The 60,948-nt window shown below is 42.3% G+C and overlaps 5 protein-coding genes and 1 pseudogene across 7 annotated transcripts in view; all 6 read right to left on the minus strand.

Annotated features, from left to right (window-relative positions):
* LOC122864547 overlaps positions 1–4,032 on the minus strand; it is a 4,617-nt gene extending 585 nt beyond the window's left edge. The window contains exons 1-4 of the mRNA XM_044172099.1: positions 3,950–4,032; positions 3,781–3,830; positions 3,028–3,098; positions 1–2,610 (exon numbers count right to left, since the gene is read on the minus strand). The exon at positions 1–2,610 is cut by the window's left edge and continues 585 nt beyond it. Of these exons, the coding sequence (XP_044028034.1) occupies positions 604–2,439 (1,836 nt within the window). The 5' untranslated portion in view covers positions 2,440–2,610; positions 3,028–3,098; positions 3,781–3,830; positions 3,950–4,032 and the 3' untranslated portion in view covers positions 1–603. The remainder of the gene's footprint in view (positions 2,611–3,027; positions 3,099–3,780; positions 3,831–3,949) is intronic.
* On the minus strand, positions 3,459–7,607 carry LOC122864564. Its single transcript, XM_044172126.1, has 2 exons — positions 4,400–7,607; positions 3,459–4,065 (listed from the first exon to the last, which is right to left on the minus strand). Exons 1-2 carry the CDS (start codon positions 5,211–5,213, stop codon positions 3,728–3,730), a joined length of 1,152 nt encoding a protein of 383 aa, XP_044028061.1. The 5' UTR covers positions 5,214–7,607; the 3' UTR covers positions 3,459–3,727.
* Positions 7,608–12,306: 4,699 nt separating this feature from the next.
* Positions 12,307–20,676, minus strand: LOC122864576 (saxitoxin and tetrodotoxin-binding protein 1-like). Its single transcript, XM_044172149.1, has 6 exons — positions 20,470–20,676; positions 19,372–19,517; positions 18,930–19,015; positions 17,691–17,795; positions 17,361–17,480; positions 12,307–12,435 (listed from the first exon to the last, which is right to left on the minus strand). Exons 1-6 carry the CDS (start codon positions 20,599–20,601, stop codon positions 12,386–12,388), a joined length of 639 nt encoding a protein of 212 aa, XP_044028084.1. The 5' UTR covers positions 20,602–20,676; the 3' UTR covers positions 12,307–12,385.
* A 6,925-nt stretch (positions 20,677–27,601) lies between these two features.
* LOC122864575 (saxitoxin and tetrodotoxin-binding protein 1-like) lies at positions 27,602–34,175 on the minus strand. 3 transcript variants are annotated; one of them, XM_044172147.1, is made up of 6 exons: positions 33,981–34,174; positions 32,943–33,088; positions 32,443–32,528; positions 31,195–31,299; positions 30,893–31,012; positions 27,602–27,730 (listed from the first exon to the last, which is right to left on the minus strand). In XM_044172147.1, the coding sequence occupies exons 1-6, from the start codon at positions 34,110–34,112 to the stop codon at positions 27,681–27,683; spliced, it is 639 nt and encodes a 212-aa protein (XP_044028082.1). In that variant the 5' UTR covers positions 34,113–34,174; the 3' UTR covers positions 27,602–27,680. The 3 variants fall into 3 exon arrangements, with proteins under 3 accessions (XP_044028082.1, XP_044028083.1, XP_044028080.1); XM_044172148.1 differs by having other exon boundaries at positions 27,662–27,898; XM_044172145.1 differs by lacking the exon at positions 27,602–27,730 and adding an exon at positions 30,251–30,321 and having other exon boundaries at positions 33,981–34,175.
* A 938-nt stretch (positions 34,176–35,113) lies between these two features.
* On the minus strand, positions 35,114–40,553 carry LOC122864574. The gene is made up of 6 exons (XM_044172144.1): positions 40,255–40,553; positions 37,839–37,984; positions 36,403–36,467; positions 35,521–35,685; positions 35,330–35,434; positions 35,114–35,238 (listed from the first exon to the last, which is right to left on the minus strand). The coding sequence occupies exons 1-6, from the start codon at positions 40,372–40,374 to the stop codon at positions 35,195–35,197; spliced, it is 645 nt and encodes a 214-aa protein (XP_044028079.1). The 5' UTR covers positions 40,375–40,553; the 3' UTR covers positions 35,114–35,194.
* Positions 40,554–40,688: 135 nt separating this feature from the next.
* On the minus strand, positions 40,689–47,637 carry LOC122864568 (annotated as a pseudogene).
* Positions 47,638–60,948: the final 13,311 nt, after the last annotated feature.

A 60,948-nucleotide genomic window follows, 5' to 3' on the forward strand; every position in this document is an offset into this window, starting at 1 on the left:
CCCATAGATGATTTAATTGCTGTAGCAATCATTGATCTGAAGCAGGGAATACACAGCAGGTCAAAAGGAGGAAGAGCACAATAACTAGGAGCACGGGTGCCAACATTTTCACCAACACACTCTTCCATCCTCCCACAGTCAGCCATGACCACATATCCCATCCTCCCACACTCTGGGAGTCTAGGCTTTTCTCCTCATGCAGCGGGTCGTTCAGATGGGAAACAACATGAGTCATATTGTCTATGATGTCTGGAACATAGGTGCAGCAATCAGTCCCAATAATATGACAAACTCCTCCTTGACTAGCCAGCATCAAGTCCAAAGCCATTCTGTTCTGCAGGGCCACGTTTTTGATCCCCTGCATGGTAGGAGTGAGAGTGGAAAACCCTACCTCTACCAGTGCCGTCAAGTTCTCAAGATCTATGGCCAGGTGGTCTATCTTGTGTGCATTATTCACAGTCCACCACCAGGGGAGGATGCCACTGATTCCTTTCTCCCCCGGTGACACTCTCGTAGGGGATCGCCGTGCTCTGTGTGGTAAGTAATAGTGAGCATAGTGGGTGTGAAAATGAGTGATGGTGGGTAGAAGGTTCACAGATGTTATCAGCTTAGCAAGGTAGCAGGTGCCACACCACCCCGGTCTGAGGGATTGATAAACATGTGCTCTCTTAGGGATCCAAATCCATCCTCCGTAGGCATCAGGACGATGGGATTGTCGCTTCCTGGGCGGTGTAAGCTGGTGGTGTCAGTCAGATTCAGCTGAGCGATGTATGGCTGAGGTCCCCTGCATTCGCTTCGGCCTCCCTTGTTCCACCCGGTGCCGCATGTTGTAGTGACAATCTGTTTGCATGCTGAAGTCCCCAGGAAGTGATCTCTAGACGTGTAGCACTGTCTGGTGAATCCAACCGTACCGGCCTGGGAAGTTGGATTGGTAGTCATGATGGGCCGATGAATTCCTTGCTGGGTTATTTGGCTCATGTTCCAAAACCTGGCTGTGGAGCCGTCGTAGTTGGTGATGCTGATGTTACATAGCTTGAGTGCAGCTCCCATGTCTCTCACTGTTCTGTTCTGCAGAGTAACCCCCCGGGTGAATGCCACCATGACTCCTAGGGTCTCAGAGACATTTAATGGTGTGGGTTTCACTGGGATGGAATCCCCCACCCCATGGGGGAGCTGCACACAGGCGTAGCAGCTCTGGTTAGTCACTTTTCTGGTCGTCAGTATAGTTGCATACCATGCGTTGTCTTCCAGCTGAGCTGGGATGTTGGGGAAGATGGATGGCACCTCCCTTTTAACCCCTCCTTCTTCTGGGGTTAGTTGTGATTTGAATGTTTCCATTAGTGAGACTGATGACAGGACAATGATGACAGCGAGCAGCACCCCGTCCCCGTGGCCTCTCAGTCCCACTTTGCAGTGGGTGGCGTGGATCCACGTAGCTCTCTCTGCCACCTTTACAGCTGTTTCAGTGGTGAGCAAGATCTGGTAGGGACCATTCCACCTGCGAGCCCGCCAGTTCTTCCGTCTGAAATCCTTCACCACGATCCAATCACCAGGCTCCAAGTCATGCAGTTTCCTCTCTGCAGCCTTTGGAATGGCTTCCTTCACCAGTTTGTGAATATCAGAAAGCACAGACGACAAGTTTGTGCAATAGCGTAGCATCTCATCCTCACATTGGCTGGTGTCAGGAATTTGTCTTTTCACTGGCCCAATACCAGTGTTCAATGGCCTGCCAAATAGGATTTCAAAAGGGCTGAGACCCCCCCTGCTTCTTATCATGGATCTCATGTACATCAGAACAATGGGCAGTGCTTTTGTCCAGGGCAACCCTGTCTCATCACAACACTTAGCAAGCTTGTTTTTCAGAGAACTGTTCTCCCTCTCCACGGCTCCTGCGCTGGCTGGGTGATAAGCACAATGATGTTTTAAATCAATACCAAGATACTCTCCTACACTCTTCAATGCTGCGCTCATGAAAGGTGTACCGTTATCACTGGAAATCTTATCTGGAATACCCCAGCGTGGGACGATATCTCGTATTAGACTCTTTGCTACTGCTGCTGAATCCTGTTTGGCCGTTGGAATGGCCTCTACCCATTTAGATTGCATGTCAACAATGGACAAACAATATTTCTTTCCCTCACTGGGTGTCAGCTCAATGAAATCCATCTGCAGATGTTCAAAGGGTCTCTCAGGAGGCACATGGGCCGCCTGTGGGATTTGAATACTTCTCCCCACATTATTGGTTGCACAAACAATGCATTTTTGGCAAACTTTTTGAGAGATGTTATTAAACCCCTTTGTGAACCAGTACCTGTTCACCTTCAGCATCATGCTCCCCTTTGACCCATGGTCTCGCCCATGGGTCAACACAGCATAATAATGGAACAGATACTTTGGTAAGCATGGTTTGCCACTTGGTCCATACCACACTTTGTCCATGACAGTGCAGCCTGCCTTTCGCCACACTGCTTTTTCCTCTGCCGTTGCTCTTGTCTGCAGTTCCTGCAGATCAGCTGTAGGTGTCAGAGGTTCATTAGTTACTGCAACACACTGAGTGGTCGGTGTTTGTTTGGCAGCAGCTTTTGCTGCCTTATCCGCTCTGGCATTCCCCTGTGAGATAGGATCAAGGTTGTTAGTGTGTGCTTCACATTTACAAATGGCAATCTGCTTAGGCAACAGCACAGCATCCAAGAGTTCAGCAACCAGTGTGTGATGTGCAATGGGTTTGCCTGTGGATGTAAGGAAGTTTCTGTTTGCCCAGAGTTTTCCAAAGTCATGCGCCCCTCCCCATGCATATCTGCTATCTGTGAAAATGTTCACAGTTTGGTCATTAGCACATTTACATGCTTCCGTTAATGCAACTAACTCTGCTACCTGTGCTGAGTAATTTGATGGTAGTGGTTTAGCCAGAATTGTTTCATATAATGTTGTTACTGCAAACCCTGCAAGATTTTTACCAGTTGCTGGATCTCGTGATGCTGAACCGTCAACAAACAGCTCCAGCTCTGGATTGATCAATGGTGTTACCTGCAGATCTGGTCTGGGGGAGCAAGTCTCTGTTATCACTACCACACAATCGTGAGGTTCACCGTCTGCCGCTGTAGGGAGGAGAGTTGCTGGGTTAAGCACTGTACATCTCTTAACAGTGATATTAGGCATTTCAAGCAATATGGTGTTATATCTTAACCACCTGGCTGTTGATAGATGTGATGTTTTCTGTTCAAGCAATATCATTGAGACAGCATGTGGAACCAACAGTGTCAGATCAGCATAACCCACAATGTCACGTGAGGCTATAACAGCTTTCTCTGCAGCCCCCACAGCCCTCAGACAATTTGGCAGCCCAGCTGCTACAGGGTCAAGCTTGCTGGAAAAATAGCCGACTGGTCTCAGCCTCCCCCCATGTTCTTGTAGTAGTACAGAAGTCATGAACCCACCCCTCTCGTCAACAGTCTGCATGTAAGGTCTGTTACTGTCAGGGAGACCAAGCGTTGGGGGTGTCTGGAGGGCCAGCTTTAAGCCCACAAAAGCCTTCTCCGCTTCTGGTGTCCAGTGGACTTTGTCTTTTGCTGCAAGACCTTTCCCATGTACAATATCTGCAAGGTGATTGAGCAGAGCTAGTGTGTCTTTTACACAAGCTTCTCTTGTTTTTGAGCAGATCATAAGGTCATCTACATATTGTAGCAGCGCACTTCCTTCTGTCAATTTCAACATTTCCAAATTGTTTTTAACGCATCATTAAAGATTCCAGGACAAGTCTGGTGAATGTGAAACTCTTACCTTCAAAAGAGAACGCAAACCAATACTGGCTGTCAGGATCCACTGGGATGCTGAAAAATGCATTAGCCAGGTCAACAACTGAAAACCACTTACTCCCAGGTGGCACCTGTGAGAGTATTGTGTGTGGGTTGGGAACATTGGGTGCTCTTGCATGTACTGCTGCATTTACCGCCTGCAAGTCCTGCACGAATCTCCAATGTTGTGGTTCTCCGGCGTCCCGGAGTTTCCGTACGGGGAAAATAGGTGTCCGGACTGGAGATTTTGCGCATGGAATAATCACTCCTGCTTTTAAAAGAGAATCAAACACCGGTTTAATACCGTCAACAGCTTCCTTCTTCAAAGGATATTGGTTCTGACATGGCCTGTATGAAGATTTTGGTGTGATTACTACAGGCTCAGCATCTTTGATTAATCCTACATCATACTTGTGTTGTGCCCACAAGCAGGATGGTACCTGATTTAACTAAGGAATTTCTGAGACGTCTTTCACGAAAATGTTTTTGTCATGACTTATTTCATCATCTGATGTTACCAAACTGGCCATTAAAAACTCTGAATCTGGAATGAGCGCAATGCTTCTTACCCCTGTTGCTATAGCTGAAAATCTTTTCCGGAATACCTGAAGTTGGTTGTGAAAATCCACCCGAGTCTGATGTCTTTACCCAACCAGCAGCTTCCTCACAACGTCTGGTCCAAGGGCCCAAGCATTCCCATGTATCCTGCTTTGCTTTGACCAGGGGGACATGAGGATATGTGTTAGGGACCTGAAACAAAGCTTTACACAGTGGGTCATTGAAAGCTACTGAGACAGTGCATCTTTTATCATTCCGGTACAACCAGGTCAGCTTTAGTGTGTTTCTCTCTTTGTCTTGCCTGAACCATGTGTCCTCAAAATGTTTATCAACCCCAAGATGTACATGTGATGTGCAGTGTAACTCTTGTGGCGACTTGATATCTATTCGTGTATAGTTGTCTGGAAAGAGAGCTGTGACCTCGGTAATCAGAGTGTTATTTACAGAGCCAGCAGCTGTGTGAGGCACTTTCCATTGATAAGAGTACATCAGCTCCATGCTACTGTGTTTCACATATTGTGATGCAGTGTCAGAAATTCTGGCTACAATGATGCCTTCGGGAGTGGAAATCAGAATAATTCCTAATCTTATCATCATATCTCTTCCAATAATATTGATCGGGCATCGTTTAGATAACAAGAATGAATGTTTAAAGTGTTTCTCAATTTCTTCACTGCATGGCAATGGTGTGGTATACCTTTCCACCAGGGGTGTTCCTGAAACTCCTACTGTCCTCACAAATCTGCCACTCATCTTTGGAAGGACTGCAAATTCTGACTCTCTAATGACAGAATCAGTCGCACCAGAATCCACAAGAAAAACAATATCTTTTCCAGCAACATTGATTGTGTGTTCAGGCATGCATTTGTATGCATCATATTCGGTGTATATCTCTGCTGAGGCTTTGTCATCAGTGGCTTGTGTGTGCTCAAGGTAAGAGATAGCCTCACTTATCAATGTCTGTGTGTGTGTCGGTGTCTCATGCACGCAGTTGTCTGTGTGTTGTGTGTTCACATGCTCTTTTGTGTCAGTGTGGGTGCTCTTACGTAACTGATGTGAAGAATGCTCTGTCGTCTCCAGTTCAGTGTTCAAGCCAGCTCCTTCCCGACCTGGCGTCGACACCCCATCTAGTCAGTCAGCCTGCTCGTGATTCTTGGGGCAATCTTTTGCCCAATGTCCCATTTTGCCACATTTGAAACCTTCCTCGTCGTCTTCCCCTTTCTCCACGTCCTCGTCGGCCTTGGTCCCAGCCTCTGTTCTGATTCTCATACGCCCTCAGCTGCGCCATCTGTAATCTGTCCGTCAGCTGCGTACTTTTCTTCCTTTGCTCATCTTTGAGGAATTTTTCTGCATGGATAGCGTGTCTCTCTATGGTCTCCAAGTTACCATACTCCCAGGTCAGCATATGTCCATGGTATGAAAATCAGTTGTGAGGTACCATCTCCTGCTGCTACCTCCATCATCGGTGCAATCGCTTTTAAGGAGGTGCAGGAGTTTGATCTGGGCCGGAATTCTTTGTTGCTTCGAGTGCGATGAGGGCTGGAAGGGCGATTGAGGGTGTTTGGGTCACCCCAATGTGATTTGTAGGCCTCTTTGGGTGTTGGAGGTGCGGGAATAAATGATCCTGGTCCTCCTGTTGCCTCGTCCGGGTATATTGAGGCCACAGTTGGTGGCTGTGCCTCTGCTGGTGCTGCTGTTGTAGCTGCTGCTGTAGCTGCTGCTGCTCGTTGTTGAGGCTGACTTCCTTTGATGGGGGCCGAGTCCAGGTCCAGATCCAGCTTGGCGCACTGTGGGACATACTGAGACACAGAGGTGTTTGGCTGATCTGTCCCTGCCTTATTTATTTTTTTATCCCTGATATGGGCTTCATGCTGCCAACAAGCATAAGCCTTCCAGTCTGCTTTAAATTGCTTATTTCTTTTCTTTTGAGTGACTTGTTCTTTCTCTTCTAATTTGCCTTTTAATATCTCTGTCTGTCTGAGAGAGAAGCTGGTGATAGCAGTTTTGATCTTTCATGCTCAGAAGTTTTGTTATTGTTAGAACCCATATTTATTCTTTAACCCGGATTCCCCAACTATAATAACTTCATTTGGTGTTTTAAATGGCCTCTTTGTGCTTTTTAATATTTTGGCTGGATTCTTAGGAGCGCTTCTGCCACAGTTAAGAGGAAAGAAAAAAAAGGACCTTGAAGCTGGCTGCTAGGGGAAAGACAGTTAGATAGTTTACAGACTTACTTGAAAACAAACCAAAAAAAAATAAATAAATTAACCCTTCAATGTCTTTAAGAGCGGCCTGTTTTATTGCCTTCCCAGATCATCCGTTTGGCATTCACACCTTTTACTTACTCAGTTTTTTAATTATTTTATTTTATTTTTTGTTTTGTTTGTTTTTTTGTTTTTGTTTTTTATCTATTAATTTTCCTTTCACACATTCACTCCTCCTCTTTTTTAAAGATGAGTTCCAAACTACGAATCTTTAAATAACCCAAGAGGGAACCCAATGAGTGTGTAGAAAAGAATTGCAGAAAAGAACCGGTCTGTAAGAAACACCCTGTCTGACAGTGAAAATTTTGGCCAAATACTGCAATGATTCACACAGCGGTCCCAGACCTGCCCTGCTGACACGTCTGTCACGCACACCCTGCACAGTAGTGAGAATCGGTATACCCCGGGCCCCCTTGAATAAACTCACCAGAAAGAGAGTGCTGCCACAGCCACTAGGTTCACTGGATCACAGCGGTGAGCGAGCCTCGGACACCCAGGGCAGCAGGCCCCCTTGTCTCCACCCTTCCTTGCCGGGGAGGTTGAGGTACAGAGTCCCAGACTCCAGCCGTGCACGGTCTTAACCTGCCGCTCCGAGCGCCCAAGTCCTCTCACACGAGTGAAAATGCTGACAACGCCAAATTGTAGTGGCAATTTCTTCGGAATAAAGAAACACTCAAAGCAATCACTTGTCTTCCTGTAGGTTTACTTCAAGCGTCTGCAGACGGACTCACAGCAGCAAAAACATACATCAGTATAATCTGCTCTGAATGAGTACCGAGGGAAAAGAGCATCAGTTATTTATCCAGTCTTCAGGGTCAGGCTCCTCAACCCGGGGAGAAGAGTGTCCCCGAAGTCTGGAGATAACAGTCGCTAGGATGTTTTGTATTTCTATGTCATCCTTATCAGTGTACTGTTCTCATCTCGCACACCAAACAATCATACACAAATGAAGTATTGACGCCACACAATTATAATAACATCTGTATGTTATTATATCAGAGAGTCCGTTTGTTCTTGCCATTACAGTGCATTAGACTGACATGACACCGTCATGACCATGACATGACACCTGTCATGAACATGAAGGAGTCTTTATGAAGGTTTATGACTGTTGTCATTAAATGTCATTTGGTTGACATTGGCTGTCATGAGACCATTATAATAGGGTCATTAATAATTCCCATGACCTCAAGTAAAGTGGAACCATTTGGGCTTGTCATACAGATGTCATTAAAATGTTATGAATAATTCCCTTGACCTCAAGTAAAGTGGAACCATTTGGACTTGTCATGAATTCAATTAATTTCAATTCAGTTTGATTTATATAGCGCCAATTCATAACAGAAGTTATCTCATTGCACTTTTCCTATAGAGCAGGTCGAGACCGTACTCTTTATAATATTATTTACAGAGACCCAACAATTCCCACCATGAGCAAGCACTTGGCGACAGTGGCAAGGAAAAACTTCCTTTTAAGAGGCAGAAACCTCGAGCAGAACCAGACTCAATGGTGGGCGGCCATCTGCCATTTACTTGTGACACAGTGATATTTCTACTGAAGTAAAAGATCTGAATACTTCTTCCTGTTCAGACCTCACAATATCATCACTGTACTCCAACTAACTATGCAAAGTACCGTTAAAAATTACTAACAGGTTAAAGCACTAAGACTTCATACTGTGAGTTAATACCAGCAAGTAGAACCAAAGAACATTTGAAAAAGAAACACACATCCAGGTTTTAGTATTGGTTTTGCATTAATTTTATTTGTGAATGACATATCTGATATATGCTGACACTTTGATGTTTGTTTGTTCCAACATCTTCAGGAATGTTCAGGCTGCGCTGCTGGAGAAGATTTCAAATGACAAGAACCTGTGAGGAGACAAGATTATTTAATAATAAAATAATTATCAATTGTTTAATTTAATTTAATTATTTGCTATTTCTTATATTTTTTTTTGTTTAGGTGAAACACTAAAACTCCCCTCCACCAACTGTGCACATCAAGTTCAATTTACTGGTCCTGGTTAGTCCTCTTCAGTCTGTGAAAACGAGACTGTCCTCACCAGAAAAACGTCCGGTCGTCTGTACAAGCAGCTTATTCCAACCCATGTTTACATTTATTGTAGTACCTCTAGTGGTTGTGATAATTATGATGGGAGCAAACCAGGAAGCCAGTTGACGTAGTACAAGGAGCGAGAAAGTCCGCATATGGAGGGGGTCAGGTGGATTGATGGCACAAACAAACAAAGGACCCACGAGACCGAGGTTCGTGTCCCGTGTGAAACCAAAAGTCAATGTTGACTTATTTAAAGTTTTAAGTTACATAACGTTACATACGTGAGAAACTTACGTAACTTAACTTACATTAGTTACGTGACTTACTTCACGTGACTTATGTAACGTACTTATTTGAACCCAAACCATGATGTTTTCCTAAACCTAACCAAGTACTTTTGTTGCCTAAACCTAACCAAACTGCGACCATTTCACAACGTTAACCACGTGATTTACGTAACGTAGGCTACTTACACGCCCCTAACCGTCTAATTTAGGAAACGCTCCTGTGGGTCGTATTACAGGGTAGGAACAAACGACCAATGTGGTCGTATGGGTTGGAGGACTTGTTGGTGAAAACAGATGTATGATGTCGTCTGTTGCCTGATGATGTTATAGTGATGTCATCAGACTACAAATGTCTAACGTACAGTCTGTGGCTGTATTTGGAACCGCGTACTAAATACTGCAGACGAACGCAGTAAGCAGTAACGTACTACATACAAAGCCATAACGTTTAAGTTAAGCCTGCTAAGCAAACGTCTGAAATCACGAAGACAGCAACGTTAACCTAAGTGAGATGTCAATCAGAAAACAACATGATACACAGAACTTAAATCTAATGTTACGTTAGATTTTTTGTCATTAGGACCGAACATATATATTCCTCCCTTCACGAGGGACGAGGGAACCCGACCTTGGTCGCTGGAACTCGCCCGCAGCCACCAGTCAGCCCAGACTCTGAGCCCATGCAACTCAGCCGAGCCCACCTCATGCTGGGGGAACATCTGCGCAGACGCACGGCGGGGGAATGTTTCTATTGCGGTCACCGGGGCAACTTCCTGGCTACCAGTCCCGTGAGGCAAAAAAGATTAGGCTCACCAGTTGCAGTGGGGTTCTGGTGAGCCACAACAACCCCGTCAGCTGGAGCCACCTCAGCTACAATTCCCGGCTACTCTTCATTTCCCATGCACTTCCGCTGCTCGCCCTGGTCGACTCAGGGGCTGAGGACAACTTCCTGGACGTAGAGCTAGCCTGACAGGCAGGCATTCCCACAGAGACTTTGCAGTGGCCATGAAAGGTGGAGACGCTGGATGGCTGACCCCTAGCCCAGATAACCCATTGCACCATCCCGGTATCACTCGTCGAGGATCTCCACTTCCAGCTCATCTTGGCTCCTCGGACACCTCTAGCACTGGGTTATCCCTGGCTACGGCAACATAACACATTGACTGGAAGATGGGAAGGATCTTGAGCCAGATCCTAGAGCCCTTACTGCCTCTCCTCCTGCCTCCAGTCTGCCCGGTCTACCTCTGAGGTCAAGACCCCCACTCCTTCACCAGCTCCCTCGGACCTAACCTTGATCCCAAGGGAATACCACGACCTACGAGAGGTTTTCAGTAAAGATCTTTCATGCTCAGAAGTTTTGTTATTGTTAGAACCCATATTTATTCTTTAACCCGGATTCCCCAACTATAATAACTTCATTTGGTGTTTTAAATGGCCTCTTTGTGCTTTTTAATATTTTGGCTGGATTCTTAGGAGCGCTTCTGCCACAGTTAAGAGGAAAGAAAAAAAAGGACCTTGAAGCTGGCTGCTAGGGGAAAGACAGTTAGATAGTTTACAGACTTACTTGAAAACAAACCAAAAAAAAATAAATAAATTAACCCTTCAATGTCTTTAAGAGCGGCCTGTTTTATTGCCTTCCCAGATCATCCGTTTGGCATTCACACCTTTTACTTACTCAGTTTTTTAATTATTTTATTTTATTTTTTGTTTTGTTTGTTTTTTTTGTTTTTGTTTTTTATCTATTAATTTTCCTTTCACACATTCACTCCTCCTCTTTTTTAAAGATGAGTTCCAAACTACGAATCTTTAAATAACCCAAGAGGGAACCCAATGAGTGTGTAGAAAAGAATTGCAGAAAAGAACCGGTCTGTAAGAAACACCCTGTCTGACAGTGAAAATTTTGGCCAAATACTGCAATGATTCACACAGCGGTCCCAGACCTGCCCTGCTGACACGTCTGTCACGCACACCCTGCACAGTAGTGAGAATCGGTATACCCCGGGCCCCCTTGAATAAACTCACCAGAAAGAGAGTGCTGCCACAGCCACTAGGTTCACTGGATCACAGCGGTGAGCGAGCCTCGGACACCCAGGGCAGCAGGCCCCCTCGTCTCCACCCTTCCTTGCCGGGGAGGTTGAGGTACAGAGTCCCAGACTCCAGCCGTGCACGGTCTTAACCTGCCGCTCCGAGCGCCCAAGTCCTCTCACACGAGTGAAAATGCTGACAACGCCAAATTGTAGTGGCAATTTCTTCGGAATAAAGAAACACTCAAAGCAATCACTTGTCTTCCTGTAGGTTTACTTCAAGCGTCTGCAGACGGACTCACAGCAGCAAAAACATACATCAATATAATCTGCTCTGAATGAGTACCGAGGGAAAAGAGCATCAGTTATTTATCCAGTCTTCAGGGTCAGGCTCCTCAACCCGGGGAGAAGAGTGTCCCCGAAGTCTGGAGATAACAGTCGCTAGGATGTTTTGTATTTCTATGTCATCCTTATCAGTGTACTGTTCTCATCTCGCACACCAAACAATCATACACAAATGAAGTATTGACGCCACACAATTATAATAACATCTGTATGTTATTATATCAGAGAGTCCGTTTGTTCTTGCCATTACAGTGCATTAGACTGACATGACACCGTCATGACCATGACATGACACCTGTCATGAACATGAAGGAGTCTTTATGAAGGTTTATGACTGTTGTCATTAAATGTCATTTGGTTGACATTGGCTGTCATGAGACCATTATAATAGGGTCATTAATAATTCCCATGACCTCAAGTAAAGTGGAACCATTTGGGCTTGTCATACAGATGTCATTAAAATGTTATGAATAATTCCCTTGACCTCAAGTAAAGTGGAACCATTTGGACTTGTCATGAATTCAATTAATTTCAATTCAGTTTGATTTATATAGCGCCAATTCATAACAGAAGTTATCTCATTGCACTTTTCCTATAGAGCAGGTCGAGACCGTACTCTTTATAATATTATTTACAGAGACCCAACAATTCCCACCATGAGCAAGCACTTGGCGACAGTGGCAAGGAAAAACTTCCTTTTAAGAGGCAGAAACCTCGAGCAGAACCAGACTCAATGGTGGGCGGCCATCTGCCATTTACTTGTGACACAGTGATATTTCTACTGAAGTAAAAGATCTGAATACTTCTTCCTGTTCAGACCTCACAATATCATCACTGTACTCCAACTAACTATGCAAAGTACCGTTAAAAATTACTAACAGGTTAAAGCACTAAGACTTCATACTGTGAGTTAATACCAGCAAGTAGAACCAAAGAACATTTGAAAAAGAAACACACATCCAGGTTTTAGTATTGGTTTTGCATTAATTTTATTTGTGAATGACATATCTGATATATGCTGACACTTTGATGTTTGTTTGTTCCAACATCTTCAGGAATGTTCAGGCTGCGCTGCTGGAGAAGATTTCAAATGACAAGAACCTGTGAGGAGACAAGATTATTTAATAATAAAATAATTATCAATTGTTTAATTTAATTTAATTATTTGCTATTTCTTACATTTTTTTTTGTTTAGGTGAAACACTAAAAACCCCTCCACCAACTGTGCACATCAAGTTCAATTTACTGGTCCTGGTTAGTCCTCTTCAGTCTGTGAAAACGAGATTGTCCTCACCAGAAAAACGTCCGGTCGTCTGTACAAGCAGCTTATTCCAACCCATGTTTACGTTTATTGTAGTACCTCTAGTGGTTGTGATAATTATGATGGGAGCAAACCAGGAAGCCAGTTGACGTAGTAAAAGGAGCGAGAAAGTCCGCATATGGAGGGGGTCAGGTGGATTGATGGCACAAACAAACAAAGGACCCACGAGACCGAGGTTCATGTCCGTGTGAAACCAAAAGTCAATGTTGACTTATTTAAAGTTTTAAGTTACATAACGTTACATACGTGAGAAACTTACGTAACTTAACTTACATTAGTTACGTGACTTACTTCACGTGACTTATGTAACGCACTTATTTGAACCCAAACCATGATGTTTTCCTAAACCTAACCAAGTACTTTTGTTGCCTAAACCTAACCAAACTGCGACCATTTCACAACGTTAACCACGTGATTTACGTAACGTAGGCTACTTACACGCCCTAACCGTCTAATTTAGGAAACGCTCCTGTGGGTCGTATTACAGGGTAGGAACAAACGACCAATGTGGTCGTATGGGTTGGAGGACTTGTTGGTGAAAACAGATGTATGATGTCGTCTGTTGCCTGATGATGTTATAGTGATGTCATCAGACTACAAATGTCTAACGTACAGTCTGTGGCTGTATTTGGAACCGCGTACTAAATACTGCAGACGAACGCAGTAAGCAGTAACGTACTACATACAAAGCCATAACGTTTAAGTTAAGCCTGCTAAGCAAACGTTTGAAATCACGAAGACAGCAACGTTAACCTAAGTGAGATGTCAATCAGAAAACAACATGATACACAGAACTTAAATCTAATGTTACGTTAGATTTTTTGTCATTAGGACCGAACATATATATTCCTCCCTTCACGAGGGACGAGGGAACCCGACCTTGGTCGCTGGAACTCGCCCGCAGCCACCAGTCAGCCCAGACTCTGAGCCCATGCAACTCGGCCGAGCCCACCTCATGCTGGGGGAACGTCTGCGCAGACGCACGGCGGGGGAATGTTTCTATTGCGGCCACCGGGGCAACTTCCTGGCTACCAGTCCCGTGAGGCCAAAAGATTAGGCTCACCAGTTGCAGTGGGGGTTCTGGTGAGCCACAACAACCCCCGTCAGCTGGAGCCACCTCAGCTACAATTCCCGGCTACTCTTCATTTCCCATGCACTTCCGCTGCTCGCCCTGGTCGACTCAGGGGCTGAGGACAACTTCCTGGACGTAGAGCTAGCCTGACAGGCAGGCATTCCCACAGAGACTTTGCAGTGGCCATGAAAGGTGGAGACGCTGGATGGCTGACCCCTAGCCCAGATAACCCATTGCACCATCCCAGTATCACTCGTCGAGGATCTCCACTTCCAGCTCATCTTGGCTCCTCGGACACCTCTAGCACTGGGTTATCCCTGGCTACGGCAACATAACACATTGACTGGAAGATGGGAAGGATCTTGAGCCAGATCCTATAGCCCTTACTGCCTCTCCTCCTGCCTCCAGTCTGCCCGGTCTACCTCTGAGGTCAAGACCCCCACTCCTTCACCAGCTCCCTCGGACCTAACCTTGATCCCAAGGGAATACCACGACCTACGAGAGGTTTTCAGTAAAGACCTGGCAAAGTCTCTCCCACCACATCGCCCCTATGATTACGCCATTGATCTCCTTCCCGGAGCCTCCCTCCCATCGAGTCGCCTCTACAATCTATCTCAACCCGAACAGGAGGCCTTGGAAACATACATCAGAAACTCTGTGCAGGCAGGCCTCATTCGGGCTTCCTCCTCACCGGTAGGGGCGGGGTTTTTCTTTGTGGCTAAGAAAGACAAGACACTACGACCATGCATCGACTATAGAGGTCTCAACCAGATCACCATGAAGAACAAGGTCAGAGTGTTTGGTTATCTTATAAAAATATCCCATTAAGGACCGAGTATAGAAAACTGTCTCCCTGCTACATCGGTCCATTTGTCATTGATCGCATCATTAACCCATCTGCTGTCAGACTTTACCCCGCTCCATGAGAGTCCATCCTACCTTTCATGTTTCCCAACTCAAGCCAGTCACTTCCAGCACTCTGTGCCCTCCTTCCTCTCCTGGTGAAACCTTCCTCTCCTGGTGGGTCACCAGGAGGCTCCCGTTAAGGGGGGGGGGTACTGCGGTAGTCAGCCACCTTATTCTCTCCAGCCCTGTGTTCTCTGTTGTTTTCCCCTTTCCTGGTGTGTCTTGTATGTCCCTGACTTGTCTTTGGATGTGTGTGTTTGTGTGTGTATGTTACCTGGTCTGGCTCCGTGGTTTCCCGCCTGCTGCTGATCACTGGCACACCTGTCTTCAATCACCCATCAGTCTCCACAGTTTAAATATCAGGCTCTCCCACAACACCAACGCCAGATCGTCCACATACACTTGTACAACCACTACATCAAGGCCCACGAAACTTTCTAGCTAAGTACCATTGCTAAGTGTGTTTTGTTACCTCGTTGTAATCCTGTTTTTGCTCTGCCACAGGATTATCCTGTGCCGGTGATCGCAGTTTCCTCTGCCTCTGTCTGGATTCCTGTCAGTCTGCCTGCCTGCTTCTCCAGTTACTCAACCTTGCTTATCCCCACCAACCTCTCCACGGTGCCAGACCTTTGGGATCCGACCTGCTCTGTGCTCGTGATCACGCTGATGGTCAGTCTCCACACTCCACCACCAAACTCCACTTCGTGGTCAACCCCGGTCCGCACTCCACCACCCGTCCCTCGTATCACGGACCAGTCTGATTGTCCAGATCCACGCCGCCCCTATCCCGGTTCTGACAGGTAAACCCTACTTCAGTCTCCACCACTGAATTACCGCTACCTTCCCTGAGTCTTCAAGGACGACGCGGAAGGCTCAGCTCCGAAGAACTTCCCCCTTCCCTCTATACCATTCCATCCTAATAAAGAGTGAGTTACTTTCCACTACTTCTCGTGTGCTCTGCATCTGTGGGTTCAAACTAAGATCGTTCAGTACGACACCCTGTCCACCACTGACGGGGGGGGGGGGACTGTTGCTGTCCACCATTTCTACAATGACCAGTTGTTGTGACCATTTCAGCGCTTTGCATGGTGGGACACAGTACGCGAGGTAGACTGGTCCGATGCATACTGGAGATTTTTTCCAAATCAGTACGACATCCGGGTATTTTTGGCGAACAGCAGATTTGGCTTTTGTTTGCATACTGCATGCTACATGCTACATGCTACATTCTGGCCAAATCAGTACGTACTGCTAGTATAGTAGGCGGTTACGAATACAGCCTGTGATACAAACTGGAGGTGTGGAGTTTGAAAGACACCATCCAGGTGCATGATGGGAAATGTAGGATCCAGTGTTTTTGGACTAAAAGTCAGGATATCTCTCTTCTTTTCTTTTCGGCTGTTCCCTTTCAGGGGTCGCCACTGCGAATCATTTGCCTCCATCTAACCCTGTCCTCTGCATCCTCTTCACTCACACCAATTAACTTCATGTCCTCTCTCACTACATCCATCTCGTCTTTGGTCTTCCTCTAGACCTCCTGCCTGGCAGCTCCAACCTCAGCATCCTTCTACCAATATATTCACAGTCTCTCCTCTGAACACGTCCAAACCACCTCAATCTGGCCTCTCTGACTTTATCTCCGAAACATCTAACATGAGCTGTCCCTCTGATGTACTCGTTCCTGATCCTGTCCGTCCTCGTCTCTCCCAAAGAGAACCTCAACATCTTAAGCTCTGCTGCCTCCAGCTCTGCCTCTTGTCTTTTCTTCAGCGCCGCTGTCTCTAAGCTGTACAACATCGCTGGTCTCACAACCGTCTGGAACACCTTTCCTTTCATTCTTGCTGATACTCTTTTATCACACAACATACCTGACACTTTTCTCCACCCGTTCCAACCTGCTTGCACTCGCCTCTTCACCTCTTTTCCACAGTCTCCATCGCTCTGAACCGTTGACCCTAAGTACTTAAAGTCCTGCACCTTCTTCACCTCTGCTCCCTGTAACCTCACCGTCCCACCTGAGTCCCTCTCATTGACGCACATGTATTCTGTCTTACTGCGGCTAAGCTTCATTCCTCCAGAGCAGACCTCGATCTCTCTAGATTTTCCTCCACCTGCTCCCTGCTCTCACTACAAATCACAATGTCATCCGCAAACATCATAGTCCATGGAGATTCCTGTCTAATATCTACCTCTGATAATCCGACTGAATGTCTACTTCATTTCTCTTCAGTGTGACCTGGTGTTCATGTTAGCTGCTTTCTGTCATGTTGATAAAAGAAATATGTTGATTTAAGAGTTGTTATTTCTGTAAGTCGAACCTGAACAGCTGCTCACTATCTTTCATGAATGTTGCTTTTTTTTGGGTTATGTTCTTTATTGAACATAACCAAAATACATAACATGAAGTGAACGCAAATGAACACAGCCAGGGTGAAGACACACAGACATTTACAAAGTGTATACAACCACCTTATGCTTACAACATAAATGTAATGTTTTGATAGCTTTCTTGTTATGACAATAAGAAATGAATGTAGCTAGATGGCGTCCTCATTCTTAATCCTGACTACTAAACTCTGATTGGTCCATTGTTTCTTCAACAAGGTAAAGAGCCATCGAAGGCCACCAGGCCTGTATGAATGAATGAAAAACTCCACACAGAATGAACCCACATTCAAACCCAGAACCAATGTGGTCGACAGCGAGAGCCTGCTCACAGAAACTGACCTGTAGCTCCGTCGTAGCTGAACGTTTTGTCGTGAGGAAATCCCAGACACTCTGCCAGTTTCTTATGATCGCTGTGTGCCGCTTTCAACAGCTCAACATCCCGATGGTGCCCCTCCCTCTCTGAGACACACACACACACACACACGCACACACACACACACACACACACACACACACACACACACACACACACACACACACGTCACTGAGTTTAATTTAATTTGTTAAAATAATTGGGAATAATAATCCTCACACATACATTTATATTCCCAAATGTTGAATCTATTGTAAAGACAGTAATGTGAATATGTGTGTGTGTGTGATGTTTACTGTAGATGAACAGGAATCGGCCCACTTTGCTTGTGTTGGCCATTTTGCCTCTGTAGAGCACCGCCAGACAGTCGGAGCAGCTCTCATAGATAAAATTCTCCGCCACTAATACACACAAACAACACACGTCACCACTATTAGCAACAACATCAACAACAATAATACAATAACATCAATACACTATCCTATACCTATACAGTATATACAGTATGTATATATATTCTCTCCTCTTTTTTAGATGTATTTGAAAGTTTTGACCATTGTTTAAAGTGTCAGACTTTTATTTTCCTTCTTTTGCTGTGTTTTTATTATATTATATTATTGTTATGATTATTAATAATAAATGTTTAAAAGGTTAAAGTTAATAGCAATAATGTCCTAATTGTGTAGAACATTTTGATGTTTGAATAAAGTTTTTCTGTTCAAGAATGTTGTCATTAAACAGTGTCCAGATGACTACGACTGAAAACCTTTTCTACGATGTTGTCATTAAGTGTCATTTGGTTGACATTGGCTGTGAATAATTCCCTTGACCTCAAGTAAAGTGGAACCAGTTGGGCTTGTCATACAGATGTCTTTAAAATGTTATAAGGCCATTTCATTTCAATTCAATTGTATTTATTATTTATTTGAAGGTGGGTGCATTAAACTGGTCATGAACATGAAGGAGTCTTTATGAAGGTTTATGACTGTTGTCATTAAGTATCATTTGGTTAATTATGTCACTTTTAATGCAAAGTTGACATTGTTTGAGACGTCTTTGTTATGACAACTTGACATTAACCAAGAAATTATTACCTGTCATAAAACTTGCCAGAGCATGCCTAATTATCAAACTTAAAGAAACTATCGTAGTGCTGCAGTATAAAGTTCCACATAAAGCAACAAGAAAAAACTGTTACTGGCATCCAACCTACTACTCTGGTTATTTAGCTGGCTTCAAAAGAGGCTTAATGTTCATGCAGTTTCTCTTGACTGTCCCTCAATGTTACAACATTAGTCCAACATCGCCCCAGCCTGTGGGAGTACCACCCTAGCCTATAGCTATTACTTTGTTGGCCAAAACATTCCAGTTTATCTTCGGGATCCTGATGAAGGCCTCCAGCACACAGCACAAACGTTCATGCATAGTAAAGCACACTCAGGTTTGGGTCAAGGTTAGGGGCAAAGGATTATGTCAGTGACGGCCCTAACAAATATAGAAAGACAAATGTGTGTGTGTGTGTTACTGTGACTCACAGGCAGACATGATGTGCAGTGTGTGGTATTCGGAGGGGTCAAAGTTCAACGATATGTTGAAATCAAGCTTAGAACACAGCATATCACTGAAAATGACAAACCAGTTAGACAACACAACATAAAGAAACAACTACCTGCTGATTCTACAACACTGATACATCTACACATCGTTTTACTGTTTCTGACTGTGACTCTGATATTGGTTTGTATATAAGAACTCCTGTGTGCCACTAACCCAACAAGAAACCTAGAAAAAGTCTAAATCTAGATGAATATTGATCCTAACACCTCTGAACACCAATGGGAAGAGAGTAGGTCCCCTCTCATGAGATGTGTCACTACCTTTTCTGCCACAAGCAGCAGCCGACTGACTTAAACTAACATAAACTAATTTAAACCTACCTAAACCACTATTTAAATAGTTTGAAATGAAAGCACTCACAGTAACATGTATCTCTCGTTGTACATGATGGTTTTGTTGTCAGGGAGGAGTTGGAGCTTGATGTAGGAGCTGGAGAGGTTTCCCAGCCGGTCAGAGACTTGCTGGGTATCAGAGACGGACCAGACCAGAACCCACTCCCCTAAAATCTGCAGGAGGACGGGGAAAGGTCAGAAAAAGCTAAAGCTATCACGGAGGACACTGAGAACATCACCACAGCTAGGTGAGAAGTTAAACCCCTGGAGGTCAACAAAGACAAGATTAAGTGGGTGGGTTAAGTTGATCTTTAATACAGAAGAAGTCCAAACAAACACTGGACTTTCACCCAGGAGTCCTGTGTGCAACCGAAAGTTAACTCTGAGTTATTTAAAGTTTCAAGTTATGTTACAAGTCATGTCATGTGACTTACGTCACTTACGTCACGTGACTTCTTACTACCTAACCAAGTAGTTACTGAAGGCGTCTCCTACAGATGCTAAAGGGTACCATGTGTGTCTGTATACAAAGCTGAGGTGCATGACAAAATGTCGGTATCTGATGACCTGGGAATGAGAACAGGTCGTTCATGCTCCCCTCAGGATGAACTGTAATAACTCTGCTGATCCTCTGACTTTCCATCTAGCGCCACCATCAGGTCGACATGTTAATGTGTCCGACACTTTGGTTTATACCTGCAGAGCTGATGACGTTCCCATCAGCCTCAGATGTATTCTGTGTTTACTGCTAATTAGCAAATGGTAGCATGCTAACACGCTTAACTAAGGTGGTGAACATGGTCAACATTATAACATTACACGTAACACACGTAACAAATTTGAGTACTTTCGGGCAACAAAAATAAAGCTCAGTACAGAAATGACAAAGATAGAATAGAGTCATACAGGTACAGTATATGAATAACCAGGTTTTTATGTTCCATATTGTATAAAATGTGATTATAACCAGGATAAGACTCATACTAGTGAGCATATAAACATACTCATTGACAGACAGGCTGGCACAGCACAGACCAGAAATTAAATGAAGTTGTATAAAGTTGAATGAAACTAAAATCTTTAATTGTCTGGTCTCAGGCACCAAACTGACCAGAAACAGACTCACCTTGTGCAGGTCTTTTGTTGACAGCATTTTGGTCAGACGGGCACAGTCTCTGGTGCACGGCGCCGCGTCTGTGCCGATCACCGCCAGCAGCAGCGGCAGCAGCAGCAGCACCGCTCGCTTCACAACAATCATCCTGCTCTGAGACAAAATCAAACACACCCTGCTCTGTGCTCTGTCAGGACAGCAGAACGAGAGGAGGGAAGCAGGTCGGTTTATAAAGGCCCCGGGCCCCCAGCCGGCCTCGAATCAGTCCAAAGTGTGTGTGCTCAGTGTGTTATTGACCTCTGTCTGTTTATTTTCAGTCTGCTGTATTTATGTGTAAAAAGGTTAAGAGAAGACAAGGTCGCTGCTTTAGCTCTTACATGTTTTAGCAGTACATGATTCCATATTTCAGCGTGTACAAACTGCTGCCAGAGTCTTATCTGAAACAAGTAAAAGAGAGCACATTACACTCAGTTTAGCATATTTGCATGAAAGTGTTAAAATGTTCTGATAAGTTTACAGCTCTGAATAGTTTAGCTCTTCCAGTCTCTGCCTGTATGCTCCCAGATGCTGCCTAAGGTAGAGGTCTTCATGGGTCAAACATCTGAAACAGAGCCATGGAAAACCTACCTGAACTCAACATGCATCCATTTTTTTTTAAAATTTCTGCTCTCTGTTAACATTGGAGTCAATGGGGCAGTTGGAGGGAACTCCTGTCACTTTGAGGCAAAATGTGTATGTCCGTTTACTTAGATAGTTACATACATACATACATTTTGAAAGAGGAAAATGAATTTTTCTACGTTTTAAAGGAACAATTGAGTATGAAGAGTGAAAATTGTGGGAGTAAGAGGAAGTTGAAGAGAGTTGAACAGTTTAACTCTGCGTGTGATGTCACCCACTCTAATAATCTGTCCATTAATTTGAATGGGGGAAAAAATCCCTGGAAAACGTTGAATATTTCAGAAAGTTTTAAAGGTATGAACACTAGAAGTAATAGCAATAATGTCCTAATTGTGTAGAACATTTTGATGTTTGAATAAAGTTTTTATGTTCAAGAATGTGAAAGCAGTGGTAACACCTTATTTGTCATGAACATGAAGGAGTCTTTATGAAGGTTTATGACTGTTGTCATTAAGTGTCATTTGGTTGACATTGGCTGTCATGAGACCATTATAATTGGGTCATGAATAATTCCCTTGACCTCAAGTAAAGTGGAACCATTTGGGCTTGTCATACAGATGTCATTAAAATGTTATAAGGCCATTTCAAATCAATTCAATTGTATTTATTATTTATTTGAAGGTGGGTGCATTAGACTGACATGACACCGTCATAACCATGACATGACACCTGTCATGAACATGAAGGAGTCTTTATGAAGGTTTTTGACTGTTGTCATTAAGTGTCATTTGGTTAATTATGTCACTTTTAATGCAAAGTTGACATTGTTTGAGATGTCTTTGTTATGACAACTTGACATTAACCAAGAAATTATTACCTTGTCATAAAACTTGCCATAGCATGTGTCAGAGAGCCAACACAGACACCACCAGCTCCACCCACTGCAATCAGCAGATCGTACTCACCTGAGTATTGATTACACACCTGCCACTAATCATCTACTCCACACTATATAGTCTCACTCCCCCGGTTCACTCACTGTCTGGTCTCAAACCTCTTACGAGAACTCAACCCGACCACAGCTTCTCTTGACAACCCCTTTTGGACTTTGGACTTCTCCGTTGTGTGTTTCGTCAGCTCCCGGCTTTCCTGCCACCCGTCTCCTCCAGTGGATCTTACTACCAGCGCTACATCAAGATAAGACCCATAGACTTTACTAGCTTAGCTCCCGTCATTGCTTTTCTCTGTCTGGCTGTTTCAATAAACTCCCTCGTCTCAGTACTAACCTCTGTGTCCCGTGTCTGTCTGCTGACAGAACACCAGACCTTTAAACCATCTGGAGATGGAGCGCTCCGCTTCCCCCACGGAGAATCCATACGAAGGATTGGTCAGCGCCCTTTGTGCGGCTCTGTCTCTGGATCCTCAACCCCAATCTGCCTCTGCCAGTCCCATGGCCCTTCCTCCCAGCTATTCGGGTGAGGCGGTAGGATGTAGCGGTTTTTTGCTGCAAGTTTCTCTGTACATCGAGATGCATTCTCATAAATTCAACACCGAACGAGCTAAAGTGGCATTCCTCATTTCCCTCCTCTCCGGAAGAGCATTGCTATGGGCTCAGACTCTTTGGAGCTCACAATCTCCCATGATTAACTCCTTCTTCAACTTCTCGTCCCACTTCCAGGAAGTATTCGGTCTCGCCACCGGGGACCTGGCGGTCTCCGACCAGCTCTTCCGCTTACGTCAGGGAAATTCATCGGCGAGTGATTACACACTACAGTTCCGTACGCTAGCGGCTGCTAGTGGATGGAATGAGGCTGCACCGATGACAGCCTATCGCCAGGGTTTGAATTCCCAACTCCGTAAGAAGATGGTAATCTACGAAAACAGTATTGGACTTGAGAACTTCATGCAGAAAACAATGAAAATTGCTCAGCTACTTACCGCATGTCAGCCAGAAGAAACCGCTCATTTGCCGCTCTCACCCGAAGCCTGTCCTCCAGTACCGGAGCCCATGCAGGTTGATTCTCACCGACTCTCTCCCCAGGAACGTGCACTCCGTTTAAACCAGGGCCGGTGCCTATATTGCGGGGCCTCTGGGCATCAGATCAGGACATGCCCAACCCATCCTCCACGTCCTGCGGTGAGTACCATTCCCACTTCTCCTGCAATTTCTAAATTAACTCTCCTAGAAATTCAATTACTCACCCCTCAGTCTGTCGTTGCAGTACGCGCCCTCCTCGACTCGGGCTCCTCTGGCAACTTCACCGTTTCGTTATTAAAACGACTTGAGTTACCTTTTTTGCCTCACGCTGAACTCAGGGTGGAAACCATCCAGGGAAAACCGCTGGGACGTGGTAGAGTGACGTATCAAACACCACCCATCATCCTACGTGTCGGTTGCCTGCACAAAGAACAGATCTCCTTCCTGGTACTGGAGGACCCCACTGTCAACGTCATCCTGGGACGCCCATGGCTCACTCAACACTCTCCAGAAGTCAGATGGGAGTCTGTGAGATTCTGCGATGGAGTCCAGCCTGCCTTCAACATTGCATCTCCTCGGTTCCTAAACCTCCGGTCAGTCACTCTCCTGTCCAGATACATGCCACTTGTGTAGAGAGTCCGGATCCACCGCCAGATCTCGACGTCCCATCTGACTACGTGGTGTTCCAGGATGTCTTCAGCAAACAGGCAACCACCCTCTTGCCACCACATCGGCCATGGGACTGTGCCATTGACCTGCTGCCTGGGGCTACACCGCCTAAAGGACGCGTGTATCCATTGTCCATCCCGGAGCGCACGGCTATGGAAGACTACATTGAGGAGGCTCTCCAACAGAAGTTCATTCGACCTTCTACCTCACCTGCGGCCTCGAGCTTCTTCTTCGTGGGAAAGAAGGACGGTGGCTTGCGGCCTTGCATTGACTACCGGACCCTCAACAGCCAAACTGTCAAGCTCCCCTATCCGCTTCCTCTGGTCCCTGCCGCCCTCGAGGAACTCCGTGGGGCTCGCATCCTCACCAATCTGGATTTGCGGAGTGCCTACAACCTCGTTCGAATCCGGGAGGGAGACGAATGGAAGACGGCGTTCATCACCCCGTCAGGCCACTACGAATACCTGGTGATGCCGTACGGGCTGTCCAATGCTCCAGCGGTCTTCCAGGGCTTCATGAACGAGGTATTCCGGGAGTTTCTTCATCGTTTTGTGATCGTCTACATTGATGACATCCTCATCTACTCCCGGAACTTGGCTGAACACGCCACGCAGGTTCTCCAACAGCTCCGAAACATCGGCTTTACCTGAAACGTGAGAAGTGTGAGTTCCATCGCCCCACGGTCCAGTTCCTCGGGTACATCGTCAGTGCAGAGGGCATTCATATGGACCAGGGGAAGATCCAAGCCATCCAAAACTGGCCACTTCCTCAATCAGTTAAGGAACTCCAACGTTTCCTAGGGTTTGCGAACTTCTATCGCAGATTCATAAGGAGCTTCAGTTTCATGTCCACTCCCTCTCACCTCCCTGCTCCGTCGCAAACCCAAGTCACTGTCCTGGAACCCCGAGGCTCGAGCCGCGTTTGAAGAGCAAAAGAGAGCTTTCTGCACTGCTCCAGTGCTCACTCATCCTAACCCAGATCTCCCCTTCGTGGTAGAAGTGGACGCCTCCACTACCGGCGCGGGAGCGGTGCTATCCCAACGCCACGGAGAGCCTCCTCAACTCCATCCTTGTGCCTTCTTCTCTAAGAAGCTGTCCCGGCGGAGCAGAATTATGACATCGGCAACCGGGAGCTGCTGGCTATAAAGTTGGCATTAGAAGAGTGGAGGCATTGGCTGGAGGGAGCAAATCACCCATTCACTGTCATCACTGACCATAAGAACCTAGAATACCTCCGTACTGCTAAAAGATTGAACCCTCGCCAAGCCCGCTGGTCCCTCTTTTTCACCCGTTTCCACTTCTCCATCACCTATAGACCCGGAGACAAGAACGTAAAAGCGGATTCCCTCTCCAGAATCCATGCTCCCAAGAAATCCCTCACACCAGAACCCATCCTTCCTCCAGCCATACTTGTCAGCCCTATCCAGTGGGACCTGAACGACCAAATACAGGCCGCTGCAGTTTCGGAACCTGCTCCGCCGGGAGGCCCAGAGGGTAAGCTCTACGTCCCAACCAGCCTACGTAAAGACCTTCTGGGCTCAGCGCATGCTTCTCCGGGCTCTGGACACCCAGGCAGCCAGCGTACTCTCTCGCTCCTTCAGGCTGGTTACTGGTGGCCCAGTATGGTCCGGGATGTCTCCCAATTCGTGGAAGGATGCTCAGTCTGCGCCATCTCCCGCACGCCACGTCAACTTCCTGCTGGCAAACTGGTACCCCTTCCGATACCACGTAGACCTTGGTCCCACGTCGGAGTCGATTTTGTCACAGACTTACCCAAATCAGACGGTTTCACCTGCATACTCGTTGCGGTGGACCGTTTCTCCAAGGCCTGCAGGCTCATTCCCTTGAAGGGCTTGCCTACCGCTCTTGAGACCGCAGAGGCCCTTTTCCAACAGGTATTCCGCAACTTTGGTATCCCGGAAGAAATCGTCTCTGACCGAGGACCACAGTTCACCTCACGTGTGTGGAAGGCTTTCTTCAAACTCCTCCAAGTAGCAGTCAAACTCTCCTCCGGTTATCACCCTCAGACCAACGGCCAGACTGAGCGGAAGATACAGGAGATAGGGAGATTTCTTCGGACCTACTGTCACAACACCCAAACCAGCTGGAACCGCTTCCTTCCGTGGGCCGAGTAAGCACAAAACTCGCTAAAGCAGAACACCACGGGTCTCACCCCGTTCCAGTGCGTACTCGGCTACCAACCCCCGTTGTTCCCCTGGGCAGAGGAACCCTCTGAAGTCCCAGCCATTGACCACTGGTTTCGGCGGAGAGAGAGTGTGGGACTCAGCCCATATCCACCTGCAGCATGCTGCACGGAGACACAAGCAGTTTGCTAATGCCCGCCGATCCCCTACCCCGGTCTATCATCCAGGGGATCGCGTCTGGCTTTCCACTCGGGATCTGCGTCTCCGTCAGCCTTGCCGTAAGCTGAGTCCCCGCTACATAGGTCCATTCCCCATCGAGAGGCAGATTAATGACGTTACCTACCAGCTCCAGCTCCCCCCGAGGTACCGCATTCACCCTTCATTTCATGTCTCCCTCCTAAAACCTGTGTCTCCATCTTCCACAGAACCCGAGGAGCTACCCCTAACTCCTCCTCCAGATGTGATCGAGGAACCCCTAATCTACCGGGTGGAGGCCATTATGGATTCCAGGCGACGGGGCGGCCGGCTAGAGTGCTTGGTGGACTGGGAAGGATACGGGCCCGAAGAAAGATCTTGGGTTCCACGAGACGACATCCTCGACCCGGCGTTACTGACGGACTTTCACAGGGCTCATCCGGATTGTCCTGCACCCAGAGGCCGAGGCCGACCCCGTCGCCATCAGCGGGCATCAGGAGCCGCCCCTGGAGGAGGGGGTACTGTCAGAGAGCCAACACAGACACCACCAGCTCCACCCACTGCAATCAGCAGATCGCACTCACCTGTGTATTGATTACACACCTGCCACTAATCATCTACTCCACACTATATAGTCTCACTCCCCCGGTTCACTCACTGTCTGGTCTCAAACCTCTTACGAGAACCACAGCTTCTCTTGACAACCCCTTTTGGACTCTGGACTTCTCCGTTGTGTGTTTCGTCAGCTCCCGGCTTTCCTGCCACCCGTCTCCTCCAGTGGATCTTACTACCAGCGCTACATCAAGATAAGACCCATAGACTTTACTAGCTTAGCTCCCGTCATTGCTTTTCTCTGTCTGGCTGTTTCAATAAACTCCCTCATCTCAGTACTAACCTCTGTGTCCCGTGTCTGTCTGCTGACAGCATGCCTATTTATCAAACTTAAAGAAACTATTTAGCTTTATGTGTTAACATTACATTATACTGTCATATGTGCTTGGTTTTGACAACGACTGTCATGAGACCATTATAATTGCATCATGAATAATTCCCTTGACCTCAAGTAAAGTGGAACCATTTGGACTTGTCATGAATTCAATTAATTTCAATTTGATTTATATAGCGCCAATTCATAACAGAAGTTATCTCATTGCACTTTTCCTATAGAGCAGGTCTAGACCGTACTCTTTATAATATTATTTACAGAGACCCAACAATTCCCACCATGAGCAAGCACTTGGCGACAGTGGCAGGGAAAAACTTCCTTTTAAGAGGCAGAAACCTCGAGCAGAACCAGACTCAATGGTGGGCAGCCATCTGCCATTTACTTGTGACACAGTGATATTTCTACTAAAGTAAAAGATCTGAATACTTCTTCCTGTTCAGACCTCACAATATCATCACTGTACTCCCACTAACTATGCAAAGTGCTGTTAAAAATTACTAACAGGTTAAAGCACTAAGACTTCATACTGTGAGTTAATACCAGCAAGTAGAAGCAAAGAACATTTGAAAAAGAAACACACATCCAGGTTTTAGTATTGGTTTTGCATTCATTTTATTTGTGAATGACATATCTGATATATGCTGACACTTTGATGTTTGTTTGTTCCAACATCTTCAGGAATGTTCAGGCTGCGCTGCTGGAGAAGATTTCAAATGACAAGAACCTGTGAGGAGACAAGATTATTTAATAATAAAATAATTATCAATTATTTAATTTAATTTAATTATTTGCTATTTCTAATATTTTTTTGTTTAGGTGAAACACTAAAACTCCCCTCCACCAACTGTGCACATCAAGTTCAATTTACTGGTCCTGGTTAGTCCTCTTCAGTCTGTGAAAACAAGATTCTCCTCACCACAAAAACGTCCGGTCGTCTGTACAAGCAGCTTATTCCAACCCATGTTTACGTTTATTGTAGTACCTCTAGTGGTTGTGATAATTATGATGGGAGCAAACCAGGAAGCCAGTTGACGTAGTACAAGGAGCGAGAAAGTCCGCATATGGAGGGGGTCAGGTGGATTGATGGCACAAACAAAGGACCCACGAGACCGAGGTTCGTGTCCCGTGTGAAACCAAAAGTCAATGTTGACTTATTTAAAGTTTTAAGTTACATAACGTTACATACGCGAGTTACTTACGTAACTTAACTTACATTAGTTACGTGACTTACTTCACGTGACTTATGTAACGTACTTATTTGAACCCAAACCATGATGTTTTCCTAAACCTAACCAAGTACTTTTGTTGCCTAAACCTAACCAAACTGCGACCATTTCACAACGTTAACCACGTGATTTACGTAACGTAGGCTACTTACACGCCCCTAACCGTCTAATTTAGGAAACGCTCCTGTGGGTCGTATTAGAGGGTAGGAACAAACGACCTATGTGGTCGTATGGGTTGGAGGACTTGTTGGTGAAAACAGATGTATGATGTCGTCTGTTGCCTGATGATGTTATAGTGATGTCATCAGACTACAAATGTCTAACGTACAGTCTGTGGCTGTATTTGGAACCGCGTACTAAATACTGCAGACGAACGCAGTAAGCAGTAACGTACTACATACAAAGCCATAACGTTTAAGTTAAGCCTGCTAAGCAAACGTTTGAAATCACGAAGACAGCAACGTTAACCTTAGTGAGATGTCAATCAGAAAACAACATGATACACAGAACTTAAATCTAGTGTTACGTTAGATTTTTTTGTCATTAGGACCGAGCATATATATTCCTCCCTTCAAGAGGGACGAGGGAACCCGACCTTGGTCGCTGGAACTCGCCCGCAGCCACCAGTCAGCCCAGACTCTGAGCCCATTCAACTCGTCCGAGCCCACCTCATGCCGGGGGAAAGTTTGCGCAGACGCACGGCAGGGGGAATGTTTCTATTGCGGCCACCGGGGCATCTTCCTGGCTACCAGTCCCGTGAGGCCAAAAGATTAGGCTCACCAGTTGCAGTGGAGGTTCTGGTGAGCCACAACAACCCCCGTCAGCTGGAGCCACCTCAGCTACAAGTCCCGGCTACTCTTTATCTCCCATGCACTTCCCTTCCGCTGCTGGCCCTGGTCGACTCAGGGGCTGAGGACAACTTCCTGGACGTAGAGCTAGCCTGACAGGCAGGCATTCCCACAGAGACTTTGCAGTGGCCATGAAAGGTGGAGGCGCTGGATGGCCGACCCCTATCCCAGATAACCCATTGCACCATCCCAGTATCACTCGACGAGGATCTCCACTTCCAGCTCATCTTGGCTCCTCGGACGCCTCTAGTACTGGGTTATCCCTGGCTGCGGCAACATAACCCCCACATTGACTGGAAGACGGGAAGGATCTTGAGCTGGAGCCCTTACTGCCTCTCCTCCTGCCTCCAGTCTGCCCGGTCTACCTCTGAGGTCAAGACCCCCACTCCTTCACCAGCTCCCTCGGACCTAACCTCGATCCCAAGGGAATACCACCACCTACAAGAGGTTTTCAGTAAAGACCTGGCTAAGTCTCTCCCACCACATCGCCCCTATGATTACACCATCGATCTCCTTCCCGGAGCCTCCCTCCCATCGAGTCGCCTCTACAATCTATCTCAACCCGAACAGGAGGCCTTGGAGACATACATCAGAGACTCTGTGCAGGCAGGCCTCATTCGGGCTTCCTCCTCACCGGTAGGGGCGGGGTTTTTCTTTGTGGCTAAGAAAGACAAGACACTACGACCATGCATCGACTATAGAGGTCTCAGCCAGATCACCATGAAGAACAAGGTCAGAGTGTTTGGTTTACTTCTAAAAATATCCCATTAAGGACAGAGTCTAGAAAACTGTCTCCCTGCTACATCGGTCCATTTGTCATTGATCGCATCATTAACCCATCTGCTGTCAGACTTAAATTACCCCGCTCCATGAGAGTCCATCCCACCTTTCATGTTTCCCAACTCAAGCTTCCAGCACTCTGTGCCCTCCTTCCTCTCCTGGTGAAACCTTCGTCTCCTGGTGGGTCACCAGGAGGCTCCCGTTAAGGGGGGGGGGGTACTGTGGTAGTCAGCCACCTTATTCTCTCCAGCCCTTTGTTCTCTGTTGTTTTCCCCTTTCCTGGTGTGTCTTGTATGCCCCTGACTTGTCTTTGGATGTGTGTGTTTGTGTGTGTATGTCACCTAGTCTGGCTCCGTGGTTTCCCGCCTGCTGCTGATCACTGGCACACCCATCAGTCTCCACAGTTTAAATACCAGGCTCTCCCACAACACCAACGCCAGGGGTGTTGCTGTCCGCCATTTCTACAATGACCAGTTGTTGTGACCATTCCAGCGCTTTGCATTGTGGGACACAGTACGCGAGGTAGACTGGACCGATGCATACTGGAGATTTTTTCCAAATCAGTACGACATCTGGGTATTTTTGGCGAACTGCAGATTTGGCTTTTGTTTGCATACCGCATACTGCATGCTACATGCTACATTCTGGCCAAATCAGTATGTACTGCTAGTATAGTAGGCGGTTACGAATACAGCCTGTGATACAAAGTGAACGCAAATGAACACAGCTAGGGTGAAGACACACAGACATTTACAAAGTGTATACAACCACCTTATGCTTACAACATAAATGTAATGTTTTGATAGCTTTCTTGTTATGACAATAAGAAATGAATGTAGCTAGATGGTGTCCTCATTCTTAATCCTGACTACTAAACTCTGATTGGTCCATTGTTTCTTCAACAAGGTAAAGAGCCATCGAAGGCCACCAGGCCTGTATGAATGAATGAATGAAAAACCCACACAGAATGAACCCACATTCAAACCCAGAACCAATGTGGTCGACAGCGAGAGCCCGCTCACTGAAACTGACCTGTAGCTCCATCGTAGCTGAACGGTTTGTCGTGAGGAAATCCCAGACACTCTGCCAGTTTCTTATGATCGCTGTGTGCCGCTTTCAACAGCTCAACATCCCGATGGTGCCCCTCCCTCCCTGAGACACACACACACACACACGCACACACACACACACACACACACACACACGTCACTGAGTTTAATTTAATTTGTTAAAATAATTGGGAATAATAATCCTCACACATACATTTATATTCCCAAATGTTGAATCTATTGTAAAGACAGTAATGTGAATATGTGTGTGTGTGTGATGTTTACAGAAGATGAACAGGAATCGGCCCACTTTGCTTGTGTTGGCCATTTTGCCTCTGTAGACCAACGCCAGACAGTCGGAGCAGCTCTCATAGAAAAAATTCTCCCCCACTAATACACACAAACAACACACGTCACCACTATTAGCAACAACATCAACAACAATAATACAATAACATCAATACACTATCTTATACATATACAGTATATATGTATATATATTCTCTCCTCTTTTTTAGATGTATTTGAAAGTTTTGACCTTTGTTTAAAGTGTCAGACTTTTATTTTCCTTCTTTGCTGTGTTTTTATTATATTATATTATTGTTATGATTATTAATAATAAATGTTTAAAAGGTATGAACACTAAAGTTAATAGCAATAATGTCCTAATTGTGTAGAACATTTTGATGTTTGAATAAAGTTTTTCTGTTCAAGAATGTTGTCATTAAACAGTGTCCAGATGACTACGACTGAAAACCTTTTCTACGATGTTGTCATTAAGTGTCATTTGGTTGACATTGGCTGTGAATAATTCCCTTGACCTCAAGTAAAGTGGAACCAGTTGGGCTTGTCATACAGATGTCTTTAAAATGTTATAAGGCCATTTCATTTCAATTCAATTGTATTTATTATTTATTTGAAGGTGGGTGCATTAGACTGGTCATGAACATGAAGGAGTCTTTATGAAGGTTTATGACTGTTATACTGTCATTAAGTATCATTTGGTTAATTATGTCACTTTTAATGCAAAGTTGACATTATTTGAGATGTCTTTGTTATGACAACTTGACATTAACCAAGAAATTATTACCTGTCATAAAACTTGCCAGAGCATGCCTAATTATCAAACTTAAAGAAACTATCGTAGTGCTGCAGTATAAAGTTCCACATAAAGCAACAAGAAAAAACTGTTACTGGCATCCAACCTACTACTCTGGTTATTTAGCTGGCTTCAAAAGAGGCTTAATGTTCATGCAGTTTCTCTTGACTGTCCCTCAATGTTACAACATTAGTCCAACATCGCCCCAGCCTGTGGGAGTACCACCCTAGCCTATAGCTATTACTTTGTTGGCCAAAACATTCCAGTTTATCTTCGGGATCCTGATGAAGGCCTCCAGCACACAGCACAAACGTTCATGCATAGTAAAGCACACTCAGGTTTGGGTCAAGGTTAGGGGCAAAGGATTATGTCAGTGACGGCCTTAACAAATATAGAAAGACAAATGTGTGTGTGTGTGTGTTACTGTGACTCACAGGCAGAGATGATGTGCAGTGTGTGGTATTCGGAGGGGTCAAAGTTCAACGATATGTTGAAATCATACTTAGAACACAGCATATCACTGAAAATGACAAACCAGTTAGACAACACAACATAAAGACACAACTACCTGCTGATTCTACAACACTGATACATCTACACATCGTTTTACTGTTTCTGACTGTGACTCTGATATTGGTTTGTATATAAGAACTCCTGTGTGCCACTAACCCAACAAGAAACCTAGAAAAAGTCTAAATCTAGATGAATATTGATCCTAACACCTCTGAAGATCACATGTCATCACTGTTATCCAAGGCCACTTCTTCCAAGAGGGTTCAGGTCTGTGAGCCAATGGTAAGAGAGTAGGTCCCCTCTCATGAGATGTGTCACTACCTTTTCTGCCACAAGCAGAAGCCGACTGACTTAAACTAACATAAACTAATTTAAACCTACCTAAACCACTATTTAAATAGTTTGGAATGAAAGCACTCACAGTAACATGCTCCTCTTGTTGAACATGATGGTTTTGTTGTCAGGGAGGAGTTGGAATCTGATGTAGGAGCTGGAGAGGTTTCCCAGCCGGTCAGAGCCTTGCTGGGTATCAGAGACGGACCAGACCATAACCCAGTCCCCTAAAATCTGCAGGAGGACGGGGAAAGGTCAGAAAAAGCTAAAGCTATCACGGAGGACACTGAGAACATCACCACAGCTAGGTGAGAAGTTAAACCCCTGGAGGTCAACAAAGACAAGATTAAGTGGGTGGGTTAAGTTGATCTTTAATACAGAAGAAGTCCAAACAAACACTGGACTTTCACCCAGGAGTCCCGTGTGCAACCGTAAGTTAACTCTGAGTTATTTAAAGTTTCAAGTTACGTTACGTTACAAGTCATGTCATGTGACTTACGTCACTTACGTCACGTGACTTCTTACTACCTAACCAAGTAGTTACTGAAGGCGTCTCCTACAGATGCTAAAGGGTACCATGTGTGTCTGTATACAAAGCTGAGGTGCATGACAAAATGTCGGTATCTGATGACCTGGGAATGAGAACAGGTCGTTCATGCTCCCCTCAGGATGAACTGTAATAACTCTGCTGATCCTCTGACTTTCCATCTAGCGCCACCATCAGGTCGACATGTTAACGTATCCGACACTTTGGTTTATACCTGCAGAGCTGATGACGTTCCCATCAGCCTCAGATGTATTCTGTGTTTACTGCTAATTAGCAAATGGTAGCATGCTAACACGCTTAACTACTTTCGGGCAACAAAAATAAAGCTCAGTACAGAAATGACAAAGATAGAATAGAATCATACAGGTATATGGATAACCAGGTTCTTATGTTCCCTATTGTATAAAATGTGATTATAACCAGGATAAGACTCATACTAGTGAGAATATAAACATACTCATTGACAGACAGGCTGACACAGCACAGACCAGAAGTTAAATGAAGTTGTATAAAGTTGAATGAAACTAAAATCTTTAATTGTCTGGTCTCAGGCACCAAACTGACCAGAAACAGACTCACCTTGTGCACGTCTTTTGTTGGCAGCATTTTGGTCAGACGGGCACATTCTCTGGTGCACGGCGCCGCGTCGGTGCCGATCACCGCCAGCAGCAGCGGCAGCAGCAGCAGCACCGCTGGCTTCACAACAATCATCCTGCTCTGAGACAAAATCAAACACACCCTGCTCTGTGCTCTGTCAGGACAGCAGAACGAGAGGAGGGAAGCAGGTCGGTTTTTAAAGGCCCCGGGCCACCAGCCAGCCTCGAATCAGTCCAAAGTGTGTTTGCTCAGTGTGTTATTGACCTCTGTCTGTTTATATTCAGTCTGCTGTATTTATGTGTAAAAACGTCTGTTTCCAGAAATCCTGACCCGGTTACTCAAGATAATCCACAGACGTAACATTTCCACTGTATGTAATTAATAGTTGGAATGACACAATGAAACTTTAAGCTGAATATGTGTGATTTGTCCACCTGTGGACTGTACCTGTACCTGTACCTGTTCTTGTACGCCCCCAAATGTCAACGGGACATTCTGAGCCTAATGACAAACATTGATAGTAATAGAAAAAAGTGAATATTAATGGTTTTTGTCACTCCTATCATTGTTTATTATACAGTAGTTCCATTTAGGTGATAATCATGCTCTAAGTTGCTTATTCCCATAATGCTTTAGGGGATGTAAACAGGACATATAAGGCCATTGAGTCAGTGAGTTAGCTGTGGGCTACAACTTGAGCCCAGCTGTTTTTTGGCCTATATTTGTTATATTTATTAGCAGCTCCTTTTTGCAGTGTACCCATGGATGTACAGACAACTGTCACTGGATTATTTGACACGATTCTCAGACAAGTTTTGCACTTATAAGGAGCGACTTTTTTCTCTGATCTCGTGATGGTCATCAGAGATATAGATATTAATTTTGTAAAGTGTAAGTCGCACTGATTTTTGACACAAACTACAATAACTAACTCCTTTTTGTTTTTAAAATACCTTCATGCACCTGCCCCTTTCATCTCACACAGTATCTTTGACTCTCTCTCCCTCCCTGCTCCCCTTTAACTCTCCTCCTCACCCATGGGGAGGCGCCTTACAGTTTGAAAACCTTGGTCTTACACCATCACAAAAATCCAAAAACACGGACCACACGTTTGATGTTTTGAGTAACCTTTTGTCTCTTTATTTCCTCAGTTTCAGTTTGAAATATTTGTCATGAAAGTTTTTTCTTTTTTTACTTCAGTTGAACGGCATCTTAATGCCCTCGCCTTCAGAACAGAAACCTGCAGAGAGAAAGACAGAGAAAAAATTCAGCTCTGTCTGATATCACACATCCTGATTTCATTGTTTCAGACAGGTTTAAAGGTGAAGCACCTTTCTTGGGGTCGTAGTGGAAGTCTGGTTCTCTGGCGAAGCCGAGGCAGCTCGCCTGCTGCTTGAAGTGTTCCAGGTCTGAGTCCTTCAGGGTCGACTCGCTGCCTGGAAACAAAACAACAAAACAAAAATGGATGAATGTTTCGAATATGAAATGAGTAATTTACTCTCTCTGACTTGTTCCTTCCTACCCATCAGATAAAGAGCACGAGCGGTGACCTCCTCCTCTTTAACGGTGCTGTTGACTTTCATAAAGTGAAGGAACTTGTCGAGGTTTCTGGCGGTGCTGTTGATGCTGAAGACCAGGCAGCCTTCGCAGCTCGGCAGCACGTGGAACATCGAGGTGACGTTGCCGACTGAGGACAGAAACAAGATGTAACAAAACAACAGTATTCTCCATCGGAAACAAATACTGTATATTCAGCTCATAGACTGAAAACCTAAGAATGTGTGCGTTGTAAACTTGTACTTTCTGGGACTTGATTTTGCGCATGACATACAACCTTGTCAGAAGACAAGACAAATGTTTTTTTTTTTACTTTGCTGCAGAGGATTATGTCACAGTTTGTTTAAAAATGTTTACAAATTAAAACGTTGACCTGATGGTGGCGCTAGATGGAAAGTCAGAGGATCACCAAAGTTATTACAGTTCATCCTGAGGGGAGCATGAACGATGAAGCACATTTCATCACAATCCGCCCAACAGCTGTTGAGAGATTTCAGTCTGGACTAAAGTGGAGGACAGACAGACATTACCATCCCTAGAGCAACGCTTGTAAAACTCTATGATGGAAATGATGTCCACCACTTATTTATTTTTGTTTATTCTTGAATTTTTAAATAAAAAATGCCAATAAACCGTCTGTACGCAGCTAAAATCTAATGTTTCATTTATAGCAGTGTCATCCACAGCTGCTTTATACAGCATTAAAACACTACGGGCATCTGAAGGCAGCAGGACGATGTGTGATGAATCTGCAGCTTTTAATTTGAAACGTGTCCGACCCCTGACCTCCCCTGCTGGATTCTGTGACAACAGAACTAACAAACACGTAGAAACTCGGGTAACTTACGTGACGCTGTTGCAGTGTTGCCGTCAATAGTTACGTTGACTGCTGAGGCAAAGCAGGTTCCATTTCTGGAAAAAAGACAGAGCTGTTTACGGACTTCTCGTCTATGTTGGCTCAAAAAGTTAAGATTCCTTCCACTGAAGAAGACTGTGATACGTTTGAAAGCTCTGAAAAAGGCTAGTTAGCGGACCTTGAGTTAGGATTGTTGTGTCAAACCATTTCCGAGATCAAGAAGCTTAACCTTTAAGCCAACACAGACAAGAAGTCATACAATTACTATTAATTACTATATAACTCTTGAGCATGTCAGCAGATACATCTCCATGAAAACTGGGCAAACTCCATCCATTGATGAAGACCATGTGATAGGTCCGGAAAAAGCTAGTAAATGGACCACGAGTTGGGATTGTTTTGGTCTAACTACTATTTCTAAACCCAAAACACAAGAGCTTAAGTGTAAGGAATGGGTTAAACAGTGTTTTGTCTGCTCTAATGTAAGCTGCTAACCATAGCATTCCCAGATAACGTTAGCGTTAGCTAGCTGCATTATTTTGTGGGGTTACAGGTAAAGTTAGAAAAAACCCAGTTCAGGACTGGAAGATCTGCTGTGTGGGAGCCGGCGTCACAAAGGTTGCAGATGCTACTAACCGACAACGTGAGAGTTTACGGGAATGTTAGCGTAAACCATTCTCTGGTTTGGATTTGGGGAAGTGACTACCATCGGTCCATCTTCATCCTCAACAGTATAAATCTAACTTATGCTAATTTAACTTATGGTAAATGGTAAATGGACTGCATTTATAGCACTTTTCTCCACTCAGTTCCAACCAGGAACCTTCTGATTACTACACAACCGCTCTACCTCCTGAGCCATGCTGCCCCACAGTGTCTACATGGATACTTGTTAGCTTTAGCCTCAGTCTGGTAGCATGATATCATCAAGTTAACGTTAGCTAGCCAGCTAGGTTAAGCTAATAGAATTGATGGTCGCTGGTTAAAAATTAGAAGCTGCTTTTGTCTACTTCTGTCTGAAACCAAGGACTAGGAATTACAACGGTAAATATGTCACTGTCGTCATTATGAACTGCATAAGTGCCACGCTAGGATGGAAAGCAGTACGTAACAGTAATAAGTAAGTAGAACTAAGTAACAGCCCGTTACATAAGGGTCATCAACTCAGCCGCTGTAAGTTGAACTTAAGTTGCTTCATGAGGTTTTAGTGTGACAGAGTGATAAAACTGCATGTTATAATTAGGAAATATGTGAGCCAGGAGCAGCAAATAGACAGAAAGAAGGAAGGAAAATGGACCCAAGAAGGCAAAGTGATCCCTGTCAAATGTGTTGTAGGGGGATTCTTTCCTCAAACGTTTTCTTAATTATGATTTACAGAAGTTATTATGTTGTGTATTTGTACGGTTCATGTTGCAGTGTTAACTCACATCTTGTTCTCCTGAGACATAATAACGCCAGAGGGGCTGAACGGTGACGGAGTGATTTTTATCCAGGAGCTCTCGGTTGACTTCAGGATGGAGTTGTATATGTCGTTATCAGTGTAACCCATGATGAAGTTCGTCCTGCCGTACATCTGCACACGAGCATGAAGTCAGTCAGTGAGAGCACACACAAACATCTTTCATTAACCGAAGAAGGGCAAATGTGTTCGTAGCTCTTAGTATCGACAACTGTCAAGTCGGGTCAGAAGTGTAATCTTGTTAACTCATTCTTTGATCAGCTTGTTCATCTTTAACATTATACTTTTTCCAAAATTTGTGGACTTATTGCAGGATTTTTGTTGTTGTTGCAGAATAACACATTTATATTCCTCTAAGAAAGCTATCTTATTGGTATTTTGTATAGGTGCTGAAACTTATTATATTGTACAGGCAAAAGTACCAAAAATTTTAAAAGACACCCATCCCTAACTGGGAGCGCTTTCTGACGAAGGTAGTGGAAACCTAAAATATGCGTTAATCAACCACCCAACTTCATGCATTATAGCACAATTGTCAGGAAGTTGCTGATCCTGCTGCTGGGAGCAGCTAGAGCTCTCTCTTTCTCCGTCGCCCACTGTGGTGGGAAGATCTAGGCTAAATAAACAGACTAATTGTTTCAAACGGTGTTCTTCATTATTGAATAGCAGCAAAACATGTAGCCCTTCATTAAAGACATGAACTCTGTCTCTCTCTCTCTCTCTCACACACACACACACACACAAACAATGCATCCTTCACATCTTAACAGTGAGTTTTAACAAAATAGTTGCCTACATGTGTAGGTCTATACTCTCTTTTTTAGCCTAGTGTTTGGATAGGTCCACAGTTCCAGGATTTAACCTATTTCAAAGCGCTTTGGGCATCGACCAGCTGAGTTGAAAGTGTGCTTTACTTAATGCGCTTGTTGCTGGTAGCCAGCATGGAGAGGGTGTGTGTGTGTGTGTGAGAGAGAGAGAGAGAGGTGGACTATTGCACGCAATGTTTCTGTAAATTATTAATAACTTACACACTTACCGCCCGAACCTGTGATATTTTCTGGTAAGCTTACCTGAACCCGCCCGACCCGCGGCTCAACCCTCAGGTTGTGGGTCGACCCACGTCACTAGTGTTTAGGTATTTAGTTTAAACTGACATATTATATTTTGAAATACAATCATTTGTAATTAAAGTTTAACTTAATAATAAAATAAAAATATTCCAATATTACATTTTTGCAATTTAACACATTTGATTTGGATGTGTTTTGCCTAGCATAACACAAAGACTGGAAACAGGGAAACTACGTCTTTCTCAGTACTGAGTACGCCGAGTTTGAACTCGTGTCCGTGGGAGTTCAAACGTCTGAGGACAGGAGGACGCGGTACACTCAATTAGCAACTGGAACAGTAGCATTCATGCTAACATCACAGCCGCTCTGATTATTAGGCTACACTTCAACACAACTGTACAACTGTTCTGTGACAAAATACCTCACATCAAAGGTCCACTAACATGATTTGTTTGGAAAAACAAAAATATACAGTTCCGTCAGAGCTTTGTGAGAAGCAGTTAATACGTATTTTCACTTGAAAATAACTAAGTTCTGCACACAACCTTGAACCACTTCCCCATGTCAAGTCTGCGAGGACTTGGTCATCCGCCCTGTTCCCCTCAGCTGCAGCGGGTGAAGTCTGGGAAGGAAGTAAGCCTGCTGCATTTAGGAGGGGGAGCTTGAGTGTTAACCACAAACACTGGAACACAGATTCTGGGAACTTTCTAGGAAGTCTGTACAATCTAAATAAGACGTAAGTGAGGGGGTTTGGGGAACATAGTTTTTATCCAAAAGAGTATAAAAAGTTGGGCATTTTGACGAGGGCCAGATTTTTTTAAGACAGCCTTTTACATTTCTCTTTGATTGACTTGATCCTTTGATGCTCAGTTATTACAAGCTAATGATAATGATTTTGCATGTTTGATAAATGCTTTTAATTTGCTTGCTAAGTTTGAAGATGTTTTCAACAATGTAATCTTGTTGAGAGACATTTAAAGGGATATTTTGACTATTCCTTTTATTACATTCTACATTGATTCTACAAGCAATTATTCTAAGAATAAAAAAAACAGTTTTTACAATTGATTTTGGCTTCTCTAATAACCATCTGGGTAAAAAAGTCCACTGCACTATAAAACATTTTTTTTGTTTTTAGCAAGTTGCTGCACTTCTTAATTCAAACAGAGATGGTAGCTGGATGGAAAACAGAGTCACATCTTGGCAAATGGGATTTTAAAAAATTGCAGTGTATTTATCTTTAAGAGAAATGTATGCTAAGCTCTGACTCAAATGTAATGCTAATGCTAATACATGGGAGGCACAAATGCTTACCATGTAGGGGTCAACCAGAGACAAAGGCGTGATCAAGGGTTGGCATTCTTCAGGTGTCAGAGCCGAGCTGCTCAGAAACAGCCCCACAAGCAGGAAGTGACTGCTGAACCGCAGAGTCATGATGCTACAGCTGGTCAGTTTCAGAATGTAACTGGAAGCCAACACACAGCCGTTCAGCCTTTATAGAAGAGTTACACGCTTCTGGGTTTTTCCATCATTTACAAAAAAGGGATTTTTTTTTTGTTGCCCAAAGTTGGGTAAGCAATATTTCACTCTCAGCGTATCTCTCTGCCGGTTCAAAAGGGGATTTAGGGTTTGCTGTGGTTGTTGGATTTCATAAAGTCATTGTTGGCTTTGTGTATCAATCATTTACTGATTTGTTGACTTGCCCTTGGCCACCCACAAAACACAAATACACTGAGTATACAGCACAGCACACGAGTCCTTCAATCCAGCTAAAACCTGGACTGAGACACAGCCTGAGCTCTGCAATTAATATCCAATACTCCATTATTTACTGGGCTGCCTTCAACTCGTATTTCACAATGAATGCGAAAAAGTGAAAACATTTAATATGCTCAATATGTGCCCGAATTCAGGTATTTAACAGCGTGAAGAACACAAAAAGGTTTGGACTGGCAGCTGCTGTGGACTGAAATGCTTTTTGAGCTTAGCGCTCTTCATCAGGCAGAGTCATCAGATTTACGCTGTAAAAACCATTGGACAGTATCAGCTTTGGATACTGTAATTGGACAGAAGAGTCCAATTATGGTCACTTCCTTCCTTATTTTATTTCTTTCTTGTTTTTATTTTACCAGATTTGAAAATGTTTCTCTGCTCAAGACTTTAAGTATTGTTAACGTAATGTTTTTTGTCAGGTAAAAAAAAAAAAACATTCTTTGTTGTTGTGTGTTAGCTATGAAATAAATACTGAATTAGCTAAAAAAAATACAACCTGGTTGACGTTCGTGCAGGTGATTTTAGCTTGTTGGAGGAACTGGTGTGATGTTAGCCCGATAAAACCATGTGAAACAGATTGTAATATACAGTGGTGTGCATCAGTAATGGAGATAATTGTTAGTTGCAACCCTAGATTCTTTTTTTCATTATGTCTTATTAAATTATTTAATATGGAACACTTTGGGTTCCATAGTCTGGAGCCAGGCTGGCAGAGAGCAGGTTAGTGGTCTCGGTGGGAGCATCCCCGGTCTCCAGAGCTCTCCGTACGTTCTGCCAAAAGACTCCCGTGTGTTGGCCGACCTGCGGCCAGCTGGAGACCAGAAAGAGATGAAGATAGGCCGAGTCAAGTCAGACAAGTGCTGCAAATGAAGAAGAGGAAACTAATGTCCATCCAACAGGACTGGATGTCAAAGTCCAGCAACTTGGTTCCCTGTTTACTAGGAGGAAAGGGGCCGCCGTATTGGTAGGCGTTAACCTGTGTTTGGTTGTCTTCATTCATTGGATAAAGCCGGCGTTAGAGCAGTTACAAGTGAAAGGGTTACCAGACATGTCCAGGTATGTTAGTGCAGGGAGAGACTGGAAGACCGTTCTGATCAGTGTCAACCGGCTGAGTGCAGACAGGTTGACCTGGGTCAGAAAGATCTGAGCTTGTTTTTGGAAAGATCGAGAGCCTGCAGGTTTGGGATTGGCTGGAACAGTTCAGGGTTTAGGATGTGAGACATTACTGCTGATTAGCTGAAGACTAGTCAGGTGAGGAGTGTATGTAAATGTGTCTGGGTGTGGTGTGTCGGCGAAGAATTTCTCTGCTGCAAAGTACTCTAAATATTTCAGACCCTGGTGAGATAAATATGGTCCATTAATTGCTGTTTTTGATGATAAGCTTCCTCAAAGAAGGCACATTTAAGAACGGTAGCTCATCATTAACTTGATGACTCAAGCTGTTTATAAAAGCAGGGAGATATAGTGTCAGACTTTCTAAGTGTGGCAGTCCTCTGAACATGTCATGAGTTCCAAAGTCTCCTTTACGGAGTCCCTTAAAGTCATTCCTGTTCATTTTCAAAATGTGAAGGTTCTGCAAACCTACACTGAAGGTATCATACAAACGAAGAATTGGATTTCCTTCAATATAGAGCAATCTTAATTTCTTAATGTCTTGAAAAGCACATCCTCTGAGTTTTGAAACGCGACTGTTGCCGAGAAAGAGTTGCATTAATCTCGTCAAATTTAGGAAGTCAGAGCAACCTAACTCTCCGATATGAATGGAACTCAGAGATAGGACTACGAGTGTGGAGCGTCGTCTGATGGCGAGCGGCACTCTGGGTAGAAAGTTGCTGTGTAATTTCAGTTTCATGAGCTGATTCAATGGTCTCAGTGAATTCTCAGACAGGTCGATCGTGTCATTACCGACTAAAGCCAGCTCAGTGATTTTAGAGCAAGGCTAAAGCAGTGTGTCGTTTAAAACGTAGATGTTGTCAAAAGTCAAATCAAGACTTCTATCAGACCTTTATCGAACCATTCGTTCACGTAGCTCAACCAGAGATACGCCACGGACTCCGCGCTCTGAAGCATCATTCTGTACGTTTCAAAACTTATTTCAGTTCCACTTAAATACAGACTAGTCAAGCTCCTTAGAAAGGGCTTGCCTGTTGTAACTTAAGCCCTCTAGTGTTCATGAACACTAGAGGGAGCCAGCATTCAGATAATGGATCTGAATTGATGCACTGAACCATCATCAGACACAGATCTCAAGGGGGGGGGGGGGGGTAAAGACCAGTACTCTACTGCAGTATAGTTTTGAGGTTCTGGCCTTTCACTCCCTTTATTTTTACAGATTCAGATTTTATAGAAGTCTGCCTAAAAGATCAATCTGCACTCAGAGCAGTGCAATATAAGTAAAAGTCAGGACAATCACTGCTGCCACTAGCCCTTAAATGTCCATATTTATGTGCCATTATTTATTATCTAATATGTGATTATTTATTAGCATGTACTTTTCTTGTAATAAATAATAAATGCAAAACAAAAAAGAATGATTTATTGGAAACCATAATGAGCTTTTTTTTATGATGCGACCAAATCTTTCTTTTCTCTCCACTGGAAGCTGGACTTGTAATCTTTCATCTAAATCTGCTGTATATACATAAATATACTTATGTATGATGTATACTGAAGGTAACGTGTAAAGGTGTAAAATAATTCAAACACAAATGTATGGCGCTCGTCTCTGACAGCTTAGGTTATCTATTGACGTTGTTACTGTTCCATTGTCCAGTATTGATCATGAATACAGCTTCTGAGAAACAAAACAGATTGTTTAGAATTAGACTGAGAAACAAGACGAGCTAATTCATGCTAATGCTAACATGTTATATCAACTTTGATGCTCATACTAATCCAACAGGACATCCAGACACTGCGACTCCGATCCTGCAGGGAAACAATGAAGATCAGGAAAAGTTCATTCACATTAATTTACTGTCAGTTTAAAAACCTTGTACCCACATTTGGTGATTTTAATGCTCACAGATATGTTGTGAAGAGACATTTTTTTTTTGCTTTCATTTAAAGATGCTCTATTTCATTATAGCGGGGCTTACGTAATGAAATACAGTAAGAGCTTCACTGGGGGACAAGGCCGCTACAAAATAAAATAAAAATACTCACCAAAAAGGACTAAAAAAAGAACAAATGAAAAACTTAACAAGATGTTAATCAGTGAGCTTTATTGGTGCTGGTAGGTGTATTTTTTTTAACTTTGGACAGCTGTTTCCAGTCTTTATGCTAAGCTAAGCTAAGCATGTCCTGACTCCAGCAGAACACACAGACATGAGACTGATGTCCATCTGTCTCACACTTTGAAAGAAAGAGAATAAGAGTTTTTTGGCCAAAATGTTGAACTATTCCTTTAAAACAAGGCTGTTTCAGAAAAGTTTATATTTTTGACCTAACAGGTGGTGATATGATAACATTATGGTAACAGTATGAGCCGCATGTTGCAGGAGCTTTGCAGAATCACCCCACAATCTGCCCGACCTTCCACCTCACCTGCAACAGAGGAAACAAGTTATTGTCAGAGTTCAGCTTTAATTATGTTTGAATTAACACTGAAGTTTTGGGAACATTTAGAGGAATATTTAGGTGATTTCAGCTACCGCAGACTGCTGAGTAACAAGGACACTGAAGCCTACTCTAATCCTCCACTGCTGAAGATATGAGTAACTAGTGTGATTGCATGTTACCTATAGCGCCACCATGTGGCCACATATAAAGCACTTTTAACTCATGAACTGTATATCTGTGGATTCCTTGGATCAATAAGGCTCCAATCACAAGATTTTTGCCATTTTGCCATTTTTTTCACATATTCTCCGACACGTTTCATCTTCACCATATTTGGATCAGCCTGGAAAATGGTATCAGTTTGTTTTTTAATATTTGCTACAGAAATCTGTCTTATCTGTCTCCTGTAAGTCTCAACTGCGAGATAAGGCATACATTCATACATGTAAAGCCTTTGTTCACGCTGTGATGTCTTATTGCTGTACGTTGGTTTTGTTAATAAAAATGTAAAAATGAACCGAGTAAAGTCGATTACTCACATGCGATGAGGAGCCAGGATGATGAAGGTGATGATGATTTTTGGACTCATTGTATTCACTTCTTCTTCTGTCTCTGCTGCTGTGGACTGACGCTGAAAAAACGTCTCATTGTGTGAAGGTGGAGCTCTGCTGTCCAATCAGAGGCTTTGTTTGGCTGATGACCTGATTGGACGGGTGTCAGATGAGCTCACGTCGGGGAATCTGCTCTTGTTGATTTAGGCTGATTCTAAACTTTTTACAGTTTAAAGTTTAAGCAGATCGGTTTGTGGATGACGAGACGTGCTGTGTTTACTTGACCCCACAACATGCTGAACTCGCAGTCTGGAAAGTTTGACCCAGTAACACCCTGTGGAGATAAAAACAGGACTTTAACTCGTAAAATAACCTGCCAGTCCCAAATGAATATTAAAATGTATTTTATATCTCTCATGAATTGAAAATGTGTAGGTGGTGCTTCACATATAGTAAGTTAGCAACTAGCACGCAGACATTTGCACAAACAAGTTAAGGTCAGTTGCTAATAAAGAAAAAACACTCAGACCCGCACTATGAAGTCTCACATGGTGAATTCAGTAAAATGTACATTTCTACAGCCATAATCCCATCTGTACAACCAGATGCACTTGGGTATGTGTACCCATTCGTAACCTCTGGAGTTTGGTGGATACACAGAGCACGTTTTATTCATAGTGACATAACTTTATTTATGTATCATGTGGAGACAAGATGAGAAAACCAGTTGAAAGTTGAATTATTAATATTTACAGCTGTACATAGGCACAACAATGAATGGAATAAAATCACTTTGTATGTACATATAGACTGGATTATAGTTTTTCTGACATTTTTTGGCTGTATTTGTATGTATACATATTGAAACAATATTTTTTACAACCTTGAACTGGTCTATAATGATATTTTGAGGGATTATCACCCAAGACTGTGTCTTTTTTCTTGTACTTTGGGTTCGTGGCAGCTTTATGCTTTGTTAAATTGACAAAATGAGAAGTCAGCTACAGCTGAGTTTGTGCTGAAAGAAAAGGACACCATGCACGTTGCTAAAAGTTGCTAAACAAAGACAAAAATAATGCATTAAAAGATGCAAAAATTAAGCAAAATCAACCTGGACTCCAGAGGGTTAATCCTCCAACTTCAGTTTTACTGTTTAAGATTATTTCCCCAGGTGGTTTAAATGCAGGGTGAGAAATAAATGGCCATTAAATTCAATGACACAAACAGTCAGCACATGGGGAAATCAGGAAATCAAACCCCCTTTCCTCTCTCTCCATCTAATTTTCCTATTCAGTCCATTCTCTTCCAAATCCTAATTAAACCAATCCACTGTGAAAGAGTTAAACCTTTAAATCCTCATGTGGGATAATAAAGCAGCTCGGGTTTTAAAAGCATCACACAAAGGAGAAAAAAACAATTATCTTTCACCAAAAATTAAATATAAATATAAACAATGTAAACTGTTTTACAAAGAGGAGGAGTGCTGGTTGGTGGTTTTATTATTATCGCTGAGGAGGAAACATTACGGCAGTAATGACAACATTAACAAAAATCTGTAACTCTGGGAGGCTCTGCCCGCTGTGCTGATGAGGAATTAAACTGAATTTAATAGAGTTTAATTAAAAAGACAGAAAAAGACCTGGTATCACTGAGTCACATGAAATAACAGTGCGTTTATGTATCAGCAGGACTATAAAATCCATCCATCCATAGAAACCGATCTACGTCTGGAAGGAGCAACAAGCACCGTTTCCCTCTTCTCAGCTTTCAAATTTTCAAGTTTTTTGACATCCAGTGATGGACAGGAAGAAAGATTTGTGTGTCATCAGCATAGCAGTGATAATTTATGTTGTGTTTATCTGTCTATCTACGATGTGGAGAAATACAAACACTGCCACTGCCTGATGCTACTGTCGCTAGTTTTAGCGACAGTAGCTAGTAGTGGTGGAAGAAGTACTCATATGTTTTACTTAAGTAAAAGTATGAAGAAAATACTCAGGTAAAAGTCCTACATTCGAGATTTCACTTGAGTAAAAGTAAAAAAGTATTAACAGCAACATGTACTTTAAGTATTAAAGTACTTGTTGGGCAGAATGGTCCCTTTCAGAGAGTTATATTGTTATATAATAGTATATCATATATGTTACAGCTGGTGGAGGTGGAGCTCATTGGAACTTTTTCATGAACTGTTGAACAGTTTAATCCATAGCACAGTATCATATTTTATAAATTAATCATATGTTTTGTTTGTAAAATTTTAATCTGTAAAGTAACTGTAGCTGTCAGACAAATGTAGTGAAGTAAAAAGTACAATATTTGCCTCTGAGATGTGGCGGAGTAGAGTAAATGTACTATTGTTACATCTTTGGTGATTGCAAAGCTCCTCGCTAGAAATCTGCGTCCAGTGTCTCTGTGGAGGAGAATCAGGCTTAAATGACTACAATCAGGTTAAACTGACACTGAGAAGCTGGACTGTTGTAGATAACAGGACAGAATGAGGAGGAGAACAGTTCAAATATATTATTCAAATAGAGAAAAATACATCTGAGTGCGACAACGCTCATTTAAAACCCTGCTGAAGGTCTGTGCTGACTCGCCTGGCTTTACCTTGATTAAAGTGTACGTGTGTGTGTCGGTCTTACCTTATCTAACACCTGTGTAAATGCATGAGGCCTGTGAAGCGACGCAGCCGCCTGAGGGCGAAGCATTTTAATGAAGGAGATGAAACCTGGAAAAGACCTGAGCAGGTTTCTGATCAGGACCACAGAGGAAAGAGAGAAAGAGAGCGAGAGAGAGGGAAGGTAAAAGAAGAAAAACAGGAGGTGGATGGAGAGAGAGGAGGTGAGAGAGTTCGACTGTGCTCCAGTGATGCTGACACTTCCCATAATGCACTGCTTAAAAAGGCATGTTTCATCAGCAGATGATGAATCCTAATCATTCAGGTGACCTCCTGATCTTTCCTCTAGCACCACCGTCACCGTCAAAAATGTAGGTTTTTGGTTAAGTATCTTCATCAGATCCCCCAGATAAGAGCAAACAAATATTATTACTTGAACCAGCTCAAGACAAGAGTATCAAACGTACTCGAATATTAAACAATTCTGCAAAACCCCGGGTTACATTCACTGCTAACGTTTTTAAATATCCATGCATTAAGATAAAGAGTTCGGTTATTAAAAACACTTTCCACCTCTCGACAGACACACTACCTTCTGCATCGGCCAGTGGTAGAAAGTAACTAAGTACATTTACTCAGCTGCTGTACTTAAGTATAATTTTGAGGTACTTTACTTGAGTATTTCCATTTTCTGCTACTGTCTACTTCCACTCCACCACATCTCAGAGGGAAACATTGTACTTTTTACTTCACTACATTTATCTGATAACTTTAGTTACTTTGCAGATTCAGATTAATAACACACAATATAACCAACAAATAAATTATGATGTATTATTATGGATAAAGATAAGTTAAGAAAGGTAACGTTATTGATCCCTTGGTGAAATTCAGAAGCTATACCAGCATTATAATGTATATATAGTAAAAAATCAGCGCTACCTTCACCAGCTGCAGCATTAAAGTGATGAACACATTAATGCATAAATAATTAGAATCCAGTAATATAATATATATTATTCTGAAATGCACCATTCTGCATAATTTATATAAGTAGTATATAAGTATATTTTGATGCTAATACTTTTACTTAAGTAAGATTTCGAATGCAAGACTTATACTTGTAACAGAGTATTTCTACGCTGTGGTAAAGCTCTGAGTGCTTCTTCCACCTCTGGCATTTGGCACTAAACATGAATCTAGAGCTGAGGAATCGTCTGTGGACATAATTCTTAGGATACTCGGCTCTGCAACCGGCCAGGCAACAAATTCAGGCGTCTGAATTAAAGTCATTTTAAAGTAATCAGCGTCAGTCTCAGGACAGAGCTGCACACGTCTTTGTGTTGTTTCTTGTTTTCTTTACACGCAACTGGTCCAAAGTGATGAGAATATTTTGCTTTTCATGCTTTTTAACAAGATAAAAATAAAGTTCTGGGTTCATGAATCCTGGTGAAGCGACAGGACGACGGTGAGTTTGAGCGACTGGCAGTGTGTTGTATGTGGTACAAATAATCATTTAACTTTACATATGAATCACTAAATATGACATTAGTATTATATTATTACACCATCAGGTCAGACAATGACTGAACACTCTTTTCTGACATTTTCAGGAGAAACAACACTTCCCAAGTTTTTTCCATCACATGATTTAAAGTTGCCCTGTGGAGTTTTTGTTGTTAACATAAGTTTCTCTTTACATTCAGTGTTTCTCACCAAAACTCATTGTTTGTATCCTTGGTCTCTAACAAATGAGCATTTCCTAATAAAGCATTTGCAAAGACGAGTTTTTAAACACTTTAAATCCTGCATTGTTTACTTGTTTTCTTCTTCACTGCTTTTTGGCACATTGCTGCATTTCTTCGTGCATCACCGCCACCTGTAGATCAATATTTCTAAAAATCCTTTCCCTCTTTTCCTTTCTATTTGGACATAATGAATTTACAAACCTCGGCAATCATTAATAAATGTTTATTAAGTCATTAATACAACAGTAAGTCCAATTAGTCCATTTTTCACAACCTGGCAACCCAAAGCCTGTTCTTATTAATGTTAATAACAGATTTAAAAAGCATCAGTAAATGATTTATTAACTGTTAATAAAGCCATCAGTTACAACTTATAAACTGTTTATAAAAGGTCTTATTAGAAAGTGGTTCCAATAAATCTGTAACATAAAAATCCAAATTTGAACTTCGTCAAACAACTAAAGTCGTTAATGTCTTTTAAATAATCCATAAAGCATTAGTAAGTGATTTATTAACCATTAATTAACTAAGCAATTAGTTACACCTTATTAACTCGTTATAAAGGGTGCCTCAATAGAATGTGGTACTGATTTATTATCATTAATTAATAATAGTAATTTTGCATTCTGGGAAATGCATTAAATCAGCAAAATGACAACCTCTGCTCTATAATAATAATATAATAAAAATAAATGATACAAATTCTCTCTTTTTAAGTTGTACCCCATTATAGCGGCTTTATTATGTCACAGAATTGAGAATTATGAGATACCATCACATGATTTTGATGCATAAAGTCATATTTAAGAGGAACCAATGACCATGTGTGTTTTATTATTTCTAAAGTTGTTGTAGATTTCTATAATATTAATAAAACAAACAGATTAATTGATTTGAATTGTTCTTCTAACAGCTGAAGTGAAGTGAGATCTGACAGTGTCGGAGGATCAGAGGAGGATTTTTGTCTTTGATCGTCTCTGTTTCATCACTTTGCTAAGAAGGCCCTCGAGCTGTTCTCATTTATTGATGAAGCGGCCGATCAATACATCATGTAGCCACAAATGATAGCAGCGCTGCGTGGAAGTGTTCAGTGATTCATAACGGACATGCTCTGCAGTGGCTTCAGTCCCACAGCTGCTGATTAATTGATCAAACGTCTCTAATCAATGCAGTCTGATCCCTCAGGTATAACTCTGCTGAAATGAGGAGAAAAATGTTGTAGTAGATTTATATTGTTGATGCTCAGCCCACAGTGACTTCATTAATTTAACACACAGCGGATGAAGATGACAGAAATGTGTTCAGGGACTTCTCATCTTCTCATACAAGTTTGTTAACGTGGACGTTAATATAATCGGTTCGTATTCAGGATATTTAATGTTCTCTTAATGAGATGCAGATATATGAATCCCAGACTTTCATTCTAACATACAGTAACACCTGTTTGGCTGCTTACTATAGAAAAACATTCGTGGACAACCAACACAAAGGTCCGATTTTTGCTTTATTGTGTGTATTTTCAAACTGTATGTTTCACTTTTAACGTTAAGAGAAAAGGCTTTTAAGTTGAAGACTAACTGACGACTCTGATGGACGTAACGCTATCTTGGGTAACGAGTTCAGCTGAGTGCACTTTAACCTCTCAAAATAACGTATTTAGCTAATGATATGCAACACTTGGCCTTGGAAGTAACACTCAGTTACTACTGTAGGTAGTAAGTTAGCCGGACGTGCTAACGTTAGTAGCTTACATTAGAGCAGATAAACACACTGTTTAATCCATTCCTCACACTTTTCACATGGTTTTGTTTTTTAAAGACTAAATAATGGGAGATGAGCAATAGGTGGCGCTAATTCTCCAGTCAGGTGCCATCATGATTACAGAAGAAGAGGACACAACGAGATGATGCAATGAAAAGAGCGCCCGTCAAACCTCAAATGGCGGGAAAAAAATGTAGAAAACATGACGTTTCTGTTAGTTTCATGTGTTAATGTGAGGAAGGTTACAGCCTCCTCATCGCTCCACACACATCTGATGTGTCACATGCTTCATGCTTTGTGTACGTCATCTTTCAGTCTGTTTCCATTGCACTTTGTCGCATTTTGCTTTAATCGATACACCGACTTTTCCACCTCAGCCAAGATGAAAATTTATTTTGCGATATTTTTAGGTTTTTCTGATTCTTCTTTGTTTCCACTCAAGTTTCTTTCTGCACATAAAAACTGGTGGATGGAAACACACCTATTGACACACCTGCTGTAGTTATTGTTGCTGTGATATGATTGGACAACCACAGTTCCGGGGAGGGCTTTAGTTAAAGGCCAGATCTTTTGATCTTTTGTGATGTTTACAAGATCCAGGTCTTGTAATTATGAGATACTGAGTCAGAATTACAAGCAAACCCTCAACAAACAGACACTACTAGCATTTATTCTTTATCCCACATCTACACTGACCTGAGTACAACAGGGCCATCTTCAGCTCTTCTGAAACTGCTGTTTCTTTACAATTGTTTTACAGACATATGACAAAATGTGCCTTTATAATACAACAGTGAGCAGTGAGCTGCAGGAATCCAAAGTCCAAACCCTGGAGTTTTTTTTCAAACTTTTGCAAATTTGCCTCCCTGGAAATGCACCTGTGCTAGTAAGTAAATTCTTACAAATAGTGCTAAATAAAAACAGAGATCAGACGAAGAGAGAGGAATTTTCAAGATGGAGAGCTACAGGAGTGTAAGGGGCTGAAGAGCGATGAGGAGGTTGCCCTATTCCTTCTTGACAGGTAAGTGCTAACAGCAGCACTACAACAAGCTTTGTCTGGTGCGTCATTTGGCTTAGCAGAGTGATGCGAGGCAGCAGAGAGGGAGGCGGAAGGTTTTGCATCGTGTGTGTTAAATTACCTACTGCAGCTTTAACAAGAAACGAGTGCTGCGAGGACTTTTTTGCCCTGGGTTTGACCACTCAGGCTACATACAGGCCAACCCACCTCATTGGTAACGGGGCTGTAGGCAGTCTGAAAGGAATACCTGCAGGGCTGAATAAAGTATGTCCAACGTCTTTATTCAGGTAAAAAAGTCACTTTATTTTTATTCACAGTTTATTTTCTTGTAAGACATAAGGGTTAGTGCATTAACAATACAGATGTTTATGTTGCCTTTTTTGTTTTACTACCGTTATTATGCACAATAAACATTTTTTAATTTGTTAGATTAGGATATATTTATATTTCTCTGACAGTATGATGCTGATATTGATGAATTCAGTCTTAAAAATCTTTAAACTTTAACAACAATGAAGTGATACTTCAACATGTCAGAAAATACTCGGGACTAGTCTACTAGTCGGGACTTGGTTAGCCTAGCTTAGCAAAAAGAATGGAAGCAGGCATGAACCACAACAAGGAAAAGACATTAAAGTAAACATTTACAGAGCAAAACATCAGACTACAGTTAGCTCATAGCTGGAAATACTGAAGGTTTAAAGCTAAAAACACAATTTAATGTCATATGACATAATTTCAACAAGAGCACTCATTTGAAACATCTCATATACCAGAGAGCCAGTTTCTTCTCTTCAGTGGAAGAGAAAAAAGATGATATATAATGCTCATCAAGGATGAAAAGGAGGAGGTAGTAAGTAAGGAAGCAAGTAATTAGTAAGGAAATTATAGGTAAGGAAGAGGGAGGAAGATGGGAGGATGGAGCAAGAGAAATTAAGAGGTATGGAAGGAAAAAGGATGAGGTACCTAAAGAAAGGAGGAAATAAAGGGTTAAATTACAACAACCTCAGTTAGCTGGTGAGCAGTTTCACTATTAATTTCTTTAGTTTTGTTAGTGTTTAGGATTAAATGGGAGTCTTTGCACCACTGTACACAGCACAGGACCGCGTGTTTGTCAGTTAAAAGAACAAGTAAAGCTACATCAACAAAATACTTCATCATAAATCAGTCTGAATGCCGATGACTGACTGAATAAAATCAGTGACAGATGGCCTGTACTGCTTATTGTCTAAACTCCCTGAGAAAACACAGAGGACATGGCCACAGTGTCCTCAATGTTATCTACAGCTCTGTGACCTCTGACTTCGTGCCTTTGAGCAGGGCAACAGTCCAGTGTAAGGCAACATGATAGAATTTAAGGATTTTTATAAGTTAGCGCAGACCACACAGTGTGTTCCAGTGACTGCACTGATTATAAATGTAAATTAAAAATGGATTTCCAGCGAAGTCAATCATTTAATCCTATTACAGCAGAGTCATTATAACTCACAGCACTCTATGTAACATTATTCAACTTCATGTTTCCCCTCAGATTTGACTGCAGGGTGAACGACTGGACATTTTACTACAAGTTACTCAAAAACCTTTTCTTTCAGCAATAGGCCTGCAACTAACGATTATTTTCATTATTGATTCATCTGTTGATTATTTTCTCATTGTTTTGTCTATTAAGTGTCAAAACATTGTGAAAATACCCTTCAAAATGTCCAATGTGATGTCTTCAAACTGTCCAAAACACACATATTCAGTTTCCTCTGATATAAAACAAAGAAAAGCAGCAAATCCTCACTTTGAAATGAGAACCTGCAAATGTTTGGCATTGTTGCCTAAAAATAATGAAATTACTAATCAATTAGTAAAATAGTTGTAGATTATTTTTCTGTTGATATACTAATATTTTAATTGAGTAACTATTTCAGCTCTTTTCAACAAGCACAATAAGATGATAATGTTGTAAGGAAAGAAGACGAATGGTCAAATGAAAACAAAGTGAAAGCAGTTGAAGCGTCAGACCTCTGATGTTCTCTCTCATCTCTTGGTCCACTGACCACCGAAAGAAAGGAAGGAGGGAAGGTGGTAAGGAACAGTTAAATGGAAACATTAAGTGAAAGCAGTTGAAGTGTCAGACCTCAACCTTTGTCACGGATCACCTGGACCACTGATGAACAAAGGAAGTGAAAGAAGTAAGAAGTAAAGAGAGATGGAAGGAAGGAGGGAAGGAGGGAGGGAAGAAGAATAAAATGAAAACAGAAAGTGAAAGCAGTTGAAGTGTATGACCTTGGACAATCTCTCGGACCACTGACCATCAAAGGAAAGGAAGGACGGAAGGAAACAATCAATCTATGATGATGATGATGATTTGGGAAATGATCTGCAGAGATATTAATTGAACAGAATTTGTAGTTAACGAGGACTGTGGATTTTGTCCTCTATCTCTCTAGTGTAGTCGTGTTAGGAATCACTTAACAGCCAGCATGAACAGGAAGAACAATTACACACACCAGCTACTCTTCAAACATCCATATAGACATGTATGTGTTGTGTTAAGATACACTACAAAAAATCATATTATTTGACTGAGTCATTTAAAGTGCTTTGTAGCTTTATGGATGCTGAAGGTGAAAAACAGAATAAAGTGTAAAGGTGTTGATACTCACTTAGTCTCTGTACAATCTTCATGTTCACCTTTAACAACTGTCTCTGGAGGGATTTTCAAGTAAACAGATAGGCCTATTCCCAATTATTATGGATTTAACAGCAACTTTAAACAAACTTTAAGCCTGTTTCACTGATGAATCCTGAAAAATGCCAGAAGAGAGAGTGTGTGAGAGAGGTAGGACCTCAAATAATAGACTGTATGTAAATGTATATGTACACATTTTGACTCATTAGACCCTCAGGATGTTATTACAACACACACTGCTGTGTGTGTGCAGTTACTTCAGTCCTTCCAAAAAGCTAAAACACGTTCCTGAGGTTTTTGGTCTGTATTCTGACATAAATACAGAGGATCTATTTCTGTGATGGGCAGTAAAATTTTAACACCTCGTCGCTTTAAGCAAGATATAGAGACATTTTGTCAGCGTTCAAAAACTACAGCTCCCAGTGAACAAACAGAACTGAAGCTAACCAGAAAAGGTGGAGGGACTTACACTATACAAGAAATTAATATTCTAACAGGCAGGGCAGTAGCCAGGATTTTAGGCCCCCTTTGCCACATTTGAAGTGTCTTCTATCTGGATAAAATCCAGATGATATTTAAGACACTTTACATATACTGTAAGTGCTTCTGGTGGTCAGATCACAAATCTTCTTCACCATCTTTGTTTTCTGGACAACATGTAAATCAGGGTCAACCTCCTCCAGTCCAGAAGGAGGCGCTGATCCTGATGCTGTTTGGTAACTGACAAAAACACCAGAAGAAGAAGAACTTCTGCCCTTTAGCAGTTTAGTTACAACAATAACAGTTCAGCTAGCATTAGGAAAATGCGCTGTCAGACGAGGTTCTGAGATTGCTAATCGGACAGTAAACAATGACCGGCACACGGGAGAGGAAGTCTTGGCCTGGATATCTGTTATCCGCTGGCTGCACTGGAGGCCCCGAAACATTGGCCATTGCCCACACAGTGATCTAAATTCAATGCTCCTAAAAGCCAGGATATAAGACCTTTTTGGCTTAAAAACAGTCCCACAGTAAAAAGTCAGTATTGACCCAATTTTCTTTACGGATTAAACAAACAAGATACAACAACAAGATACAACATGTTAATCGGTGAGCTTTAGAGTTGCTGGTAGGTGGATTTTGTTGCCTTTGGGCAGAGCCTGGCTAGCTGTTTCCCCCTGTTTCCAGTCTTTATGCTAAGCTAGGCAAGGCAAGGCAGCTTTATTTATAGAGCACATTTCATTACAAAGAAACTCACTGTGCTTTATATTTAAATAGGAGGATTTTAAAGTGTTTAGAGTGATGCTACTCATCCAGTCAAATCTGTTTCACTTTGTTAGCTCTCCTTCATCAGTTTGCTCACATTGACCATGTTGTTTTTAATAGAATAAAAGCTGAGCAGCCTGAGGCAAAGAGAAAGGTTTAATTCAGAAAATGTGATGCACAGACAGTTGAAGTCTGAAGATTCCCCCGCAGGAAGATTTCAGTTTTCAGTTCACGCTCACAGAGAAAAGAAACATGAAAAACACTCCTCATTACTCAGCAGACGACTCAGCTGGACTGTAGATGTGAAACATTAAATCTGTAGTCAACTCATTCTGTCTGAGTTTCTTTTGTTATTCTCTCTATGAAGCACATTTATCACCTCTATATCCAATATATGTGTATGTGCGAGGAAGACAACCCTCTCCTAAATGGACATAAAAAATTGGGCTATTTAATGATGATTGGCCCTGATTGGGTCATTTGTTGTCACTCACATATGTTGAGGACACTCTCCTACACTGCCAGTGTGATTTCCCCCCCCCTTGTCTTTAGTAACAGCTTGTTGTACTTTGTCGCTCCGCCCGTCGACCATCTGTCAGCCTTCATGTAAGATGACTCACACAGACACATCCAGATTATGGAAATACAGGCTAATATTAGATTTCCATATGACCACAGGAGACGATCTGAAGCAGCTTAATGTTGAAACGCTGTTCAAACTGAAATCTGATGAATTCATCCTGTGAATCGACGTCTTATTCCTGATCTTCCTCTTACGTGGTTTATTCTGCTGTTTGAACTCCACACAAGTTTAGAGGGAAAATCAAACTAAAGCTGTCAAAATTTAGGAAGAAGACATTGTATAAGTAGCAAAAGTGAAAAACCAGGAAGCTACTCTTGGGTTTGTACTCATTAGTAATTATACTTACTGGGTAATTTATTAGGTCTTAGTAATCATCTGTAATTATTAAAGCATTTCCTGTATTCAGCGTTTGACATAAGTTATAGTACATAAGTATAATCAGCAAAATGTACTTGAATATTTAACAGTAATGTGTTAAGATGTAGATTTTTCTCAAAATGACAGAAGTCTTTTTGTCACATTCTTTTTGTGATTTGAAAAAAGTGTCCATATTTGTTTATAATAGACGTAAGCGTTTTTAATCGGTGGCACAGAAGCTGTGGTGCCAGTTTGTGGAGATACGGCAATATTGTGCAAATTATACACAAATTACCTGCATGGCCTGTAAAAACTGATGAAGTCAGGACAGATTTCAGCGCATGTACAGTTTTTTTTTCTAGGTGTTTGGTCAAACCTGTGAAGTATTTTACAGCAAACAAGGAGGCTACATCTTTAACCTTTTTACTTTTTAGAAATTACACGTAAATACATTCATTAAACAAAAGATATGGAAATTTGGGATAATTTAAAAATATTTTCTACATTAAAGTAAACCCCAAAAATCTATTAAATTAATATATCTAATATATAATAAAGACAATGCTATTACAAAATCAATAATCAAATATCTATGAAACCCCTTAAAACATCAGCAACAACAAAAAAATCCTACAGGTAACAGAAATGAAACTTTCTATGTGAAATAAATTTACATGATTTTCAGATATTTCAACTTTTTGTTAATGGGTAGGCAAGGTTTTAATGAAAAGAAAGACAGAAAACAAGCAAGGGTCAAAAAAGTACATATACAAAATCAGGTTTGGTCCAGGAGGAAGTTTTATTTCTTTACAAAAACAAGAGCGCGGACTCATAAAAGAGCTCAGACGGTAGGCAGGAAGATAAATCTACACTTCAGTTTTGACACGACAACTTTCAACCACTTAGAAAATATAGAGGAGCTCTGTTCACACACTGATACACACAATCTGCACGTCATCAACACTGTAAAAAAAAAAGAAACAAACAGAAAGCCAGGAAATCTGCACATAATCTACACTGCAAAAAAAAAACGAGAAAAAAAGAAACAGCTGAGTTTGATGTCTGAAACAAAAATAATCTGGCCGCAATTCACCGCAATTCACAGTTATGGAAGGAAATAAGATGATAATACAGTTTAAAAACACTGAAATAATTGCATTTAATTATTCATACTTTGATAATTGTAATTTTGAAACTTTTTAAATCATGTTTTGCAATTCCAGACACCCGATTTTGAAACTTAGTTAACATTAACAATTTACTTTGAAAATCATGCACACTGAGATATTTTATTTTGAAAACCACATCTCTAAATTTATTAATAAGTGACCTCTAATAGACCCCAGCCCCCAGTGTAATTTTGCCTTTTAATAATTCATTTGAACACACAAGTTTTTCTGTTTGAAAAATCAGAAAGACAAAGATTGTCAATCAACATGATTTCCAAATTAAAATATTTCAATGTTTTGACTTCAGTGGCGTTTAAATTTGTTCTGACTTTTACTGCAGACGTTTATTTGCTTCCTCATAGGACTGTATTTAAACTGACCATTTTTTTCTGTTTGGTTTGTTTTTGAGTGTAGAGACAAAAAATAAAACACAACAAAATAAAAAAGGTCACATGTCCATAAAGCACCTACTTGAATTCTTTATCAAAACTAAAACCTTTGATAAAATACAACATTATAGTTATAATACAGTTTTAAGACTAAGAAAACGTCAGTTTGTGTTTTTTCAGTTGCAACTTGAAAAAGAACTTAACTTGTCATCACCAGATAATGATAACACTGCAGAGAGAAGGACACGCGATTTGTACGAAACCTCGAAAACGCTGTCGTGGTTATTTTTCTGTGACACAACTTTTCAAAGCTACAACAGAAAAGACCATAGAAAACAGGTGCAGTTCATCATTTAGTTGTTAAAAAAATGCATTTAAAACAAGAGACTTCACAGTTTCAGGGCATACACGTAGGCCTATTCAACAGGAAGTACTTAAAGGAGAAATCCACCTTAAAAATCCACCTTTTTAAATCCACCCAATCAAAACACACACACACACACACACACACACACACACACACACACAAAAACTAAAATAGTGATGAACTTCACACATGTACATTTTCTCCTCCTGTGGCCAAACACTGACATCATGCATTGCATCACGTTACGTCACATTTTGGACTTTACAGCCTCGATTTTTAGCCTTTAGTTCTTGCAACACACACTGTAGAGCTTCATGTAGAGTTGCATAATTTGACACTCATCAGCTGATCATTAGCTAAACCCCAGCTGCCATAGTTAAGTCTTTTTCTTGGCAGTAAAATACTTTCACCCACAGAAAGTGGTGATGTATTTAGAAGATGAAATAAAAATCAGTAACTGAAGCAGAAGTAATCAAGTATCAATCAAATCAAAGCCACAAATAAGTAAATTACATGAATTTCCACATTTTATCAAAAATGACTGAGGACATGGACAGATTATGAGACAATGGGCCCCTGGGCACTGACGTTTAGAAAGCCCCCCACCCCTCCCACATAGGAGCAAGACCCACTGACTGTAGACATGAAGTCATTCTGCATCAGAAGTCATTTAGCATTTCTATGTAGTCCATTTGCGTCTCTTTGTATATACATATATATATATATATATATATATATATATATACATATATATATATATATATATATATTATCGTAGTTTTTCGTCTCTTTGTAGTCGCTTTGTGTCTCTTTGTAGTCGTTTGATTGACTTTCCAACAAAAACAGTCTCTTCAAACAGAGGCTCTGGACCAGGGGCCCCCTGACCCTGTGCCCGGTAGGCCTGTTCAGTAATCCATCCATGACTGAAGGTGGATTTTCCCTTCAAGTACAGTGTGAAGAAAAACAGTTTGGGTAAACCAGCAGCTCAAAGGCAAAGCTCAGCTCTGAAGCAGCGGCAGTTCCCGAAATTTAACACAAACACGCACAGAATAAAACACACCAGAAAACACACCAGAAAACAGAAAACCAGTCCTGACTCCCTTAAAGGGTAAAAAACAGCAGCGACAGAGCTGCTGGATTTCTAATCCTATGTAAACAGGCTTAGTGTAAGGCAAGGAGGAAGAGGAGGAGGAGGAGGAGGAGAGGGAAAGAGGCTGAAGTGAACTTTAAGATGAGACAGAGGAGGAGGGATGAAGGTGTGGGAGGAAGACAGAATGATGAAGAGGAGGAGGAAAGCGATCAAGAGGATGAGTAAGCAGAGGGATGCGGACAGGCGAGGAGGAGGAAGAGGAGGAGAAAGAAGAGCAAGATGCAGATGGCGGAAAGAAAGACAGCAGAATTAAAGGGATCAGACGAAGGCTCAGACAAACACACAAACTTCTGCTGAAACCTGAATCAGAAACGAGACTTTTGCAGCAGAAAGCGAACGCCTTGCTCAAGAAGCTGCTCAGTTTTTAAAAATATTTCAGCAGCTGTTGTCTTCATTAGTCTGTCAGTTTGTTCTCCGAAATGTTATGAATTTGAATCAGTAGGTATGAACATCTTTCCATAACAGTCTGCGATTAAATTAAACTGAAATAAAAGTACACAAAAGTACGGAAGGTCACATAAGACAAGACAAAATTATTTTTTTTAAATTAAAAACTTAAATTGTGATTTTAACATCAAACTTATGTACCTGAGATCATAAAGAATTATTTAATGATCAACAAAAAAAACAAAGTAGATTTATCCCTTTTATTAATTTCTGCTTGATATCGAGGATACTTTTTTACTGGTTAAAAGTTTTAACTCCTTTTATCAAAAACTCAATTCATAATTTTACAAATTAAATTGTTGAAAATATTTTTGCTTTAAAAGACAGATGTGAAGTTATTAGTAAAAGTAATTTTTGGATATCAACAATTAAACTTTTTTGTATAAAATATTCAGTAGCTAACAAAGAATTTAACTCTTAATATTAAAATTGAAAGACTTTAAGTGAGATTTAAGTTTAAATAGAATTCTTTACATAAAGAATTAAGTTGTTGTAGCTTTTACCCTTTTGCACCAAGAATAGACTTTTGACTAGCTACATGTTTTACTTTAGTTAATTTATTCTTAACTCTCCTAATTCTTAATATAAT

The sequence above is a fragment of the Siniperca chuatsi genome, linkage group LG17, assembly GCF_020085105.1.
Source record: "Siniperca chuatsi isolate FFG_IHB_CAS linkage group LG17, ASM2008510v1, whole genome shotgun sequence".
Taxonomy (NCBI): Eukaryota; Metazoa; Chordata; class Actinopteri; order Centrarchiformes; family Sinipercidae; genus Siniperca; species Siniperca chuatsi.

Bases quoted from the DNA above. Each gene is read 5' to 3' on its own strand.
- LOC122864575 (XM_044172145.1), bottom strand. From the start codon at position 34,112: ATGATTGTTGTGAAGCCAGCGGTGCTGCTGCTGCTGCCGCTGCTGCTG. The intron at 31,300-32,442 runs GTGAGTCACAGT...TGTGTGTATTAG, and splicing joins ACTGCACATCATCTCTGCCT to TGGGGGAGAATTTTTTCTAT. The intron at 31,013-31,194 runs GTAAACATCACA...TGTGTGTCTCAG, and splicing joins CCGATTCCTGTTCATCTTCT to GGAGGGAGGGGCACCATCGG.
- LOC122864576 (XM_044172149.1), bottom strand. From the start codon at position 20,601: ATGATTGTTGTGAAGCGAGCGGTGCTGCTGCTGCTGCCGCTGCTGCTG. The intron at 19,518-20,469 runs GTGAGTCTGTTT...GTCCTCCTGCAG, and splicing joins CAACAAAAGACCTGCACAAG to ATTTTAGGGGAGTGGGTTCT. The intron at 17,481-17,690 runs GTAAACATCACA...TGTGTGTCTCAG, and splicing joins CCGATTCCTGTTCATCTACA to AGAGGGAGGGGCACCATCGG.
- LOC122864574 (XM_044172144.1), bottom strand. From the start codon at position 40,374: ATGACTCTGCGGTTCAGCAGTCACTTCCTGCTTGTGGGGCTGTTTCTG. The intron at 35,686-36,402 runs GTAAGTTACCCG...TTCTGTCCTCAG, and splicing joins CAACACTGCAACAGCGTCAC to TCGGCAACGTCACCTCGATG. The intron at 35,239-35,329 runs GTGCTTCACCTT...TTCTCTCTGCAG, and splicing joins CCACTACGACCCCAAGAAAG to GTTTCTGTTCTGAAGGCGAG.
- LOC122864564 (XM_044172126.1), bottom strand. From the start codon at position 5,213: ATGCCTGAACACACAATCAATGTTGCTGGAAAAGATATTGTTTTTCTT. The intron at 4,066-4,399 runs GTATTCCGGAAA...CTCTTTTAAAAG, and splicing joins ATTTTCACAACCAACTTCAG to CAGGAGTGATTATTCCATGC.